At 46.2% G+C, this 63,023-nt stretch overlaps 5 protein-coding genes across 7 annotated transcripts; 3 read left to right on the top strand and 2 right to left on the bottom strand.

Annotated features, from left to right (window-relative positions):
* Positions 1-2,773: 2,773 nt before the first annotated feature.
* LOC149299331 (neuropilin and tolloid-like protein 2) lies at positions 2,774-10,651 on the top strand. Of its 2 annotated transcripts, none has more exons than XM_089486447.1 (9): positions 2,774-2,807; positions 6,465-6,521; positions 7,078-7,218; positions 7,747-7,995; positions 8,342-8,365; positions 8,472-8,599; positions 8,749-8,977; positions 9,237-9,350; positions 10,068-10,651. In XM_089486447.1, the coding sequence occupies exons 1-9, from the start codon at positions 2,774-2,776 to the stop codon at positions 10,649-10,651; spliced, it is 1,560 nt and encodes a 519-aa protein (XP_089342573.1). The 2 variants fall into 2 exon arrangements, with proteins under 2 accessions (XP_089342573.1, XP_089342571.1); XM_089486445.1 differs by having other exon boundaries at positions 8,342-8,386.
* A 12,467-nt stretch (positions 10,652-23,118) lies between these two features.
* On the top strand, positions 23,119-27,838 carry LOC149299330 (dnaJ homolog subfamily A member 2-like). Its single transcript, XM_089486392.1, has 9 exons — positions 23,119-23,196; positions 25,255-25,314; positions 25,581-25,801; positions 26,135-26,215; positions 26,301-26,434; positions 26,605-26,801; positions 26,952-27,096; positions 27,409-27,536; positions 27,650-27,838. Exons 1-9 carry the CDS (start codon positions 23,119-23,121, stop codon positions 27,836-27,838), a joined length of 1,233 nt encoding a protein of 410 aa, XP_089342518.1.
* Positions 27,839-29,120: 1,282 nt separating this feature from the next.
* On the bottom strand, positions 29,121-39,702 carry LOC149299329 (borealin-2-like). Its single transcript, XM_089486347.1, has 10 exons — positions 39,555-39,702; positions 37,775-37,903; positions 35,276-35,322; positions 35,136-35,193; positions 34,978-35,060; positions 34,537-34,604; positions 34,156-34,242; positions 29,560-29,671; positions 29,357-29,443; positions 29,121-29,174 (listed from the first exon to the last, which is right to left on the bottom strand). The coding sequence occupies exons 1-10, from the start codon at positions 39,700-39,702 to the stop codon at positions 29,121-29,123; spliced, it is 873 nt and encodes a 290-aa protein (XP_089342473.1).
* Positions 39,703-45,079: 5,377 nt separating this feature from the next.
* Positions 45,080-49,779, bottom strand: LOC149299328 (alanine aminotransferase 2-like). Its single transcript, XM_089486433.1, has 11 exons — positions 49,663-49,779; positions 48,103-48,192; positions 47,827-47,935; positions 47,067-47,200; positions 46,680-46,923; positions 46,432-46,511; positions 46,220-46,356; positions 45,868-46,042; positions 45,619-45,774; positions 45,372-45,484; positions 45,080-45,170 (listed from the first exon to the last, which is right to left on the bottom strand). The coding sequence occupies exons 1-11, from the start codon at positions 49,747-49,749 to the stop codon at positions 45,080-45,082; spliced, it is 1,416 nt and encodes a 471-aa protein (XP_089342559.1). The 5' UTR covers positions 49,750-49,779.
* Positions 49,780-52,630: 2,851 nt separating this feature from the next.
* On the top strand, positions 52,631-60,284 carry LOC149299327 (UPF0547 protein C16orf87 homolog). 2 transcript variants are annotated; one of them, XM_089486544.1, is made up of 4 exons: positions 52,631-52,696; positions 59,021-59,117; positions 59,578-59,760; positions 60,166-60,284. In XM_089486544.1, exons 1-4 carry the CDS (start codon positions 52,631-52,633, stop codon positions 60,282-60,284), a joined length of 465 nt encoding a protein of 154 aa, XP_089342670.1. The 2 variants fall into 2 exon arrangements, with proteins under 2 accessions (XP_089342670.1, XP_089342671.1); XM_089486545.1 differs by lacking the exon at positions 59,578-59,760.
* The last annotated feature ends 2,739 nt before the right edge of the window (positions 60,285-63,023 follow it).

Here is a 63,023-nt window from a genome sequence, read left to right as displayed (position 1 = left end):
ACGCTGTAATAAACTGAATGTTGGTAAATCCCAATAAATGTCCCTTCCTAGAAGACTGTGTCGGTGTGTAAGTTACCCCCGCTGTCTCCTCAGTGACAGACTGGGACAGTTGGGGAAATTAGATCCTCTGTCGATGGTGGCGATATCTATAGGCCCTCATACAGTAACCAGCAGAAGAAAATGTTCGACGCCGTAAGATGTACTATGTGGCCAGTGTGTCCAATCTATGCGGTTATAAGGAACACAACGGCACACCGCACTTTTTACACACCAAGGCGATGTCCGCAGTGTAATTAAGCAAACACTTTACTGAATGTCAAATGGTCATATCAATAAAACCATTGTGTAAAGAACACGTTAATGCCGTGTTAAGATGCAGTTGACATGAACACACCACACGGCTCATCCTTTCTGCACATGAGAAATGTTCCACTTGATGTCCCAAATCTCTTAAAAATGCTGGAAGAAGACACCACTCGGCTGACAGTGTGCAGTGTCCATAACTGCCGTTTAATGAGACATGGTGCTTTCCTCATGTATTAACAGGTCTAACTCTGCATGTGCGTGTTCACAGGTTACCTTACGAGATAGATCACACAGAAAGCCTTTATCCATACATTGCTGGTGATATTTTTAGAAAAGTGCCAGCTCCTGCTCTCCAGCATTCTTTCAGAATCTCTGTTCCATTTATTCACCGAGCGGAACTGGCTCTCGTTATAATCCCCACTTTAGACATGCCTAGCGGCCGTGTCCAGAGGATCGCATTGTTCTTCTGTCTAACAAGCTGAAATGCTACATGCGACACAGATGGTCTTCGTGCTGAAATATGTATGAACGGACACCGAGGAGCAGAGCCGTGGGCCGCTCGTTGCTTTAATATTGTTATTTAAACATTTTATAAGTCTGACGACGGCAGTAATTCCATTACATTATCCTAATGCAGCTCTGACTATTTACCCAGACGAGTGGAATTTAACACATGGAACGGCAGATCGAGAGAAGCTCAATTTGAATTCTATTGAAACCAGTTTAAATGTCACACATGGGGGTTTATTTGTTTCTCTCGCAGCCCACAGCACCTACTTTCTCTAAAATGTAAGTAGTAAAGCACTTCCCTGGCGCACCGTATTATAGAGGTCCCTTTTTTGCCCCCTAATTCATCATACAATGCACACTTTTTCTCCTTTGGTAGCCAAAATGCACTTGAAGCTACTACGGGAAAAATGTGTATTTGCTGCTGTAGGTCGATGCTGAACGGACGGCGTGAAGAGACCGAGAGAGCCCGGGATAATCTGCGGAGCGGCACGTTATCTGGAAAACACTGCGATATCGGGAAGTGCTGTGCTGGGTGCCGGGAAGGAGCGGCCCGGCCAGCCTCAATGTATGCATGCAGGGTAATAGTTTGCTGCCAGGCTGGCGAGACCCCGCACCGTTCATAAGTGTGCAGCACAGCCCTGTAACAAGGCAATCATATTACCAAAGAGTAAGGCACAACGTGCCAAAAACAGACATCAAAGGTCAATGTTCAAGTACACTTATGGTAATACGGCATTCATCATCCCTCATTAGATCTGTTTTACAGATGGACCCGTGGAATTACAGAGGTAACACACACCACGTAAATGTTCAGATCCAGTCCAGCCTGGTGCAGACCTCGGCACATCGAGTCCGGCCAGGTTTATACGGGTCATATTACAGCGTGCCATAGCCATAAGACTCTCTAAGATAAAGCTGAGTACGGGTCGTGGTCTCCTAGAAGGTAGATGAACTGACAGACGAGGTGGGCTACATCGCTCTTATCTGCTATTCACATTCCCTCGCTCTGCACATACAGGAGTGCTCGCACGTATTCACTAAATTGTCACAACACTTATTTTTACTCATCGGTGGACACACAAATCCAAATCTTTAAAAATCAGAACAGCCCAATCAATATTGCCCCCCTGGCCACTTTGCCCATACTCCTCTCTCGGGGAGATGTCAGGGTGTATTATATCTGAAAACACTGCTTAGTGCAAATGACCATCTTCTTCCCATCGTAAAGAGAAAACTGAGAAAATAAACCTTTGTTATTTCTTAACGCTTTGCAAACGTCCGTGCAGCCTGGCACATCACCGAATACAGCTGCAATGTGTTGTCAGCTCCACCGCCAGTGATGAGAGGACCCAGAGAGCTAGAACCGCTCTGTAGGATGGAGAGAGGGGAGTGGGGAGGTGGGAAGAGTGGGAAGGGTGGGGGGGGACATGCGTACAAGCCTCTCACTCAGTCTCACATCATAAATGAGCCTCATTTGTTTGCAACACTTCACTGGAGCTGTGAGCCCGTCCTGCCGGCTGCTGTATCCTGCTCCAAGCATCTAGTCTCTGGGAGAAATGGACCTCAAATCCACCGCAGAGTCTGAGGACTGAGCTGGGCATTTGTATGAAGAGAAATTCCTAATGGATCATAGTTCTGCAGAGCAGTCTACAAAAGAGTTGCCACTGCTGCAGGTTTGGGGCAGTTATTACCTTCTCCTACTGCCCTGGTATCAGGGAACAAGTTTTCAGATCTAGTGAAGCAGCAGGGAAGCAGGCATGGTGAGACAGGGGTAAATAACTTACATCTAGAGGGAGTGGAATCCTGCGGAGACCCTGAGCTCCCCCAACCAAGAGGGGTAGAAGGGATCATGTCATACACGGGAGGAGCACACCTCTGACTTCACATCTCTGCTGACACACCGAGAGCCAAAAACCCTCCAGGCTGCACAACAACTGGTAGCAGCACAAGAATCACCATGATGTTAGAAAAAGTCTGTTTCATCCTGGAAGGTAAGATCCTATTCCACTGTGACTGCAAATACATCATGCACCCAGTATCCACGGAGACTTTAGAATGTGAACGCAAAATAACACTTAGTAATGGTCAACGATTGACAGGGACAAACCATACATTCACACGGCACCATCTCATTCAAGCTGGTAGTGGTACGTAAAGGAAAAGCCCCTGTGCGGTGCCATCAGGTGGTTGAAAGATCGTTTCAGGTACACCGACAGAGACCTGTTCTTTCTCCTGGCCAGGTCATGGGGTGGTATGTTTAGGGACTTGCACTGTGTGGGAGGTATGAGGTCTTCAGGGCACCCAGGAGGTATAAACCCGGGGGTACCCATCAGATCTCTTCATTTCCTCATAAACACTTCAACACAAGTGATGACAACTCGGTCTTGGAGAGCCCTCTAGTGGACAGCTGGAACATGCCTCTCGAGACTACTCCAGAATGCACACCTTAGACAGTGTCCTATTGAACAAGGTCACTTTTTAGCAGCTGGGTTCACTCTCTCACATGGCCGTCTCGAGCCGTTGGGATTTTTGGGATTCCCTATTCTTTCTTAAACAGCTCTCAGCCCTGGATAAAATAAGCTTGAGGTGCCCTCTCTACGTGGTACAGTCACAAGCTGAGTGTTGGATCCCACACCATCCTGCACCAAGCCAGCAGAAACCTCCTTGTTCAACAAATTGAGTAAGGAACTTCTGCCCCCTATAAGCAGCTCCTGGGGTGGCTCTGTGGCAGCATGCATTTGCCCTACACCCGTACACTCCATGCTAATCGCGAAAAGGTAGGAACTGTCTGATCCAGGAATTTGGAAGCCAAACCCTGCGTTTAGGCTGTATGTTAATAAGGTGTCACGAGGATGTGGTTCAGGGACAATTTCCTCCTCATTCATGCAGATGCTTAAATGAATAGATCTAAGCTTTCCAGATAAACAGCCGCTTTGTGTAATATAAGCAGCTTTTATTTTGCATAAAGTGAGATGTTGGTCACAGATGTACTTGGGAGGTAGTATGAAAAGCTTAAACCTGGGGTCTGGTGGACAGTAACTATATAAAGTTTTTATGGTTTAAATGGTTGGAGCTCTGTAGGGATCGATTATAATGATCTCCCCTGGCACTCATGGTGTTAAAAGATTTTTGTGGAATCCAGCTATTGCGTGTGTGGGGTACAGACCCTGGAGCACAAGGGCTCCCCATTATCCCCACGTTATCAGTTCTACTTCTTAAGATGTTTTATTGTTTTAACATTAATCATTTGGATCAGTGGCCAGAATGTTAGTGTTTATTCTAGGATTGCGAGTAAATGGAAATCTGATTTTATGTTAATCATAGATGCCACTCGTCCAGCCTGTCAATTACCTTTCTGTTTTATAGTTGGGGGAACTACTATAAGAAACAGAGGGGTTAATGGCAGCCATTAACTTCAAGAAGCCATCACTAGTTGGTCATCTTCTTTCCGTTCTGTGTGACAATGTTGGCAGGATGTTCCCAGTTCCAAGGTCTACTCACCCCGAGCTTCAAGCTTTTGCAATATTTCTATCATCAAAGTAATCTACTAAACTTCACCAAAATAGCATGAGGGACCTCACACACCCACCGAAAAAACATGAGGGACCTCACACACCCACCGAAAAAACATGAGGGACCTCACACACCCACCGAAAAAGCATGAGGGACCTCACACACCCACCGAAAAACATGAGGGACCTCACACACCCACCGAAAAAGCATGAGGGACCTCACACACCCACCGAAAAAGCATGAGGGACCTCACACACACCGAAAAAACATGAGGGACCTCACACACCCACCGAAAAAGCATGAGGGACCTCACACACCCACCGAAAAAGCATGAGGGACCTCACACACCCACCGAAAAAGCATGAGGGACCTCACACACCCACCGAAAAAGCATGAGGGACCTCACACACCCACCGAAAAAGCATGAGGGACCTCACACACCCACCGAAAAAACATGAGAGATCTCACACACCATAGAAAAAACATGAGGGGTCTAACACACCACCGAAAAAACATGAGGGGTCTCACACACCACACTCACAATCTGTCATTGTGTTTTGCATCCTAAGCAGACAGGAACAGGAATACCCACCAAACATAGCAAATGCCCCAAACATCAGACATTGCCCCCCTTGTCCTACAGTCTGTGCCCATTACCCTCCTAAAACTGAGAATCTCCATTCAAACGGGCGCTGAGAGCGCTGCTCCAAGGTGAATGGCCCCTTTGTGTCCATTTCCCCGGCTCTGTGTTGGGGGGACTCCGGCTATTCAGAGAATCGGCTTCCTCCCAAACACTCTTTACTGGCTACCGGAACCATCAGGGGCAGGAGGGCTTTACTCGCTTGTCACTTCTATCTACCCACAGTAAGGGCACTAGATTTTTATCAACCCCCTCCCTTTTGTTGGCATTCAGCACATTTAAAAACAAAAGTCATCACCAAATATATCCTACGCATCTTGCCGGTGATCTATGGTTCTCCTCTTCTAACCTGCTGCATTTGAGGCATTTTCCCGCTGCCCTGGTCTACAGCACTACCTGCCTCCCCTCACTAATCTGTCCCCCGCCTGCCAATAGTCAGATGCCCCACACCAGCAGAAGGAGGCTTTTGGGTCACTAGGCAGTAACCTGTAAGACACTTCAAGGTGTGATGTCACCAAAAGCCCTATAGCTCCCTATATGCTTCCATCAGCATGTTTTCTATTTGTTCATGAATCAACTGGGAGCAACTGGAGACATGACATGACTGGAGGGGTGCAGGACTTGCGAGAACATACAGTACACGCGCAGTCATCTTCAGCATCCGGTTACCATGCTGACATGGCGTGGGCACCACCAGATTCATCCAAAACATCACTTATCATATGACCAAATCAGTCATAGGCAGTGGTTTATAAACTGCCAATTTAACGTACCGATTTAAATATTCTCAACTGTAACGGCTTCAATCATTGCCATTCAGTGTGTAGTACCAGAGCAGAAGTCAGTTGTGTTTTTGTCATTTTGGGCATTATAAGCGCTGTTCTAATGTGAATGTGCAGCACATGCCTTGGAGGCAGAGTAATAACGGGACTACCAAAGCTAGAGCCACTAAATATGCTTCTAGACGGAAAAACGGCTTAGTGTGAATATTTCCAATGCGAGAAGAACAGGCTCTGGCATGACGTCTTTGATTAGATCAAGTAATCGGATCTGTTGTGAGCCTAATAATTCAGCCTTCAGGGCCGGACGTGCTTTTTCAGCGACGGCGTTGACTGCATCAGGAACTCAGAGAGTTTTGGAAAGAGGAGCCGGTTCTCAGATCTCTTCAATATATCTGGAAGGTCCGGTGGTTTATGTGAGAAAGCATATCCTAAGGATAATTAGCTGCCAGGAACAGACATTAAACTGAACAGGGCAGCCCTTGTGGACGCACTGCCCTCAATGGCTGGCTACAATTACTGGAGAGACAGATTATTGCTCCACATTTTCTGCTGCAGACCGTCGGCACTAACTGAATCCAGCTGTATGTACATATATAGATTGTATTTACCCCACGGTCACAAACCCCTCTCCTAACTCATACTGTGAATTGCGTCCGATCATTTCCCGTGTCAGACATTGGGAATAGTCACCTGCTCCTCCTTTCTTTTGGCAGTGCTGCTGATCACAATTCTCGTGGTAGAAGGAATTGCTGTGGCCCAGAGAACACAAGGTACGGCTCTAGCCTCGCTATGTCTTAAAACTGATTTACTTGATATACAATACACTATAACAGATCTGGTTCCTAATAGTAGAGATGACCAGAATAAGTACAAATAAAATATTAACGCTGAACAAGCGCAGAAATAGTGCAATAAGATATAAGGGGAAAAACCCATGCATTCTGTCAGATTTCTGCATAACCCTGGACAGCAGCGCCCCTCGTCATATCATACCGCAAGCTGGGTGAACGCTAATCCTTGTATGTCAAAAGATAAAGCTTCTTAATGTCGCCACAGGAAGAAAAAACGTACAGAACTGTCTATTAGGATGTAAGATGGAGAAACGCGGTTTCTTTTGCATGCTGCTCTGGGAAATGCTCCCAAGATACCCCTGACCCACAGACACGTAGTGCACAAGGTTTACATCGTGTGTACATTAGAGAGAGTGAATGGTTATGTTGAATGGGACGGCCATGCTGGAGAATTTGTTTCATAGCGTCCCCTGGGATCCTTTTTAATATGATCGCTGCATCAGACGTTTACACCTCTGGTTTATACGTGTTTCAGACGCACAGAACATTGGAGCTAAACACATCCCGGTCACTCAGTGTGGAACCTGGGTCCGGACCAGTAACGGAGGACATTTTGCATCCCCAAATTTTCCTAACATCTATCCTCCCAACAAGGAATGTGTCTACATTTTGGAAGGTGAGTCTCTGGGACGTGCTAAGGACGCTCTGCTGCGTGCGGCTTTATACAGGGTTACTTGTACCAGAAGCCTTCAACAAGAATGGAGTAAGTAAGACGCAAAGTGTCCCCTCCATTAACAGACCCAAGGCTTCCGCACAACATACTACACAGAACATATTAAACGCAAGGCGCCCGAGATCCATGATATGTTAAATGTGTCCCTCACCAGCCAGAAACCTACGAGGACTGAAACATGCGGTATTTCTATAAATGCCCTCAGCACGTGAAACACCCAGATGTGGAGGTGCCCATGTAGTCACCGGCGCATGCTATTAACACGCATATTTCCGCCACCTGACTAGCCGATAATGTAGTGTTTTACGCGCCATGTTGCTCATACTAAAACTGGTTATCAGAAGGAAATCCTTTCCTATGAGAGCTAGAATAATAATTGCTTTCACTCCAAATAACACGCAGAGTGTGGTCTACTCTCCAGGTGAGTGCTCCTTGGTTCCCGCACTCACACAGGACCTTCATGTGTTTCAGCTGCTCCACGCCAAAGAATAGAACTGACCTTCGACGAGCCATATCACATAGAGCCTTCGTTTGAATGCCGATTTGATAACCTTGAAGTGCGAGATGGCCCGTTTGGCTTTTCTCCTCTGATTGACCGATACTGCGGCCTCAGGAGTCCAGTGGCAATTCGGTCGACAGGAAGATTCATGTGGATTAAGTTCTCCTCAGATGAGGAACTAGAAGGACTTGGCTTCCGGGCAAAATACTCCTTCATACCAGGTAGGAGAATCGCAGAGATCATCGACCCAAAGTCTCCCTCGGCTCACACAGATTCCATGCACCTAACAGCACGCAATTATAAGCATTGTATGCTGATAGCTTCCTTTTCATTTACCCTTTGCCTCCCCCAGTATGGGGTATTTACATAGCTAATGCCTGACCTTTGTTTACAATCATGTAGTCATGTAGTACATCTCAGTGTCACATAACCACATTTACTTGCCCTCATCTGCACTCCGGCACTTGCAGAACCGTTGATGTAGGAAGACACAATTTCACAAATATAAACATGACTGTTTGGACACTTCAACTGTCCAAAATACCACAATATTTGCATTTCTTACAGATCCAGACTTCAGTTACCTTGGAGGCATTCTCAACCCAATCCCAGGTACGCAATCACGCTGCACTCCATTATTTCGCTGCGATATAGCTCGTGCCATTCCAATGACAACAACCTTCTCTTCGTATGACAGACTGCCAATTTGAGCTATCGGGAGCAGATGGAATCATTCGCTCCAGCCAGGTAGAACAAGATGGGAAATTGAAACCCGGCCAAGCAGTTGACTGCATTTGGACAATTAAAGCTACCCCAAAAGCCAAGGTAGGTGACCCGAAGAAAAAAGAGGTTATTGATCTTTGTGATACCTTGCAAAAACAAACTGGATAAGAACCGTGGAACGCTCCAGTGATTTATAAAGGTGTCAGTCATATAGTATACCAATGAACTGAATCTCTGTGTTTCCCACCAAGATTTACCTGCGATTCCTGGACTACCAGATGGAACACTCCAATGAATGTAAGCGGAATTTTGTAGCAGTTTATGACGGCAGCAGCTCTATCGAGAACCTAAAGGCCAAATTCTGCAGCACCGTGGCAAACGACGTTATGCTGCAGACAGGGACAGGCGTTGTGCGGATGTGGGCAGACGAAGGAAGCCGGCTAAGTCGATTCCGCATGCTATTCACATCTTTTGTGGAACGTAAGTAGAGGGTAAACCGCTGGCTTTGACTCCTCACAACATAATATGTGCACGTGGATAACATGCTAGTTGGGTTTAGGGGTAGACAGACATTGTCAAGAGCCATGATGATGATCTGCTGGATCCAGTGAAGCTATCCACCCATTGCCTTGTTTGCAGAATACTTGAGAAATCTAGGTGTCAGTATCCAAAGCTTTTAATAATCACGCTATCACCCGCAGCTCTGCTATTCAGCCATGTCTCTTGTCTGTTCCCGCAGCTCCATGTATGGGTAACACTTTCTTCTGCCACAGCAACATGTGCATCAACAATTCCTTAGTCTGTAACGGGATCCAGAACTGTGCTTATCCCTGGGATGAAAACCACTGTAAAGGTGGGTACGTGACATTGTAACATCAGCGACTCCAGGCCTGGGGCCGGTGTGAGTAATGACAGGGTGCACGCAGATCATGGTTTTGTGACGTGGACAAAGTAAGGCACCTGTCAGGTCCTGACGGCATTCGTGAAGACCAGCTTCACCCCCCGGTGGATGTCAGAGACCAGCAGTTATGATGATTCAGATCAGACATTTTTAATTCTCTGATGTCTGTCTGAAGATGAGGTTTGGAGTTATGAAACTGTGCCCTTTTACCTTCAAAGATAACATTTGCATCAAACTATTAAAAAAAAAATAATACAATCTAATAAAGTCTACATAGAGGTGTGCAGTAGGTCCTCAAAGTTGTCACACGGGGAAAGGTCCCAAGAATCCTTTGACATCACAGGTCTCTGTTTTACATATAATCATCCACAAGAATATATTTTTTCTGTCCAAAATCTGAACGCAATTATTCATTTAAAATGTATCAATATTCTCAGTGACGACTGCCACTGCTCGGGTTCCATTATAGTCTTCTCTTGTTTGCAAGTGAGACATTAAGCTCAGTCTCCCAAATCATTACATGTAAACCGCTGAATGGACAGCTCTGTGTTTACTCTGAGGTCAAAAGACAGCGTTAAGATAAAGCATTAAGTTAATACAAAGTATCTTTTAATTAAAGTGTTTATAAAACTGTCTGCTAACATGGAATTTACCTTCTGACTCTTACAGAAAAAAAAGAAGCCGGACTGTTTGAACAAATCACCAAGACCCACGGGACTATAATTGGAGTGACGTCTGGCATTGTTTTGGTCCTGCTTATAATTTCCATTCTCGTCCAAGTGAAGCAGCCTCGGAAAAAGATCCTGGCTCGAAAAACTACCTTTAACAAGACTGGCTTTCAGGAGGTTTTTGACCCACCCCATTACGAGCTTTTTTCGTTGAGGGACAAAGAAATTTCCGCGGACTTGGCCGATTTGTCAGAAGAACTGGAGAACTACCAAAAAACGAGGCGCTCATCCACATCGTCGCGATGTGTACACGACCACCACTGCGGCTCCCAAACCGCTACTCTGAAACAGAGCAGGACCAACCTGAGCTCCATGGATCTTCCTTTCCGCAACGACTTTGCGCAGCCGCAGCCGATGAAAACCTTCAACAGCACCTTTAAGAAAAGCACTTACACTTTCAAGCAACAAGCCCATGACTGCCCCGAGCAGGGCATAGAAGACCGCGTCATGGAGGAGATTCCCTGCGAAATTTACGTCCGCGGCAGAGAAGACTGCGCTCAGGGTTCGATGTCCATCGACTTCTAGAACGCCTCAGAAATGTCTTGTCTTCTATAAATTTATATACATATATTTTTGAGACTATACCCATCACTGCATTTTCTAAGAGAAAACAGACTGAAAATTAACTCCCAAGAATTGTAAAATAAAGCTCTATTTTTCTGAGCACAAACCCCATTAAAAAGGTTTTGCATGACAGTGCTATTCCATATTTATGAGAAACCACAGATATTAGGGTAAAAATATATCCCACCTGTCCTGTATCCACCGAAACCTTCTACACATTACTTTCTGCCGTCACGAAATAGGAATGCATTCACAATCCAATATCCGCGGCCTACAGTCACAAATAAACGCTCTTCGTATAGTCTGTTACTACAGCATGTTTCAGGTCATTTGGTTCAAAACACGACTACAATTACTTTTTCGTTCAGAAAATAAAGAATCACCTTTATATGAATTGTTTTTAGATATCAAAACTTGTGCCTGATTCTTCCAAATATCAGTTACAAGTACTGAAAAGAAGTAAACGGCAGACAAATTATTTCTTTTCTAACCATATCTTTCAGTTAAGCACTGGAAAGGTTCATAAAGGCCAGAACTCGCCTGGCACTCGTCGGGTTAATTCTGAAATGCAGGCTACCCGTGTACCACTCGCGTGGCGCATGCTCAGAAGCTGCTAACATCGGCCTTAATTACAGCCTTCGTGCGTGTGAGAAAAGCATGAGATTGTGGGCTGCGGTGCGTCGAGCCGTTTGGTTTCTGGCTGCGTGGGATTAGCCAATAAAACCCATCGCAAGTAACCCACAAACCGCACGTCCCACCTACTCCCAGTATCTACGCAGCGTTACCCGGGTAACAACGAACCTGCGCGTTACTCAGCCAGTCGCAGATACTTCTGGGATTTCTGCGATCCAGCAGTTGTTCGTTCTTCAGTGTTTTATCCGAGATTCAGAAATCTGTCCCAAAAGAGCCGTTTCTAAATCATTTCCTCCGATCATCATGTAGGGCCCAGTACTGCATCAAAACGCTCTTCAGAGCCCCGCATCATGCATAGTTACTCCGGGAAGATGTTCTTCAGAGCCCCGCATCATGCATAGTTACTCCGGGAAGATGTTCTTCAGAGCCCCGCATCATGCATAGTTACTCCGGGAAGATGCTCTTCAGAGCCCCGCATCATGCATAGTTACTCCGGGAAGATGTTCTTCAGAGCCCCGCATCATGCATAGTTACTCCAGGAAGATGCTCTTCAGAGCCCCGCATCATGCATAGTTACTCCAGGAAGATGCTCTTCAGAGCCCCGCATCATGCATAGTTACTCCAGGAAGATGCTCTTCAGAGCCCCGCATCATGCATAGTTACTCCAGGAAGATGCTCTTCAAAGCCCCGCATCGTGCATAGTTACTCCGGGAAGATGCTCTTCAGAGCCCCGCATCATGCATAGTTACTCCGGGAAGATGCTCTTCAGAGCCCCGCATCATGCATAGTTACTCCGGGAAGATGCTCTTCAGAGCCCCGCATCATGCATAGTTACTCCGGGAAGATGTTCTTCAGAGCCCCGCACCATGCATAGTTACTCCGGGAAGATACTCTTCAGAGCCCCGCATCGTGCATAGTTACTCCGGGAAGATGCTCTTCAGAGCCCCGCATCGTGCATAGTTACTCCGGGAAGACGCTCTTCAGAGCCCCGCATCGTGCATAGTTACTCCGGGAAGATGCTCTTCAGAGCCCCGCACCATGCATAGTTACTCCAGGAAGATGTTATTCAGAGCCCCGCATCATGCATAGTTACTCCAGGAAGATGTTCTTCAGAGCCCCGCATCATGCATTGTTACTCCAGGAAGATGTTCTTCAGAGCCCCGCATCATGCATAGTTACTCCGGGAAGATGTTCTTGAGAGCGCCGCATCGTGCATAGTTACTCCGGGAAGATGCTCTTCATAGCCCCGCATCGTGCATAGTTACTCCGGGAAGATGCTCTTCAGAGCCCCACATCATGCACAGTTACTCTGGGTAGATGTTCTTCAGAGCCCTGCATCATGCATAGTTACTCCTAGAAGATGCTCTTCATAGCCCCGCATCGTGCATAGTTACTCCGGGAAGATGCTCTTCATAGCCCCGCATCGTGCATAGTTACTCCGGAAGATACTCTTCAGAGCCCTGCATCATGCATAGTTACTCCTAGAAGATGCTGTTCATAGCCCCGCAGCATGCACAGTTACTCCGGGAAGATGCTCTTCATAGCCCCGCATCGTGCATAGTTACTCCGGGAAGATGTTCTTCAGAAGCCTGCATCATGACAACAGCCATACGGAAATATCCACCTTTCAGTCCCAATCCCATGCGTTTTCTTTCCTCTTAATGAAAGATTTATAGGACAGGCAGGATTAAAGTCTTCAGACGGCATGTCTACCTATTCTCTTTTGTGTGACTCGATGCCACCTGAATCGCAGCTTCCATTTCCGTGCCTGACACTCGCACAGCACATGTAAGACCCTGCATCGGAGCTAGAGACGGGAGAAGCAAAATGCCAGAAAAAGGACACTTAGAAAAAATACAAAAACAAACAAGCCCAATTATTGTGCAAATACTGTCTATCCATCCTGCTCGCACACATTAGATCAAGGACACACAGATTGTTGATCGCTAGCTGAAGGGTACTTCACTGTTCTCAATTGCTATTTTAATCATTTGCAAACATAATGGTCATGAAGAGCGTATTAGATTCCTGCGTTGGCTAGAAGAAAATATTTGTGCCGTGTGGTGTCAGAAGTATGTGTAGAGCGGTGTACTGCCGACCGTTTATTCAGGTTTATGGCTCTCACCAATAATCATTCAGACACCGTTCAGATCCCGGAGTCTGTGTTTCACTCCACGCCGCGCCATAAGATGAAAGCGCAGACATCAATTTATAAAATTTCCCACTCAGAAATAAAAAAAAAAACTTCATTCAAACTCCTATCTTCTTCAAGAGTAGCTGGTAACAGTGAGGTCAGAAAAAAAAAGAAAAAACTGACTCTGGGGCAAAGTTTGAATGTAGTCTGGTGAGCATAGCAACCAGACAGAATGTGTGCTCACTGGTTGCTATGGTGATAACACTGCTTTTCAAACTCTGCACACTGTGGTGATGAGGTGACGCCTGTGACAAAGCGAGTCTCAGTAAGTGCCCAGAATACCGCAGGCTGAAAAATGATCATTGGTAGGTAATAATAATAATAAAACTAATAATAATAACCTAAAAACACATCACAGAGAAACAAACAAAGATTTCCAGTTTGGCTGAAGTTTGGACGTTAGGGCGATGTCACCGGTATGATGAGACGCGTGAGGAGACAGGAAAGCACAGGTTTCTGGAAGATTCCGGGTGCTGTATCCACAATCATAGACTTGCTTTCAATGTCTTCACTGGAGAGCTTGCATTAGACTGACATGCAAAATGTAACTTTCACGGTAATGAGACAAGAAGTAGACATCACAATTCAAAACGTCAACGTGTCACAATAATCAGATTTCCATTAACCCTTCCAGTTTTATTACAATTACCGTAACGTATCGATTGTGGTTATTTACGTGGTGCTTGGTCCCGTTAAGGAAGTGATTTAGCTTACTCAGGCACATATTGCCTGGTTTTACTGCACAGACATACTTATTCTGCACCCAGCAGAGGGCTAATCACCAAATGAATCCATCTCCCTGTAACCGAAAATCCAGGAGCAGACATGGGAGCGATCCATCTGCGAGAGGCGCCCCATGCCGAGTTACGAGTGCGACAGACACGGCTATAAGAGAAGCATTGCTAGGAATTGCTGATGATTCTTTTGGTTACGTAGAAGTGTAGGGATAGAAATGGCAGCACCGAGTGAATGTGATCTCGGACAGGAATAGCACACGGGATCTTTTACAACCTGGCAGTTCAAACGCATTATAAACCAAGCGAGGTCTGTGGGGTCTATGAGAGCGGCCAGCTGAGTCAATCACCGTCCACAACTGTAATGAATCACAATCCTCACCATTAGGTACCAGTACAGCTACTATTCAAACCCAAGCCCTGTCCCACAGGGGTGACCCAGCGAGCCCAGCTAGGCATACACATCTACATCTTTTTCATCTAGGAGCCATGATGTCGTCGTTGTATTTACGGAGCTGCTGTTGGACCTGTAACCAATATGTGAACATGATGTCGACTGGGCAGGAGCGGTAAATGTGCCCCTACTCCTGTGACTTTTTGACCCCCCTCTACATATCAAACTCCAGGGAAGTGGGTAATGGCTCGGTCATCCTTACCATAAAACTCCTTCTAGACATTTAAATGCCGAAGACCTAAACTGCGACATGAGTGAAGGAATCGAGTGCAGCCTCAAATACCCCATTGATTTATACAGGGAACCGTGCTGTGTTACTATAACATCCCTCGCAGTCTGTTCCAATACTACCCGACGCTCCTGCCGTCACGGGACTGCAGACAAGTAAGTTTACATATATCTACCTGGCATTGTAGCTGCCTGTCCTAGAAATATATAGCGGAATATAAACAGGGCTTAGTGGCGATGGCGGGACACTCTGCAGACAGGCAGCATATTCCTCCATCGATGTAAAATGCTAACGGGAGAAACAAATGAGAAAACAAGACGATTTTGGTTGCATTTGCATTTTTTTACGGTTTCATTAAATGCCGATACATTACCCAGCAGAGAGACGCGTATTTAAAGCCAGTACAATTTATCAGGCATTAAACGGTGTCCCCTTACGATTCCGCTCAGCTGTTTCAGATCATTCCAGGTTCCTGAACACGAAAGACGGCAATTTAATCTCTAAAATGTATTAATCAAAACCCAAGGGTACAGAGCATTCACAAGCGGCTTTACGCTATGCTAGCTACCTTCCCGATGGCTGGGAGACGATAGGGAAACGCCGCGCTGTCAAGTTTTGTACAGGGGACATAAGGATTTATGATTCAACGTTCGGATTTTTATGGCCGCGTAGGACGTTGCCAATGAAAAGCAGAAAAAAATCAGCGATTCACTATATCAACTCTTATTGCTGTTTTGCAAAATGTCGCATATTGGATCTTTCTCTTGATTAATCTTTCTTTCGCAGGTTGGTACATTTCCCAGCAAAGTTTCATAAAGTGAGTGATTTATGAAGCAGAAAATCACCATTTTTCACAGCCTACATTTAATAAGTTTACTGGCATTAATCTCGCGTATTATGTGAACGTGGCAGCTACAAGGTATACTTGTTTGTTAATCATCACTTGGTGGGCTCCAGGCACAGGGTCCTACACATCACGTACCATAGATCAGTCATGTATATAATTTACCGACATTTCCCTGCATCTGCCAGCTGCATGAGCTCCTGCTGGGTAAGGCAGGGGGCATTTGCACTCTTGTTTGCCCCATATTACAAGCAGACAATCTAGAGCGGAGGCCGGGGGCAAAATTAGTAGCACATGTATAAAAGTAAAACATATAAATCTAACCCATACGCTTTAATATCAGGTGGCAGCCATGTGTTTTTATATTAATCATTGTACTTGGGGACACCCGTACCGCAGTCAGTAAAGGCTTTAATAATTGATAGCTTGTAGACCCATGTAAATTGCCACTTTCCATGGTGGATGCCAATTAGTGGTAAGGTCAGAGGAAATGGCATTTCGCCCGCTGCTAGCCCGAGCTTTGCCTGGCTCTTTATCTCGGAGGGAGGCCGGAAGCAGCTGCGATCCACGTGCTGGATGGCTACGTATGACTGACAGCTCTGCCGTGCACAGACGCAGCTGCATTAGGAACCTTACCGGCACGCGAGGGCACGGGGCAAGGTGTGGGGTAACCTGGGGCTCAAAAATGTACTCAAAGAGAAATAAGAAAACCTTACTATGTACGCCCAGAGATCTCCAGATGCCTGCACACACACACTCTCTCGCAGCATGCCTGCCCTAGCGTCAATCCCAGTACACAGCCTGTAAAATATTTGGGTAACACGGCTCAGGGACTGACGGCATCTGCTGGGAAGATCCAGCTGGGGAGGGTGCTGCATTCTGGGTAAATTCTTTACTCTTCCTGTACATTGTGTGAAGACGACATCTCTCATCATCCTTAAACTATGTTTAGATTGCTGGGAGGTGAAGACCGGGTATCGCGTGCCATGCGCGCCTATGGGCAGGTCCGTGCTGAATGCAGTGGATGCCTCTGGGATGGCAAGTCGGACGAGGTACAAATTTACTTTCAATTATCACCATTGAGGTAACAGGGCCACAGAACACACTTCATTAAACTGTATACTTATGTTAACCCCAAACATTTGTGCAACTCAATTACCTACCTTTGGTAGGCGCGTTGGCATCGGCACGTAGCAATACGTTATCCAGCTGGTGCGTACATTACATTTAAATAAACTGCTGTCATTTGATATGCTAACATATACGCTAACATGCATAAACACTGGTAATAAAAAATACAATCTATTGTGTGGAAAGATAAATGGTAATCGTTCTTCCTTGCATTACATGCAGCACCTCTTATTAGCAGAAGGGGGTCAGAAATGGAAACATCTTTGCATTCAAGCTCTCTGATATCTGTCCAGAACAGACAGAGCCCACATCATTTTAATATCATCTTGTTTGCACTTTGCAATGAATCAGTTCACCCCGGGCAAAACCCACAAATTATAGCAGACGATTGTCCTTACCTGCCTCCGGCTGACAGCCTTTATCTCAGTGACTGTCTAAGCAGCAGCAATTCGTAGCGGGCACTGATATGTCACAATTTGTACGGTATTCAGTCACATTCTAGTTTACAACAACACAAGTACCACTTCAACCTAAAGTTTCAGGTAACCTCCACCTAGCAAACAGCAGAACTAAAGGCAGGAGCGAGTGGAGCACAGCCGATGGGAACAAAAATCTTCACGGACAACGCTCAGTAAAGTTACAGACACCGTCCCTTCTCGTAGAATAATTCTACTTGTCACGGATCTGGCTAGTCCGACCGACTACCTCCGCTGACTTGTGCTCGCTTAGCCTGGGACAACACACTTTTCCCGGTTTCCCAGTCACTAGCCGAGACTCGGTGTAGGGTATATACCAAAAACAAAGACTGATTTATTTTAGACACACAGGGCTATCCAGCAAAACATCCATTTACATAAAACAAGATATTGGAACACAAACCGCCCCCCTTAATCTGCCTCCCAGAGACAACAGGGGCAGTAACGGGATTAACAATACAATAGGGGTCCCAACCTCCACTATCTATTACTGGCCAAAAGCAGTTCCACGGATGGCCGGGGTAAATGTCTGTAGTAGTGGTACTGGGGGGGAGACTGACTTATACAACATTAAACTGAAACAATGGCGGTCACTCCCAGCTTGCAGATCCTGGCTGTCTGCCGGAGATAATCCCCTCAGACAGTGATGAGATGATACTGCTGGGGGTGACACAGAAGTCTTTACAAACCCAGGGCCCATCGTCAATAGGGAGGAGGCTGGCAGTCAGGCCTCTCCAGGGGCCCCAGTGATGGAGGCTTCCGTCACACTACTGATTCCGCGGATAACATGTGTCACTGAAAAGATACACCTGTGCATGTGTGTGTTTACCCATATATAATAATACAAAATGTCATACATTTCAAACCCTATGTACATCCATAAATATTTAGGTGTTAAATGCTCTAGAAAAAGTACACATGTGGATTTTATGAAGCTAACTTGGTGATGTGTGAGGCGGGACGGCTCAGTAAGCAGTTCACAGGCTTCGCTATATACGACCAGAAAATAATTGCATAAATAATGCCATATCCACTTACCTGAAACCCCTGAGGAGATGCTTTCTGAGACAAGGACTTTTGAAGTGGAACACATCTGGGAGGCTAGAAGAGAAAATGACAGCGTTACCACTTTGCACGGTTTAGAAAGCAAGATTGAACACACTGCGCCAAATACAACACGAGCTATAGAACGAGTCTCCATAGAGAAACCCTTGCCACGCAATCTGAAAAGGGAGTTTATTCGTTATTAGTTTAACGGGGCACTGTTCACATTATCACTGAAATCACTCTTTGGTACTTATCGCTAACACGTAACATTTCCGGCGACAATTCCCACGAGTGAGAGCTGCTGTTGGAGTTGCAGAGTTTCTTGGCTGCACTCGGTACTCTTTGGCACATTCTCCGGCCATCTGTCTACGTGCGATTCGTATCAGAGCCGGTGCTGCCGCTTGGCCATCTCTGGGGCTGACTGATACAATCCACACTATAGTTGAATCCATTTCAGATAATGTCAGTTAGCCATTACCAGCCACACAGTCACACACCACCACTCTACGTGCAAAAAAAGTTTTTGGTAGGCTTTAGTTTATTTATTTTTACTATAATGCAGGACACTTGATTGTTCTTTAAACAAGTCTTTCCCGTACACATATGTGAACAGGGAATAATTAGGAGCATCAAGCACTGGAACCCACCGGTAAGTTATGCTTGCGCTTTGACTTCTTAAGGACTCGGAGGATCGGGATGGAATTTGATGCCCACTCCTGTGCTGCTCTGAGATTTATTGGAAAATAAACCCAGCAAAACAGTGTCATTTATCAACGGGAATCACTGAAGCAGGACGACTTGCTGTGAGCATGATGAGGACTAAAAGAGAGGACATTTTGCAGTGCTAATAATTAGCCACATTCTAAGTTTAGTGCCCGCCGTGAAAAAGGTTTCATCTCTCAGCATCAGCCATACTGAATGTTAACTCTGTGGCCAAATCCCTTTCAGCAGAATCCCTGAGGCCCTCGTGCCTCCAAGATGGTAATTAAGCTCACTTGGCTCAGGAATATTTTGGGCACTGAATTCATTTCACGACACATAAAAATAGGAAGCACTTCAGAGCCAAGCACTTTTAACAGGAGAACTGGATGGAGGCGCTGTGCCAGGCATCCTACACAGAGGATGAGATGTGGAGAAAGCCCGCACATGCCATTATGTAGGTCACGCATGAAGGTGGCCTGCTCTGCCCCTCAGGCAATTAAACTAAATGATTTATACACCTCTGGGGTTAGTCTTAAAGGGCCAGTAACGCAAAACAACAATTGAGTTATACTATAGAGCCCAAATGCAAATGTAAGATGAACTGTACAGGTCTAAACTACCATGTATTGTATAAAGAACCCAGCAGAACTGTCTGCTTATTCCATATGTCTTTCTCTCACTCCCTTTATATACAGTAATACTACAGCCAGACTGAAAATGTATTTCATTCAGCATTGACAACTCTACTACAGAACTGGAAATGACTATTCGAAATCCTGATGAATAAATGAAGCATGGTAATTAGATACAGTGATATAACTCGCCACGTTGATGATAGGATTCATGAACCCATGTCCCATAGTAAGGTGGAGGTAGGAAGAATTCTCTGTTGCATTACACCAGAATGTAAATATCTGGAGCAATAGCGCCCTCTGCTGCTCACGAGAAATGCCACAATGTTACACTGTAAACCTTAATGTCACTGTCCCAAAGTTTCTGTCAGGGAGGATAGGCCCACTGTCCATCTGAGAAGATTCTGGGCAAACGTGTGGTTTGTATAACAGAATGTCTGTTAACGTGTAATACCTATATGGAACATGGAATAGAATGTATGTAACAGTGAGCGCAGGTGTACGGGGTGAGTCAGGGTCAGCACAGGTGGATTAATCAGAAGCCTCAAGGCTAAAGAAAAAGCCACCTGTCCTCACATGATGTGAAACTGGTGCAGGAATCATAAGCATAAACCCTATGCAATGAAATGTACACAATACTAAAACTCCCAACAACCAAAGGCTGGGGTGAGAACTTACCACTTACGCATGGATCGCACCCAAATAAGCTCCATGTTACATGTGAAAAATGCGCCCACTTTACTCCAATACTATAGTTACTAATACCCATCAACTACGAGGCATGAAGTGAAGAAAACCTGATCTTTAATATCGCATTGTTAATGTGCTCATACAGATTAATCGGAGGCTCACTGGCCGTCACATTAAATTCATTCCACGGCAGCAGCCAGACCTACTGTGCGGAAGAACCAGGACAGAGCCTGAAACACACCAGTAAGGCACCAGACGGCAGTCCATGAGCCACGGCAGACCTGAGATCCGGAATGTTCTGGGACCTGGTAGCGACGTACGCTGATTCTGACTGCCTGCAGCCGAATCTGCACGCTGCCTGCGTCTTGCAGGAGGTGCTTATCCTTACCTGAATCCCTGACTCTGCAGACAGCGTAGGGTATGTGGCACCCCAATAAGTGTAAAGGTATACTCACACAGCACCCTAATACCCCAATACCAATACACTTCTCATTGGCATAAATATAAAATATATGTAAAGAGCAGTGTTTGTCACAGTAACTGCCCCAGCGCCCAAAGTTACCTCTTTAATCATTAACTCCAAAGGCAGTTTTGCATAAACCGTGATTCTGGTTCAATGTTTTAAAACTGGTCTTATCACCATAGCAAACACTGGAATGGTCCAATCTGCAAAGTCCTTCCATCGGTTGCTATGGTGATTTGACCACTTTTCAAGCACAGTATGTGTTCTTATACACCAAGGGTAAACGCCAATTTTAACCCTTCAGTATAGTGTATATTGTTGTTTTCAGTACTAAGGCAGTTTATTACATTTGCTTGGCATCTGAGTGAATATTACAGCAGTATATGAAAGAAGGAGATCTTACGTTCTATCGGTTCTCCAGTACGCTGATAAGTGCCTCTCCAGTGTGCAGAATCACCCAGCTTCATACCGAGATTGGGTATGAGTCGAAAGCATGCGCACCACGACTGCCATTTCTTCTCTAGTGCGATCAGCTCTGAACTGTAGATATCTGATTATGGCCCCATGTGGACAGCAGCTTCATCCTGAAATAATTGAATACATAGTTTGGATGTTATAATTCTGAATACATATGCCGGTGTATCTATGCTGGATCGCTATATACGTTGCTAGCCAACTGGTGACCCTGCAGGGCTACCCCCTCCCCATTCTAGGCCACTAGCCTGCTTCCCGCCACACGTTACAACAACCTTTACCGCAATCAGTGTCGGGGTTCAGTGTGTGGGGTTATGTGTTACAAGTACTTTAATAAAACAGACGGGGATTTGTGGTGACTTGACCATGAATTGCGTTACTATGGTGATAAAACCATTTTTTTTTTGTAAACTTTGCAGCAGAATCCCTTTGTTTGTATGACGTATACGTGCTTATGGCGGTGGCGCTCCTGTCTCCCCAGCTGCAACCGTATACATATATATTTACTGACATACATTTCACATGACGCCACATAAAGCTCATTCTTACCGGGTTTGGGGGGGGAGGGGGGGAATTTTCACCTCAAAGACACTGGAAGTCAGTAACCAATTTACCTCAACAATAACCCCATGGAGGCATGGGGGGCTCTGGGTATCACAGTATACATATATGTTTACTGACAGACATTTCACGTGATGCCACATAAAGCGCATTCTCACCAGGTTTGGGGGGGGGGGGGTATTTTCACCTCAAAGACACTGGAAGCCAGTAACCAATTTACCTCAACAATAACCCCATGGAGGCATGGGGGGCTCTGGGTATCACGGTATACATATATATTTACTGACAGACATTTCACGTGACGCCACATAAAGCTCATTCTCACCGGGTTGGGGGGGGGGGATTTTCACCTTAAAGACACTGGAAGTCAGTAACCAATTTACCTCAACAATAACCCCATGGAGGCATGGGGGGCTCTGGGTATCACCGTATACATATATATTTTCTGACAGACATTTCACGTGATGCCACATAAAGCTCATTCTCACCGGGTTTGGCGGGGTTCACCTCAAAGACACTGGAAGTCAGTAACCAATTTACCTCAACAATAACCCCATGGAGGCATGGGGGGCTCTGGGTATCACAGTATAAATATATATTTAGTGACAGACATTTTACGTGACGCCACATAAAGCTCATTCTCACAGGGTTTGAGGGGGGGGGGTTTCACCTCAAAGCCACTGGAAATCAGTAACCAATTTACCTCAACAATAACCCCATGGAGGCATGGGGTGTTAACAACTACCAGACCGCCTTCTGCCTCAGGATATGAGTCCTGGTAGGCCCGGCTATAGCCGAGCTGGAAAAGGCACAGAAAGGGGGCAGTTAAAGGACTGTTTACCTCACAGGACATGTTTTATTGTCCCTGTAAGGCGCGCACACACGTTCTGTTATTCTGTACACGGCAAGACACAATACATGCATAATAATAACGCCTCCGCCTCCTGGTAAACATGGCCGCCACCTGCCACTGACACGTTGCCATGGAGATGAGCGAGCTGAGAAGCCGGGGCGCGCGAGGCGGTAGGCGGCGCAGTGACGTCGGTGGGTGGAGTTGCGCGTGAAGTGACGTCGTAGCTCCCGTTTCCGGCCTGTCTTTACGCTTGCTTCCCGGCTCGGTCCCTGTATCACCAGCCACCTAACCGCAGCACAGACCCCCCAGCCATGGCTAACGTTGTGGACTCCAAGCTGTATGACCTGCTCGGCGTGCCGCCCGGCGCCAGCGAAAACGAACTCAAGAAGGTGAGTGGGGAAGAGGCCGCACCGGCTGCCTGAGGCCTACAGACCCAGTTGGGGTCACTGGGGAGGGGGCAGGCCCCGGGCCTATAGCGTCGATCCGTGGGTGGTAATTGTGTAACTCGCCCTCTGTGCTAAAGGCCTGTTTGGGACAAACATAATTGCCAGCCTATGCACCCACTGCTACCGAAAGTACCCCAGGTGGGCGAGACCTTCATCTCATTGGGCCTCCTCTGCCCCTATATCTGTGGGTTAAAGGTGTTAAACCCCAACCACCTTGAATTCAATGGGATCACATAATCAATAGATTTGAACCTGGGGGGGCAGATATGATGTCACATCCAACATGATGAGGCAATATGATGTCATCACTGGCTGCCTGACCACATTTGGCTGCATCTGTCTCAGGTTAATTATATACTTGTGTGTTCAGCGCTGGGGGACGTTATCACAGGCAAAGGGAGCCGAACAAAGGGGATGAACCAGGAAAAGCCTCGATTCTGCCGGGTGACTGAACAGCGACACTGCACATAATTATATATCGAGAGGATGGCGGCATGTGGGGTGCCGCGGCAGGAAACCGGTTTGGCACATTATTTAAACCATAATGCATAGGTTAATAAGGACTGGTGTGTTATTGATATAGCTCGGTACAGGAAACCACATCGTACCTATATATGATGTCACTACATCACTCTCTACACCAATATCTCGCTGTATGCTTACGCTGGCAGATACAGGATATGATGAACAACCGGCAGGACTCGTTACCGTATCCGGTGCCGTGAGATTTTACAGGGCCGTTTCCACATCATGTTCTGAAATTAAGGTCATTGTTGCCGTAACAACCGGCTGGGGATGGGTGCGGGGTTTTTTGAAAATGCACTCTAATGCATACTGGTGGATAGCTGAATCACATCAATGGCGGGATATTCAGATCTCTGGCCAGTCTTCTTCCAGACTAGTGGGTATAGTCCTGGAGACCCCAACTCCAGAAGGATATCGATCAATTGAGAGAATTCAGATGAGGGCGACTAAAACGGGGAATGGTTTACAAGAGACAAATGATCAGAAGAGACGGAGGGGAGAAGAGACTGGGGAGAGAAGAAAGAGGGGATGAGATTTAAATACAGGTTAAAGTAGAAGAGAAGTGTTTGAGGGCAGAACTATTGAGATAAGAGGTTATAGTATAAAATTAGAGGCTCTGAACCTTAGATGGAATGTAAGTAAACTACTTCACTGAAAGAGTGGCAAATACATGGTGCCGCCTTCCAGCCACAGTGATGGAAATTAATATAGCGGGGTAATTAAAACACGCTTGCGTTAGTTATCCTGGATATGGGACGGAATAAGCTTTGACCAAAATGGTTAACAATAAAATGAAATGATTTTTACACGTATTGGACGGCAGGTCATCTGAGTAAGCAGCTGGTATTTCCATCAGTAGACACGTGGCTTGGGGTTTCACTCGCTGTCTGGGAGGGTCCCACGCTAGGTCTTGGCTTTTTTAAGTATTGCAGGCATCCCGAGGGCTCCGTATTTTGACCACAAATCTAAAATGTAAACAGAACGTAACCGAAAATAAGTGATGTGTTCCACTAAGAAGCTCGTTGCAGGTTGTAAGCGGACGTTCTGTCCTGAGATAAGCCCGGGCTGCATGAATAGATACCCGATATGTAACATTGAAACATTCAGCGTAGATGTTATGTGAACGCTTTCCCCGATCAGCCAGGGGGGTGGCAGAAGTGTGAAGCCAGATGACACCACAACTCCTTGCCAGCTCCCTGTTGCTGAATAGTCCAGCGACTTGTTTGAGGACTCGAGAGGCTGCGTAACTTCTCCAGCTCAAAAGAGAAATGAAACTCGAATGCGAAACCTTGGCATTGTAGGGTGCGAGGGGCGGGTGCATCGTCCGCTGCATGGCGTTACCGGCTGCACCCGTGTGTCCGTTCCCGGAAGCCCTTTTCATATTTCGGCGTTCTTACTGTCGTTGCATGTTTTTTCTCCCCTGCCTCCAGGCATCGTTTCGCTTGAGATCACTGATGTCATTTTGTTGTGTTTCAGGCTTACCGCAAATTGGCCAAGGAGTACCATCCAGACAAGAATCCCAACGCTGGCGATAAGGTGAGAGCGCCAGAGTTTAGCGCTTTGTTGTCCCCAATAATGTTGCTGTGGGTTGTAATGAGAGACAGGAGATTATCTGTTTGTTAATCTGCTGTCTATTGTGAGTAGAAAGCCACATCTTTTGGCCTAATTATTAAATTAGAAGGCAGTTGGCTGCTTGAGCATCACATTTCTCCTTCTTTGGAGCTTGACATACAGCGGATCCGAGGGGGTATATATATGTATATCGTATACCATTACATTGCTTGTGTCTGTTCTGCTTACAGTTCAAGGAAATAAGCTTTGCATACGAAGTTCTGTCCAACCCAGAAAAACGTGAATTGTACGATCGATATGGAGAACAGGGTCTGCGGGAAGGCAGTGGAGGGAGTGGAATGGATGACATATTTTCCCATATATTTGGAGGTGGCCTGTTTGGCTTCATGGGTGGCCAGAATCGGAGTCGCAATGGTAGACGAAGGGGTGAGGACATGATGCATCCGCTAAAGTAAGTCCATCCTTTGTTCTAATATCTCTCCGTGACTCTTTGCAGATAGCTCTCTGTAGAATTAATTATGTGGAATTAATGGGATTTCGTTAATACGGTTTCCATGGTAATTTGATACACAGTTTCAGCATGAATGAAAATGGCTGATTATTGTAGCTGAGAAGTATTTCCAAAGCTGCGATTTGCACTCTGAGTGTTTCCTTTGTATTGTTAACTTGTTGCACTTTATATAGTTCTCTGGGTTCTGGTTACATTGTAGTGTTTGTATCTGATGTGTATATTGTAGCAAAGCGCCACGTTCTGTGATAACCAAGACTTTTATCTATTCCTCAGAGTATCTCTAGAAGATCTATACAATGGGAAGACCACAAAACTTCAACTTAGCAAGAATGTTCTGTGTAGCTCCTGTAATGGGTATGTTGGCATTTCCTTGGCATCCCTAACTGCTTACAGCCCTATAGTCTGTTTGTGCTGAGTTTTTTGTTCTTCTTTTCTGCAGACAAGGGGGTAAATCCGGTGCCGTTCAGAAATGTTCTGCATGTAGGGGTCGCGGTGTTCGTATCATGATCAGACAGCTGGGTCCAGGAATGGTCCAGCAAATGCAGTCTGTTTGTTCAGATTGTAACGGAGAAGGTAAGGGAACGCGGGGCTTGGTGTAGATGGAAAGCGTGGTTCAACAAGTGCTAACGGCTGCATTCAGTTTTGACACTGCAGGTATCTGCTTGTAGGTGCCGGTGTCACCGAGCTTGGCTCCATGGATAATTGTGTATTAAAATAACCTGCAACCTTTTGTTTTCTTTCAGGAGAAGTAATTAACGAAAAAGATCGCTGTAAAAAATGTGAGGGCAAAAAAGTTATCAAAGAAGTGAAGATCCTTGAGGTTCATGTAGATAAGGGTATGAAACATGGCCAGAGGATTACATTTGCTGGTGAAGCAGACCAGGCCCCTGGAGTGGAACCTGGAGACATAGTCCTAGTGCTACAAGAAAAAGAACACGAGGTAAGATGTGTGTGCCTTCCGTGGCTGCATCTGTATTCACTGTCCGTGGTATCTCATGGTCCGTCACTAAATTGTTTTCTATGTAGTGGTTACGCGATCCTCTAATTGCCCTGGCATCATCGCAGGACTAATCCCATCTTTCCCTTGCAGACCTTCCAGAGGGATGGGAATGACCTGCACATGACACACAAGATCGGCCTTGTTGAAGCTCTCTGCGGTTTTCAGTTCAATTTTAAGCACCTTGATGCGCGTCAGATTGTCGTCAAATACCCAGCAGGAAAGGTTATTGAACCAGGTACCAATTTAATGCTTACTATTCAGTACTTCTAAATGTTGAATCTTGTAGAAAAGGACATCTTCAACCACAATTCTTGATGTTAACGAATGAGCTTGTGGTGAAGAAGTTGCGCCAATATAGCGCACAGCTGCACATCTTGCATACATAGTCCTGTACCATACAGCAGCTGCATTTATTACTACCTGCCCATTAGAGGGTTAGCAGGATGAGGCGAAGGTTAAATGCAAGTAGCTGTTCCCCTATCTACTCAGTTAGCCTTTACACCCCAGTCCAACAACTCATTTTCGGCTCCGCTTGCTCTTGACACAGGCTCTGTTCGCGTGGTGCGAGGTGAAGGCATGCCGCAGTATCGCAATCCCTTTGAGAAAGGGGATTTATTTATCAAGTTTGAAGTGCAGTTTCCAGAGAATAATTGGATCAACCCAGAGAAGCTCACGGTAAGCTGGTCCTTTGCTTCTGCTAAAAGACGACTTTTATATTTTGGGCTGCAGTTAGTGACCTTCTGATTGTAATTTTCTTGAGTGAACTAAAGTCTCTTATGCCTTGACAGGAACTGGAGGATCTGTTGCCATCCAGGCCAGAGACTTCCATGATCAGCGGTGAAACAGAAGAGGTTGATCTCCAAGAGTTTGACAGCACTCGTGGCTCAGGCGGTGGCCAAAGACGTGAGGCTTACAATGACAGTTCTGACGATGAAAGCAGTCACCATGGGCCAGGCGTGCAGTGCGCGCACCAGTAAGCAAAGCTGAGTTCCAAGGATTTCCTTTCAAATTGTTGCCTGGTTTTTGTTTCTGCGATCCAGCTGTATTGCCCCAACGATCCATATGATCTGACGGACATGTCTCTTCCTGTATGTGTAATTTTTTAATTTGGTTCTATAGTATTTACGGAGTGTATAATTTCAACTAACCACAAAAAGCTTTCATGCAGTTCTATAGTGAAATAAAGAGAGAACACTCAATCCTGAGGAAATGATGAGACTTTGCTTTTCAGTCCTTGTGTCACATGCTTGGTTTTTACCAGCTGGTGTAGATTTGTTCCAGTTTCTACATGGTAAAGACTTGTACCATTTGTCCTGAGCTTTGTATGGGGGCTGCACTTGTGTAAGCTGCTACATATACATTTCTTGTTGTAGCCTATAGTCTCATGGGGTGCACAGAAATATTGTACAGAAGGGAGAATGTATGGGATATTGTCAAGGATTTCATCCATCAATAAAACAAGGATTTAAAAAAAAAAAAGTGTGGCTTTGTTCATGGTTAGTGATTTAGTACATTGCTGGTAGCTATTATAATCTCAGGGTGTAGAGAAGTAGACCCAGAAGCACCTTATCCAAGGGTTCAGATAGGAATGGAGATTAGAGAATGGTCTCAAGCCCCTCATACTCCTTAATACAGTTTATATGTACCTGTCAACCCCCCCCCCTACCCTCATGAGAAATTTTTCCCCATAAGAGCTTATGATGATTTTATTGGCAGACCTTACCTCTACAGCAACATGTGGATATAGGACCAGTCATTAATTTATCAGCACCAATGGAGCTATAAAAAGCGAGTGGTGCATTATAAAAGTGTTAAAGCCACCTTTAGTAACATGGTTGAGTCACACTGTTAATATTCTATGGCTATGAGTGCATTCTGGTGCTCAGAGGGTTGATCACAAAACCTCCTATACATGAATGTTATAATGAAGAGGCATATGTTTATAAGGGAAGCCCCAACTTCACGTTTACCTTGACAGTGTTAATTATACATAGGCTAATGGGACATCTGATGTGACTAGTGTAGACTTTGTACTTACACAACCAGTTTCAAATGCCAACCATGATCTAATAAGTTATTTTATTTCAGTTTTTATTACACACAATTATAAACTAGTTACACAAGCAATAAATAAACGCAAAGACCCATCAGCATATAGCAAGGAGGTGCTTTCATCCAAATAGGTGCTGGTCATGTCTCCAAAGTGGCAGAAAAGAAACAGGACTAATCAAAGGTAATTTAAAGAAATGCCCAGACAGATCAGGTGTTTGAAAGCTGGCTCGAAGCCTTTGCATAAAGGTTTGTAAGTTGTCCCTGGGGAGGAAAGATTTGTCAGCAAGTCCCAACCAGCACAAAAATGTCCAAATGAAGCAGCCATATAAGCCATTAACCATCATATTTTACTCCACACCATACTTTTATGTAAAGATGTTAGCAGGCACACAGGCCTCCACATCTCATAATCTGTTAACACTTGGGTTGCGATTGAGACTCACCACTAAGTTATGGATTTGTTGCACAGTGTCATCTCGCAGGAGTTCCACATCAATGTTATCCAGATCCTCTCCTGATGAGCACACAAACTGATCACAGGGGACAAAATTAGTGTCAGTACCGAGAAGAAACTCTACAAATTGTCAGCTCAATCAATAACCATCTAGAACTTTGCTCTACTATCACAATGCGGCCAGATTCATACCATTCCATCAGCCAGGGGAATGTTTATAAACGGGACGTCGTCAACCACACCATCCCCAAAAGAGAAGACGCTGCCACTCCTGCCAGATTGTAATAAAGGGGTCATTGGTGTCCTGATGAGGAGGACAAGAGTCATGTTACAAGGATACAGAAAAACTTTAGCAGACTCCCGTCTTGTTCTCATGCACACACTTTGGGTACCCAGCCAGTAGTTAGCATTTCACACGTAGATTTGGCTGCGGTAAGTATGTTTATGGAATTGACTAGCCCTATATATTTAATGTAATAACCCAGATAGTTCACTGCAACACTTCAAGGGAAGCAGAGCACCACATGATGGGGAAAGTGAGAATTCTTACCTGGGAATTCCTTTTCCTTGTCCATTTCCAAGGTGGCACAGGAGAAGAAGGCTCCGCCTACCAGGTAGGGCAGGAAATACTATAAAAAAAAAAAAAGGAGACCTCCCCCTTCCTCCCCAGTGTGGTTAAAAAGAAAGACTCAAATAGACAAGCAAAAGTAAATTTAATGGGTGGGAGTAAAAGTGTGCCACCTTGGAAATGGACAAGGAAAAGGAATTCCCAGGTAAGAATTCTCACTTTCCTTGCCATTCCAGGTGGCACAGGAGAAGAATTGGCAAGATAGGGAGGGAAGGATTCCAGTCTGCAGGACGCGACGACCAAATTGAGACTTGTCAGAGATGACGATTCAGCCTGTAGTGCCTTACAAACGTATGAATAGACCTCCAGGTCGCTGCCTTGCAAATGAGACGTATTCACCCCGGAGAGTTCAGCCCAGGAAGTCGAGACGGATCTGGTCGAGTGTGCCTTCAGGCCGGAGGGAGGTACTCTTCCCGCGGAGATGTAACATAAGGTGATTGCGTCCTTAAGCCAGCGGCTTTTGGAAGCCCTGGATACTGCTCTGCCCTTGCGAGTCCCCACAAATGACAGGAAGAGAGCGTTTGATTTCTTCCAGGCAGACATACGCGAGAGATAAGACAGGATACACCTCTGCAGGTCTAGCAAGTGGAGTTCCAGCTCCATGGGATTCTTGGGATCCGGACATAAAGTAAGTAAGACGATCTCCTGATCCGAATGGAAAGGTGAGACTACTTTAGGGAGAAACTCTGGTGGTAAACGGAGGATAATGCAGTCCGGCAGAATCCTGAGAAAAGGCTCCACTCTGGAGAGAGCCTGGAGCTCACTCACCCTCCTAGCGGAAGTGAGGGCTACTAGAAGGACAACCTTGTAGGTGAGCAGCTTTAGAGAGGTATCCTCCAGAGGCTCAAAAGGAGACGTGGTGAGTTGGTGCAACACAAGGTTAAGGTCCCAAGGTGGAACCGACGGACGGAGCCTAAGGCGAAGTCTGCACATCCCCTTAGAAAATCTGGAGATCCAGGGATGGGAAGCCAGATTGGAGTCCAAGAAGTTGCTGAGAGCTGAGATCAGGACCTTGATAGTAGCAGGTTGTAACCCCTTATCAAAGCCGTCTTGTAAAAAGCGCAGCACCTCATGGATGGATGGAGAGGATACTTCGTGCGAAAGCACATCCTGGAGCGATCCCAGTGATCCAGCAGGAACTGTTGAAGAGGTCTTGCGTGAGCAAGTGCCCAGGGAACCGCTGAGATGGAGGTCATTAGACCGAGCAAAGACATGATGGCTCTGATGGACACTGACTTGTTCGTTAGGACCGCATATGCGAATACCCTCAATCTTAGGATCTTGTCCCGAGGGAGAAACGTCTTCTGTAAGTGTGAATCGAGGATCATTCCCAGAAAGGTACGACGTCTGTTTGGAAGCAACTGTGACTTAAGTCTGTTTACTAGCCATCCTAGGTTGTGGAGGGTCCTGAGAGAAAACTCCAGATGGGACTGGAGCAGAGTTGCTGAGGCCACTACGAGGAGCCAATCGTCCAGATATGGGACCACCTTTATGCCTTTTTGCCTCGAAAAGGCCACCACCACCGACATGAGCTTCGTGAAGATCCGAGGTGCTGAAGCAATTCCAAAATGAAGAACCCGAAACTGAAAATGTCGAATACCTTGAGGTAATGAACGGCCAGATGGAGGAATCTTTGGTGGTCTCTTCTGATGGGAACATGTAAATAGGCATCCCGCAGGTCTATGGTGACCATGAAGTCCCCCGAAGAAATTCTCTGTGGCGGACTTCAGGGATTCCATCCGGAACCTGTTGTATTTTATACAGGTGTTCACCACCTGTAGGTTGATTATTTGCCTGAATTTCCTGGATGGCTTTGGCATGACAAAGACGTGGGAGTAGGTTCCTTCTCTTATCTCCTGATGAGGAACCGGGACCAGAACCCTTTCGTGAATTAAGTTGTTGAGCGTGGAGAAGAAACCCAATCTTTTCCAAGGATCTGCAGGGGGCATGGACAGCAGGAATTTCCGGGCAGGTAGGTGAGTAAGCTCCAGGAGCATAGCCTTGTTCGATGATGCAAAGGACCCAGGGGTCTGAGGTGATCTCTTCCCAGGCATGAATGAAGCCGGTCAACCTGCCCCCTACCTGAAGCCTGCTGGCGTCAGAACCTTCCTGCTTTACTGTCCCTGCCTCTTCCTCTCTGGAATCTTCCTCTTGCGTAGGGTTTACCCCAAAAGGACTGGTAGTCTTGGAGGTTGAGGGCCTGTAGGACTGTCTCTTGGAGCTCTGTAATAATTCGACCAGAAACGAGGCGGTCCTTTCCTCTGAGGTAACCGGTGCTTGTCCCTCGTGGTGGATTCTAGGATCGTGTCAAGATCGCTGCCGAAGAGGTGGCTCCCCTGGAACGGAATGCTGCACAGCTTGTGTTTAGAGGCATTATCTGCAGACCACGACAAGCCAGAGAGCTCGCATAAAAACCGCTGAAAGCGCAGTGGCTTTAGCAGACGTACGGACCGATTCAATGGAGGCATCGGAGATGAAATCAACTGCTAAGCAGGTGTCAGACAGGTTTCTTGCGACCTGCTCAGTCCCTGGAATAGCTGCAAGGTCTTCCACCGCCTGTTGGAGCCAGATTTTAATAGCTCTAGAAGTTGACGCCATAGCAATAGCTGGACAAAAATTCGCAGCTGCTGCTTCAAAAGACCTTTTGGCGGCGTTCTCAGCCCTCCGGTCCATGGGGTCTTTGAAATGGGATGCGTCCTCCAACAGAATGGCTGTTTTTTTCGTGGCCTTGGCTACTGCGGTATCGACTTTCGGGACTTCCCAGGCCTCAGAATTCTTATTATCGAAAGGAAAAATCTTCTTGGTTCTGGAGGATGTGAAGAATCTCCCGTCAGGATATTTCCACTGCTCTGTGATAATGGCAGAAAGTGAATCGTGGACTGGAAAGGTCTGCGGTTTCCTAGAGTGACCCTGAAAAGGATCTGGTTTTGCAACTGGTATGTCATCCTGTAGATTCAAAGTAGATCTGACTGCAGAGATGTTTCCCTGTTTCTTCGACTGGAAAGAAAAAGTTGTCTTCTTTAATCTCCCCGTTCTCATCAGAAGACTGTGGGTCATTCGACTGGTAGTCATATTCAGAAAAAGGAGCCGAATAATCTTCCGGGTTATCTGGGAGATAATTTGGTGGACCCTGCTGGTAAGGTTGTTGCTGGGGTTCAGGTGCCTGAGAGGAGCTTGCCATGGCTCGAAAACAGTCAAAGGTAGACTGAAGTTCCCCCTTCAACCAGGAGGTAAATTCCGTTGTGGAAACTTCTTTAGGCCGAGAGCAGGAGTTGCACGTTTTGGCCGAAGTGTCATGCAGGGTCTTTTTGCAGGATGAGCAGGCTTTGTGTTTCATCTTTCCCACAGTCTTTCGTCTTTCCCATGTGGGGAGGCTTCAGGAGGGATATCCTGATTTTTATCTGACATGACTGAGGAGAAAAAACACAAGCTGTAACCGCAGAAAACAATGGCATAGGCAACGTAAAAATTCTTCCAGGAGGGCAACACCTACTTGAAATGGCATTAAACAATCCTGCACAGGCAGGCACAATAGCAGAGAAGTAGATACAATACTACAGCACAGAAATGAAGAGCAAGGAAAGATCTTACCCATTCTGGCGTTTTATACAGAGGCATTTAGGTGCCCAGGACCGGAAACCTCACATCCGGAAATTCCCAGCCAATTGACCTCTCGTGACCCCGGGTCGCTGCACCGGAAGTGAAGCCGATTGGAGATATGAACATGTGCCGAGAAACCGGCACAGCCGGTTAGAGATCTCCTCCTGCCATGCCACACTGAGGATTCCCCGGGACGGAGTGAACCGGAGCCCGAGGATACACATGCCAGTGAGCCCCCTGGGCTGTGGGCAGAGCAGAACGAGGGCTGAGCCTCCTGTGCGTTGCCACGATGAACGCGGAGTTGCAGCCTCCGAGGCTGCCACACGAACCCTGGATCCACACGGGACCTCTGCCAGGTAACAAAGGACGCCCCCCCCAGGGCTCCGAGAAAATAAAAAAAAGGAAGTAGAGGTAAGCTTCAGCCTAACCGCTACCTGAGTAGGGCAGGAAACACTGGGGAGGAAGGGGGAGGTCTTTTTTTTATAGTATTTCCTGCCCTACCTGGTAGGTGGAGCCTTCTTCTCCTGTGCCACCTGGAATGGCAAGGAAATGGTCAGTACCTGGATAAGCGTGTAGCTGTTCTGTTGGAAGAGCCGGTTCCCAAGATCTTTTTGGACGCCTTGTCTATAGGTGTAGCAGAAACCGACCTAAGAACATTAAAAAAAAAAAATTGTTCTTCACGTCCTAAATGTTTCCAGTATTCATTCACCAATTGGTAGTTTGAGCACCTGGAGCGCTGATCCCCACACTCCATAAACTTCTGCCCTGGATTATTATTCAGTAAATTTACCCCACTTTTACCAAATCACCAAAACTTACAAAAGGCCATTTTCATTCACATTTCTAAATGACTGAAGAAATAGGCCAGTCATCGTAAATAAGTTGTTAAAATGTGCTAGAACCAGATATTCAAAAAAGGTATAAACCGCTCAGTATTTTACCTGGTCAAAGTGGGAGTTTTCTTGGTAGTTTTACCCGTTAATGAAACCAAAGATTTGCTTTTCACCACCTTTAAAACAAAAGATAAGCATTTTGTACATTTAAACAGAATATACAGCACTAGATTCACTATTTACATTAACTAGTGATCTGCTGCTTCCCAGTCTATTAGATTTTTCTAGATAATTATCCAGTTCCACTATGAAGCAACAGAACATTTAGTAAACCAACTTGGTCAGACTCCCCATAAGGCATTTTCAGAAATTACTTTACAATGTGGCAGCCTGCGAAGCTGCTTCCTACCATGTATTACCAAGAGATTAACTCATGACCACCGCTATAAACCCCAGGGAAGAGTATCCGTTCCAAAATTCAAATTGTCCAGACTATCCAAACGCCTCTGAAGGCTTCTGGAGCCACTCTTGGGAGCTTTGAGGACTTACTTTCTGTACCGTTCGGTTTTTTGCCGTCGTGGACATCCCCTTGGCTGGCTTGTTCTCTTCGGCAGTCAATGAGATTGTAACCACTGGAGGAAATATATATATTTAACAAAGCCAGATACAATGTTTCCGTTAATTTTCTCTACAATATTGATACATACCCTTTTTACTACTTTTTCTTACTAACTTAGGCTGTGATGATATGTCTGAGCTGTCCAGCTGAGAACAAAATTTGAAAAGAGTTACCAACGCAACACAAAATAAACCTAGTGGGTAAAAAAAATAAATAACTCAACTCTACCTTAACAGCAGCAGCAGCGACGGCAGACTTATCGGCCCCGATTAAACCTAAAATGCAGATTAAGAGGACATGTGAATGGTAATTGAAAATGATTAATCAGCACCAATGCTGAGAAGCAAAGAACAGAAAGCTCAAAGATTAAGCAAGACAAAGGGCTAAGCCTGGGGGCACTTCTCGGCTTAGAGGGCAGATTTAAAAGGCTCTGCTTTTTGCTGTTTTTCATATGTTTGTCTGAGGGGGAGCAACAGGGGCGTAACTAGACGCCTCAGGGCCCGGGTGCGAGAATCTGTTAAGGGCCCCCCCACCCCCCCAAAAAAAACCTGATTTTTACCCAACAATTTTTTTTCAACTAATTCAACAAATTCAATTTACATATTGAATCATATCTGTAAAAAAATCAAAGAAAAAGGGGCGCATGTACAAAGGGCATAATCCAGGGGTGTCCAAGTTTTTTCTGCAGTGGGCCACTTCAGAATTGTATACGTGCGCGGGCCGCACTCATTTTTCACTGACAAAAAATATGGCCTTTAATAAAATATGCAGATTAAAATAAAGTAAAATGACACAAAACCTTTACTCTTCCTCTCACTGATATCTGGGCCTTGAAAGTTTTGCGACTACAAATTCAGGATTCCCTAGATTTATTCTAGGGATGAACTAAAATGAAAATTCTGGACCAAAACATTCAGGGTTCACTTAGCCAAAACCGAAAATGACCCCCACCTTTAAAAATAATAATAAAGACTCACATGTTTAATAAAAGTAGGTAACACACAATTGGACAAAATTAGCAATATGACTTGGCATGATAGGAGTGTGATTGCTAACAGCAATCACACTCAGGCAACCAGTAAATGCTGGTACCTAGGCATGATGGGACTGTGCTCGCTGTGCTTGCTGTTCGCAATCACACTCCTATCATGAAAAGGCAGCCAGTGCATGCTGGTACAGGGTGGCTGTAAGTGATGTGCAGACCCCATACTGCTGGCAGCATCACTACACAAGGGGGGCAGCTAGCTAGGTTTCAGCATGTACTGGCTGACTTGGCATAATAGGAGTGTGATTGCTAACAGTAGTCACAGTCCCATCATGCCTAGGTTCCAGCACTTACACATCCATCCAGTAAATGCTGGAACCTAGGCATGATGGGACTGTGATTGCTGTTAGCAATCACACTCCTATCATGCCAAGTCAGCCAATACACGCTGGTACAAGGTGGCTGTAAGTGATGTGCAGACCCCATACTGCTGGCAGCATCAATACACAAGGGGGGCAGCTAGCCAGGTTTCAGCATGTACTGGCTGACTTAGCAATCACACTCCTATCATGCCAAGTCAGCCAGTACATGCTGAAACCTGGCTAGCTGCCCCCCTTGTGTATTGATGCTGCCAGCAGTATGGGGTCTGCACATCACTTACAGCCACCCTGTACCAGCGTGTATTGGCTGACTTGGCATGATAGGAGTGTGATTGCTAACAGCAATCACAGTCCCATCATGCCTAGGTTCCAGCACTTACACATCCATCCAGTAAATGCTGGAACCTAGGCATTATGGGACTGTGATTGCTGTTAGCAATCACTCCTATCATGCCAAGTCAGCCAGTACATGCTGGTACAGGGTGGCTGTAAGTGCAGACCCCATACTGCTGGCAGCATCCCTACACAAGGGGGGCAGCTGGCCAGGTTTCAGCATGTACTGGCTGACTTGGCATGATAGGAGTGTGATTGCTAACAGCAATCACAGTCCCATCATGCCTAGGTTCCAGCACTTACACATCCATGCTATCACACACACACACACATTTATTCATATAATCATTCATTCACAAATTCATTCCCTCAATCACACACTCATTCAAACACCCTCCCCACCCCCTTACCTGCACTGCAGCTCCTCGATGCCGCTCACAGACGTCAGCAGGGGGCACGGCCTCCCTCTGCCTTCTCTGCTAAAGCACGTGAACTCCGCTTCCTCTGTGCAGTCCAGAAGACCCTCCCACAAGTAAGTAGCAGGGCTTGAGGTGCGGCTCGCGTAAGATCGGTTGCCCTGGCTGCCGATCTTACGCAGGCCGCACCTCGAGGTCTTGCGGGCCGCATTTGGCCCGCGGGCCGCATGTTGGACGCGCCTGCCTTATTTAAAAAAAAAAAAAAACGGAAAAAAGATTTCGGGCGGCCCCTTGGCTTGGGCCCCCCTGCCGCCGGGGCCCGGTTGCAGTCGCGACCCCTGCGACCCCAGTAGTTCCGCCACTGGGGAGCAACACCCGTACTTTCCTCTGGCGTCTTATCTGTTATCTAACACAAGGCAGGGTAAGAGGGGCAGCTTTATACTGAAAGACATTTCTAGATGTCTCACTGTATGCATCTCACATGGATGTTTAAGCACATAGGACAATACCAACAGGAAAAACCACTCTGTCATTGACCTTTTAATAAAAAGAATACGTTTAGAATGTCTTAATTTAACGAACGAGATCACTGGGTGTAACTTTCATGACTTACTTATGAATTCACCAACTTCCATCTGTCGGAGGGCCATCGGCATCTTCAGGAGTTCCACGTCTGAAGACTTATCCGCAGTCAGGCTAAGGGCCTCCAGCTCCTTCCGCAGCTCATCCATCTTGTTCTTTCCTGGAATTTTAAGGGAACACGAGGTTCTAGAATCAGAACGAAGAAGCACACCCTTCCCAAACATACTCATAAGCACCAAGTAATGCATAATACGGATCCCGACTCTTGTGAGATGTGAAGGCTACACTACATGTAAATTTCCAGCCCGACAGACTGATTGCCACAGATTGTCAAACAGGAGAGCAAAAACAGCTTGGGATAAACGTTCTAGGGGCCAACTCCATTTACAAGTGCTAAATGCACAAATATAAGGGGCTTCAGCAATTGTAACACTTATATAGAAATAATATAGAAACAGACTATGTAAGGGCACAGTCTATGAGACAAAATTAAGCGATAAGTCACTCCAGGTGCCAGTTATTCCACCATAAGCGATAAGTCTCCATCAGTCTGTCCACTATGTTTGCCTGAGTTAGACCAATATAAGAAATCAAGCACCCCCAACCCACCAATACACATATGCAAAGCGTTAACCAGGGAATGCTGGGACATAACATGGAGTCTGCTGCTTTATTAGCAAGAGCTGTGCCAAGAATCCCAGTCTAAAAGACTATTACTGGGAGTTAACCCCTCAAACCAGCCAGCCCTGGAGCAGATGCTATAAAAAGCATCCTAATACAGGACACATCAGTACAGGTAACACCACATTTAACCCCCTCCCCAACTCCTGGGGAGGGGGGAGCACCAGGGCAGCTACACACAAAACCCCCCCAACTACCAAGGGCACCAGGCCCCCCCCATACCCAGCTACCAAGGGCACCAGGCCCCCCCATTAGCACCCCAACCACCAAGGGCACCAGGCCCCCCCCATTAGCACCCCAACCACCAAGGGCACCAGGCCCCCCCCATTAGCACCCCAACCACCAAGGGCACCAGGCCCCCCCCATTAGCACCCCAACCACCAAGGGCACCAGGCCCCCCCCATTAGCACCCCAACCACCAAGGGCACCAGGCCCCCCCCATTAGCACCCCAACCACCAAGGGCACCAGCCCCCCCCATTAGCACCCCAACCACCAAGGGCACCAGGCCCCCCCCATTAGCACCCCAACCACCAAGGGCACCAGGCCCCCCCATTAGCACCCCAACCACCAAGGGCACCAGGCCCCCCCATTAGCACCCCAACCACCAAGGGCACCAGGCCCCCCCCATTAGCACCCCAACCACCAAGGGCACCAGCCCCCCCCCATTAGCACCCCAACTAGCAAGGGCACCAGGCCCCCCCCCATTAGCACCCCAACTAGCAAGGGCACCAGGCCCCCCCCATTAGCACCCCAACTAGCAAGGGCACCAGGCCCCCCCCATTAGCACCCCAACTAGCAAGGGCACCAGGCCCCCCCATTAGCACCCCAACTAGCAAGGGCACCAGGCCCCCCCATTAGCACCCCAACTAGCAAGGGCACCAGGCCCCCGCATTAGCACCCCAACTAGCACCCCAACTAGCAAGGGCACCAGGCCCCCCCCATTAGCACCCCAACTAGCAAGGGCACCAGGCCCCCCCCATTAGCACCCCAACTAGCAAGGGCACCAGGCCCCCCCCATTAGCACCCCAACTAGCAAGGGCACCAGGCCCCCCCATTAGCACCCCAACTAGCAAGGGCACCAGGCCCCCCACGCATTAGTCTCCCAACTGCACCAGATAGCCACACTCACTTTGCTGCATAAAGTCCCGCATGAAGAGAAGGAACTTCTCTTTCTTCACCTCCCGCAGAGCCTCAGTCCTCTCCATCATGCCCACGCCGGAGTCTCCGCTCTCCTGGCCTCTGGAGCCAACACGCTTTCTGTTTCTCTTGGACGGCATTCTTCCACACTGAAAGAGCCGCCCTCGCCTGGGCCCATATATATATACAGCAGGGCGGAGCCAGCTGATCATAACCACTGGCACCTGTTCACTAGAGCAAACGGGCGGGGGGGCAGCTGATCACAACCAATGGCACCTGTTCACTAGAGCAAGCGGGGGCGGAGACAGCTGATCACAACCAATGGCACCTGTTCATTAGAGCCAATGGGGGCGGGGCCAGCAGGCCTCGCCCAGTGACTGCTTAGCTATAAAGGATTAACGTCAGCTTGTACTTCTTTTACATGCAGTCGTGAGAGTGCGTGGTGCAGTACTTTTGGCTGGATAACCGGGGCTCTGCGAGGGTTCAGATCAGCGTGTTTGCTTAACACGCAACGGTAGGTGGAGGGCTAGATTGTTTGAAGGAGGGGAAACCGTCAATGCAGGTGAGTGGAGTTGTATATCACAAAGCTGTTATGGTAATGAGACCACTTGCATGCATTGACTTCATAATTACATGTATACTCTGTTGCTGTGCTTTTCATGGCTATGTGGCTTGTGCTTAAGTTCCTTGTGCTGACTTATTATTGGAATTGAGCACACAGCCTGGGATGTTTTATTATTTTGCTTTTGTAGCAATAACTTTTCTTTTATCTTTTCTAGATGCATGTCCCTGGTCCTCCATTTCTGCCTGGCAGTGCAGGGTTGGGTGAGATTTTAGCTGTTCATCCTCGTGGGTTGTGCTGGTCTCCGATATGTTAACCGGCTAGTCTTTGCCTGTGTCTTTCCCTGTCCCATATTCTTCTCTGGTAGACTGTTTGCAGGTTTGACTGTCTTATGCTTGCCTTTCTTTGTTTGTATCTTGCTGTGTGCAGTATTATGGCTATAGCCTCATGTAATGTTTTGGCACTGGACCATTCTTGTTCCATATGTTTTTCTGCATTCTGGACGATTGTACCTTGATGTCATCCACTGGTTCTCAAGATGTTGCCATGCCAGTGGGGCAGATATCTCCCGCATAGGCTGAATACACCAATGCTTGTCTCACAGCCAACAACCTCAAGCTAGTTCTTTGTAATGTCTCCTGTACCGGCAATGAGGATTGCCCTAATTTTCTGCTGTTTACCCCTGTTTTCCACCTGGTATGACTTGCACCTTTCACCTGAAGCCCTCATTTCCACCTGGTATGACTCGCATGTTTCACCTAAACCCCTTATTTCCTGCTGTTACCCCTGTTTTCCACCTGGTATGACGATCACACCTTTCACCTGAGCCCCTCATTTCCTGCTGTTACCCCTGTTTTCCACCCACTATGACTCACATGTTTCACCTGAACTCCTCATTTCCTATTGTCACCCCTCTTTTACACCCGGTATGACTCGCACCTTTCACCTGAGCCCCTCATTTCCTGCTTTTACTCCTGTTTTCCACCCGGTATGACTTGCACCTTTTACCTGAGCCCATCATTTCGGCATTACCCCTGTTTTCCACCTGGTATGACTCACACCTGAGCCCCTCATTTCCTGCTGTTACCCCTGTTTTCCACCCAGTATGACTCGCACCTTTTACCTGAGCCCCTCATTTCCGGCTGTTACCCCTGTTTTCCACCTGGTATGACTCACACCTGAGCCCCTCATTTCCGGCTGTTACCCCTGTTTTCCACCCTGTATGACTCACGCCTTTCACCTGAACCCCTCCTCTCCTGTTACCCCTGGTTTCCACCCAGTATGACTCACACCTTTCACCTGAACCCCTCATTTCTATTGTCACCCCTGTTTTACACCCAGTATGACTCGCACCTGTCACCTGAGCCCCTCACTTCCTGCTGTTACCCATGTTTTCCACCCGGTATCACTCACACCTTTCACCTGAGCCCCTCACTTCCTGCTGTTACCCCTGTTTTCCACCCGGTATGACTCACACCTTTCACCTGAGCCCCTCATTTCCTGCTGTTACCCCTGTTTTCCACCCAGTATGACTCGCACCTTTCACCTGAACCCCTCATTTCCTATTGTCACCCCTGTTTTACACCCGGTATGACTCGCACCTTTCACCTGAGCCCTTCATTTCTTGCTGTTACCCCTGTTTTCCACCCAGTATGACTCACACCTTTCACCTGAACCCCTCATTTCTATTGTCACCCCTGTTTTACACCCAGTATGACTCACACCTTTCACCTGAGCCCCTCATTTCCTGCTGTTAACCCTGTTTTCCACCTGGTATGACTCACACTTGAGCCCCTCATTTCTGGCTGTTACCCCTGTTTTCCACCTGGTATGACTCACACCTAAGCCCTTAATTTCCTGCTGTTACCCCTGTTTTCCACCTGGTATAACTCACACCTTTCACCTGGACCCCTCTTTTCCTGCTGGTTACCCCTGTTTTCCACCTAGTATGACTCATACCTTTCACCTGAACCCCTCACTTCCTGCGGTTACCCCTGTTTTCCACCTGGTATGACTCACACCTGAGCCCCTCATTTCCTGCGGTTACCCCTGTTTTCCATCTGGTACGACTCACGCCTTTCACCTGAACCCCTCCTCTCCTGCTGTTACCCCTGTTTTCCACCCAGTATGACTCACCTTTCACCTGAGCCCCTCACTTCCTGCTGTTACCCCTGTTTTCCACCTGGTATGACTCACACCTGAGCCCCTCATTTCCTGCGGTTACCCCTGTTTTCCATCTGGTATGACTCACGCCTTTCACCTGAACCCCTCCTCTCCTGCTGTTACCCCTGTTTTCCACCCAGTATGACTCGCACCTTTTACCTGAGCCCCTCATTTCCTGCTGTTACCCCTGTTTTCCACCCAGTATGACTCACACCTGAGTCCCTCATTTCCTGTTACCCCTGTTTTCCACTTGGTATGACTCACACCTTTCACCTGAACCCCTTTTCCTGCTGGTTACCCCTGTTTTTCCACCTGTTATGACTATCACACCTTTCACCTGAACCCCTCACTTCCTGCTGTTACCCCTGTTTTTCACCCAGTATGACTATCACGCCTTTCACATGAGCCCCTCACTTCCTGCTGTTACCCCTGTTTTCCACCTGGTATGACTCACACCTGAGCCCCTCATTTCCTGCTGTTACCCCTGTTTTCCACCCAGTATGACTCACACTTTTCACCTGAACCCCTCATTTCCTATTGTCATCCCTGTTTTACACCCAGTATGACTTGTACCTTTCACCTGAGCCCCTCATTTCCTGCTGTTACCCCTGTTTTCCACCCAGTATGACTCACACTTTTCACCTGAACCCCTCATTTCCTATTGTCACCCCTGTTTTACACCCAGTATGACTCGCACCTTTTACCTGAGCCCCTCATTTCCGGCTGTTACCCCTGTTTTCCACCTGGTATGACTATCGCACCTTTCACCTGAGCCCCTCATTTCCTGCTGTTACCCCTGTTTTCCACCTGGTATGACTCACACCTTTCACCTGAGCCCCTCATTTCCTGGTGTTACTGGGTGGAAAACAGGGGTATGACTCACCTTTCACCTGAGCCCCTCATTTCCTGCTGTTACCCCTGTTTTCCACCCAGTATGACTCACACCTTTCACCTGAACCCCTCATTTCCTATTGTCACCCCTGTTTTACACCCAGTATGACTCACCTTTCACCTGAGCCCCTCATTTCCTGCTGTTACCCCTGTTTTCCACCCAGTATGACTCGCACCTTTCACCTGAACCCTTCATTTCCTATTGTCACCCCTGTTTTACACCCGGTATGACTCGCACCTTTCACCTGAGCCCTTCATTTCCTGCTGTTACCCCTGTTTTCCCACCCAGTATGACTCACACCTTTCACCTGAACCCCTCATTTCTATTGTCACCTCTGTTTTACACCCAGTATGACTCACACCTTTCGCCTGAGCCCCTCATTTCCTGCTGTTACCCCTGTTTTCCACCCAGTATGACTCACACTTTCACCTGAACCCCTCATTTCCTATTGTCACCCCTGTTTTACACCCGGTATGACTCACACCTTTCACCTGAGCGCCTCATTTCCTGCTGTTACCCCTGTTTTCCACCCGGTAAGTCTTTATACTGCGTGTCTCCATACCCTGCTCCTCAAATAGTGGTGCCATCCTTTTCAGGGAAGGGTACAACATTCCTTCCCATCACTCCCAACCATCATAATCAAGACATCTGAACAATGAACAGCTTCAACACATCATTGGAACCAGATTGACTCATCCCTATCCAAGCTGTCCTCTCCTATTGTCTCACGTCCCCCTCAACCACTAACTACATTGTAAACACCCAAGAGCAGGGCCCTCTTCTCCTTTGAACTGGTTTATTATTGTATGGGTTTCTATATTGTTATACTGACTGTAACAGTGCTGTATAATCTCCTGGAGCTTTACAAATAAATGTAATGTAATTAACACATTTGACCTACACAGTCACTCACCAGGATCAAGAAAAGACCATTAAGTAAAAAACCTCTACAAAGTTGCTACAGCGACACCACAACTTGCCACCATATACAAATACTTAACTAGAAAATTAAGTATGGATATAAGTCATCTCTTGCAAGCGTGCCACATTGTAAATTGCCAAAGAGTAGGTTTAAACTAATTTCCATGAACAAAGCGCAGAATATTGCCATGGTGGTGTGCGGATCTGTTGTATAATACACTTCTATCAGGTCCTGACATTAAATACATTCTCATCACGTGGCATTAAAGTACTTTAAACTAAGCTTTACACTGGAGACAGTAACTGTGCGGGTCATTCATCAACAGCCAAAGTCCAGCAGAAGATGGGCAGCCGTGGCCTATCGCCTCATTCTGGGGGATTTCATGAGTCTATCTGGAACCCTTGTTAACAGTGAACACATTCATACGTCTCATACAGGTAACGTAGGGGGTTCTGGCAAAGATACCGCTGTTTAATGTACGTTGGTCCCAGCGTGGCACAAAACAGCACAACTTTTACCCTGGCTCTGCACACACTGCCTGCTTTGCAGTTTTGCCAGGTAACAGCAGGTGGCAGCATTGAGCTGCTTAACATATAATGGGTTATAAGGCGGCGCTGGTCACGGATCTCACCTGATTCACGCTTAGTGTGAATTGGTTGACACTAGTGGCTAAACCGCCTGTAATCAGAATTTAGGAGAACATGAAAGAGTTACCTGTGAGGGATTTCTGAGTCTATGCATTGTAATTCACATTCAACATCACCAACCACAGATGCCCCGGTGTGTGGCAGGAGCATCGTGGAATTAAGTTAAAAAATAAAACATATTGGGAAAGACACATAATCTGGAGAGTTTGGGCAAATTTGCCCAGCTATTTGTAACCAAAAAGTCACTGGTCTGGTAAGACTGTATTACCCTGATTAACCCTTTGCGGCTGTGAATGACAGCAGCCCTGAAACTTTCGGTACACCAGCATCATTATGAGTATTCAGCAAGAAATTTGATGTGGAAATCTTTCACTTTCTGTAACAGAGTCTTCAGTTTGTCTTCTGCTGGGAGAATTGTCATTCTGGAAGCAAAAGAAAGAAAAAAAAAACAAAAACCCATTGATGCTGCTTTAAAACGTGTAACTAAATACCGAAAGGCACATGAGCTGAAGGTTTGTACAAGCACAGGCCCCACAGAATAAACAGGACACTTTCACTCATAGGGGGCACATTAAGGAGATTATATAAATATATATATATTTATTTTTTATAGCGTATGGTACCTAAAGTGATAGGTTCCTTCCTTCTGTCCAAATCCACTACCAGGAACAACACAAACACCGGTTTCTTCAAGTAGCTGCATACAGTAAAACATGTCAGGGGCCACATGAAGGTCCTGGTAAGATATGACATCAGTCAATATTAGTACTCCTTACAAGAAGACAGACCTAGAATGTTGGTAAATTTTGAAGCGTAAAAAGAAGTTACTTTACGCATTTTCTGATGACTGGATTATCTGGTTCCACTGACCTTTGCCTGCTGTCTAGCTTTATCTGGGATGAGGATACGGGGGAAAGCATACATGGCGCCCCGCAGTGGGTTACACTGGATGCCTGGCACTTGGTTTAACAGTTCCTCCGTCAGTTTGGCTTTTTGAGCAAGACTGGACAGGACAGCCTCCTTTTCCTGCAGACATGGATTAAAAATAATACCGATGCAATCATTTTGTTACACGAGTCACTTTCCAGGGCTTAGCCTCTCAGTCCATCAGTGCCGTACCCTCATAAACTGCTGATGAGACTCTTCTTCGGGCATTGGTGGGTTCACAACCACATCCATGGCTGCCTGACCTAACAATGGAGGGCACAGCCGGACAGAGAGCATTTTAATGAGCTCTGCTTTAACATCAGCTTGTAGATTCAGCACCTCCATGTACCCCCCTCTATAACCGCATCTGGACAAAAAGAAAGAGCGGGACACATCTGAGCACGTCTGCAAATAACCCCAGGAGTGCTAAAGAACATAGGTATGCAGTGTCAAAGAAGCCACAGAGCACACAAAAAGCTATCTTCTTTCTACTCCTTTGAAAAGCATTGTGGTGTTATCCCTAGGTCTATCCCTAGGAACCTACTCGCTCACAAATCCTTTCGAGGCTGAGTGGAAAGAGGCAAGCTCCACATTGCTTGAGTACTCTGGGCCCATTTCATAGAGAACTTTCTTAAATGAATGAAACTTGCAGTTCTCGGGATATATGTTGTCCTGATAAACCTGCAAAATAAGAAACAAAAAACAGTTTCAAAAGCAGCCATGTTAAAGACCCTCTGAGGAGGCAACTTTCCATACCTCGTCTGCCAGAAGGAAAAGGCCCTCCTCAAACGCAAAGTGGATCACCTCTTCTATGCAGCGTCTGCTGTGTACCTGCCCTAAAAACGGAGGAAAGACTGACTCTGTGAGAATCCACAATAAGTACGGCCCAGTAAGTATCATGAGGTCATGCCGACTTGCTGAACAGCATTAGTTAGTAGGAGGTTGTCGAGAGTTGTTATTGACGATCCCGTGCCAGACACCAGTAGTATGCATGGTGGACAGACCTGTTGGGTTTCCCGGGTTGATGACGCACAGGACCTTGGGGTTACAGTACTCCCTGCCTTTGTACAGCGCTCTTCGCAGCTCTTTGACATCTACTGCCCAGCAGTTCTCCTCATCCAGGTAGTAGTTGACCTGGGTGGCTTCTAGCTCAGAGATGGCTGCTGAATACAGAGGAAACTGAGGGATGGGAATCATGAATCCGGTTCGAGACTGACCTTCTCCAGACACAAGGATCTTCAGGATACTCTGAACAAACAAATGGACCATCAGCCAGGCACCATTGGAGTTACCACACACTTAACTTGAGATGGGCATCATATGATGACAACAACCAATCAATATAAACCAATAAAGTCCATTAGGAACGACTGGGTGGTCCCAAGACTTACTATAATACCATCGCTAGCTCCTGTGGTTAGATAGATATTATCCGGGTCAGCAGGAATGCCTCCGTCTCGCCTTATGATATATTGGGCCACGTCTTCAAGGATACAACTCACTCCTTGGCTGCCGCTGTAGGATCCTACATGACAAGACCATCAGGTATAGTGCTCAGGGATAGGTTTGTATTTTTCACTCAAGCCAATAATAATAGAACTCAGCTATTACTGACAGAGGGATTTGTTATGGTCCAAGAGCAGAACATGGGTTGACCGTTACAAAGTGTAATTATATGTTTTACGAGAAGGTGAAATCACCACCAGGAACAACAAAAGCACCTTCTTCATTCAGACAGGCGCCCATCTGCCAAAACGCTGTTAAGTTAAGAATCAGTTGCACGAAAAACTGGAGGAGGGTCATAAATAAACCCATTCCACATGAGTTAAGGAAATTAAAAAATACCATAAGTAGGAATTCTACTATTCTGGTCAGAAATATGGAAAGTGCTTATTTTTCAGTTTAAACCACTCATAATTGGTGAGGGTCCTTAGTACACATGGGTAACAACCCATAACTCTGCATGGCCCCTTTCCACACATATAAGACAGCTCACATTAAACAGGCTGGAGTGACCCTGAATGCCTGCTTCAATACTCTGTCTCTTACGACTTGGGTGTGATGAGCCAGACATGGTGGGCTCGTTCTTTCACTAACTCAGTCTCGTGATACATAATGTGGCCGTGACCCCACCGGCTTAATGATTCTCACCCAGGCTTTTTCCGCCGCACGACTGCAGGATTCGCATTGCTCTGGACTTTGCATCATTAGGAAAGCTTGGATTATCCAAGAGGTCCGGGTATGTGCAAAGTGCCACCACCTGGGGACACGGATAGAGCAATGAGCTGAAACACGAGCAACGGCAAGGATCCCGCAACACCCAAAACAACCTTAATGACAGTCCTGTACTCACTCCAAATACAAGCATCCATCAGCAAACACACACGCTGTACAGACCCGCCTGAAAAACACTACAACCGTTATTACCTGTCGGAGGAATGTGATTGGTTGCTGTCCCATTGCATGCGCGTCACCAATATTAGCTCTGATCACCTCATCGAACGGCTTTTTGATACCCTACAGCGGACAGAAAGACAGCACCCGTATTTCACAGCAGGTGGTGCTAAGACTATGTGCAATTACCATGGTAGAGAATAAGAAGCACTGCAGGGTTACAGAGTGATAAGGGGCAGTTGCCATAGGAACCATTGTACAAAAAGGGCCATTTATTAGGCTGACTTAGTGGTTACAGCATCAGCATTGTCACTGCTTTTTTCGGGGGCAGAAACCTCATTTAATGCAAAATGCATGGAAAATATTCCAGTCTCTGTAGCATCCTATGAGGTAAATATTAAGTATCTCCTTCTAGCCCTGTCACATTTTACCCTACGTGTTTAAAGTAACATCCTCCAGACAATCCACGGCGCACAGGGGCAAATCCCGCTACATTCTGCTACCTATAAACAGGTCAGGCAGGGAACTTATATCCCCTCTACCTCATCTTCCTCCTACAACGATTATTGTGTTTGCCCCCAGCCATAGGCTAATGGCTCCCGGTTTATTATGGTCAGGCATTTGTAGCCCGACAGGTTAGCCCTGTGATGGATCCACATGGTGGCCAAACAAAAAGCCCTAGGGCAATACTTACTAAATGCATCTCCTCTATTCACTGCGTTTATTTCAGCCGGTATTTAGAGGACATCTATCACAACACGTACACGCCTGTTCCTTAAAATTTGTCATGAGTAACATTCTTATGACGTGCTAGCACTTGTTTCCATGAGCGCTGTATGTTCAGAACCCCTGTGGTTTAGTATCAGCCTTCCCACTAAGTTTTATCAAATAACCTGTGAGTTTTTCTTACCAAAGTTAATTTGGGTTCAGGTCAAAGCCTGTGACCCAACTCTGCATATAGAAAAGTGAGAGCATGTCAAGCGGAGCCGTGGGTTGTAGATCACGAGGGAGCTCCCTGAGTGTAAATCCTTCTCAGACCAGTTTCTTAGTGTCCCCAACAAATGAACACATTAAGAAAGTGTCAACCTGCTCAAAAGCAGAGGGGTTTCCATATGCATGTGTTATACATACAAACGTGGGTGCGGGCGAGTAGGATACAGGTATGGGGCCACGGGAGTGAGATATATACACAGCTTTTAATATGACTGATGGGCTGGGGGTATTTGGGGGCATGCAGAGAGAATGCCTGGTGGGCTGGGGGTATTTGGGGGCATGCAGAGAGGATGCCTGGTGGGCTGGGGGTATTTGGGGGCATGCAGAGAGGATGCCTGGTGGGCTGGGGGTATTTGGGGGCATGCAGAGAGGATGCCTGGTGGGCTGGGGGCATGCAGAGAGAATGCCTGGTGGGCTGGGGGTATGCACAGAGGATGCCTGGTGGGCTGGGGACATGTACAGAGGATGCCTAGTGGGCTGGGGTTATTTGGGGGCATGTAGATATGATGCCTGGTGGTATTTGGAGAAATGCACATGGGATGCCCGGTGGTCTGAGGGTATTTGGGGAAGGAGAATGCCTGGTTTAGGATCCGCACTCACCCTCTGCAGCTCTCTCTCAATCCCCCCAGCTTTCTCCACGGTGGGACCCAGCACCGCGTTCTCTATCGCCCGGACCACCGGGTTCATAGACTGCAAAGTGAGGATCTTGCCCTGGCTCTTCTCATTGCACCGGCGGAACTCAGACACCTCTGCAGCAGTGCTGTATAGAGAGAATCTGCACATCAGTGGCCCCCGGGGCCCCCAAACACTCCGGCCAAGAACTCTCTGCATGATTTAGTGCCCCAACACAGGGAAACACAGTAAGCATCCCTCTCGGCAACTGTCAAAGTGGTACAAAACATCATCCCAGGGCATTCTGGGGCGTGTAGTTCCGTGGTACACGTGTGACAAGCTAAAAGGTCTGGCAACGGAGCCAACGGAACTACAAATCCCGACACCCTCTGCGGCTTCGTGGTTCGGCATGTGCAGTATGTAGAAGAACCGCATTATTTCACAGTTTTACATACTACACCTACATACGACACACACAGGCACACACACATATATATAGTGTGTATATGTGTGTGTGTGTGTAGTGTGCATGTATATATGTGTGTATAGTGAATATATATATGTGTATAGTGTGAATATATATATGTGTATAGTGTTAATTAATATATATATATATAGTATATAGTGTGTTTGTATACACTGTGCATATATATGTGTGTAGTGTGAATATATATATTCACTATACAAATATACATATAAATATTCACACTTTACACGCATATATATATATATTCACACTATGCACACATGTATATATATATATAAATATTTATATACACACTATACACACATATATATATTTATATATATATATTCACACTATACACACACACACATATATATATATTCACACTATACACACATATATTTAATTATTTATATATATTCACACTATACACACACACATACATATATATAAATAATTATATATATTCACACTATACACACACATATATAAATATATATATATTCACACTATACACACACATATATATAAATATTTATATATATATTCACACAATACACACATATATATTTAATTATTTATATATATTCACACTATACACACACACATATATATATAAATATTTATATATATATTCACACTATACACACAAACACATATATATATATTCACACTATACACACATATATTTAATTATTTATATATATTCACACTATACACACACACATATATATATAAATATTTATATATATATTCACACTATACACACAAACACATATATATATATTCACACTATACACACATATATTTAATTATTTATATATATTCACACTATACACACACACATACATATATATAAATAATTATATATATTCACACTATACACACACATATATAAATATATATATATTCACACTATACACACACATATATATAAATATTTATATATATATTCACACAATACACACATATATATTTAATTATTTATATATATTCACACTATACACACACACACACACATATATATATAAATATTTATCAAAAAACAGATGGAATAAGTATCTTGTGATAATACCTTTTTTATTTGGACTAACAGAATTTTGGAATGACAAGCTTTCGGGAGCTCTTCTCCCTTTCTCAAGTCTAAAACATTTCTGAGCAAAACGACACATAGAATTCAATGTTGTGTGGCAGGGGAGGGGGGCTTACTACCCAGATCTGATAAGAGAGGGTGAGATGTTGTAAAAGTATGTGTCCCTCCAGAGGGTCATAAATGTTCTGAGTGGGGAATTTTGAAGGGGGGGTTAAGCACTGCTGAAGATAAATTGACAAAAAAAAAATAAAAAAATACCATAAGATGCTAGTGCTCACATACAGGGAATAGGAGTGCAGTGATGAATATAGGGATGGGAATGTATATGTCTACACATGTTGTCTCCTATCCCACTACACAGGTTTTACATAACCCCCCACCTGCTATATGTACTGTACTTTTAGTGCACCATGTTCATCTATATGTACCTGTATATATGACAACATGTGTAGACATATACATTCCCATCCCTATATTCATCACTGCACTCCTATTCCCTGTATGTGAGCACTAGCATCTTATGGTATTTTTTTATTTTTTTTTTGTCAATTTATCTTCAGCAGTGCTTAACCCCCCCTTCAAAATTCCCCACTCAGAACATTTATGACCCTCTGGAGGGACACATACTTTTACAACATCTCACCCTCTCTTATCAGATCTGGGTAGTAAGCCCCCCTCCCCTGCCACACAACATTGAATTCTATGTGTCGTTTTGCTCAGAAATGTTTTAGACTTGAGAAAGGGAGAAGAGCTCCTGAAAGCTTGTCATTCCAAAATTCTGTTAGTCCAAATAAAAAAGGTATTATCACAAGATACTTATTCCATCTGTTTTTTGATATTGACACTACTGGACTAATACGGCTACAACCTCTACTCTATAAATAATTATATATATATATTCACACTATACACACACACATATATATTTATATATATTTCTATATATATTCACACTATACACACATACATATATATACATATTTATATATATTAACACTATACATATATATATATATATATATATATATATATATATATATATATTTATATATATTAACACTATACATACATATGTATGGCCGGCTGTGTTCAATATCACATTATCACACTCGATACAGAAATATTTCCTAGAACTTGGCCCTGACCTGGCCAGACCCCGCCCACCGAAGCTGTCCTCATTGGTTAGCGGGATGCTCTGCCCGTCCCCACTTTCTTAGTGACGCGCTGCACAGGCATTGGTATACGTGTAGGGGTAGGAGTGGCAGGGTGGTGCGCGTTCGCGGCTGCAGGGGCGCGGGGCCGCGGAGCTGGGCAGTGCTTTCTCCGTGCACGGTGCATTAGGCGGCGAGGGGGAAGGCGGGGGCGAGCCCTGGGGGTCGCGCCTTACGGGAGCGAGTATGGCAACTGCCAGAGCTAAGAAAGTGAAGATGGCTACCAAGTCCTGCCCGCAGTGCGACCAACAGGTGAGGATTGGCCCCTCGGGGCCCCGAGCTCTCATCCCTTTCTGGGAGGGACTGGGTTGGCACCTCAATGCAGAGCAATATCCATGTGTGTCACAAGGGGTTCTGCATTCAGCCTGCGTCTTTGGTGCCAACCTGGGAGACAGAGCATAGCAAAGAGCTGGTGACAACTCCAGCATTGGAAGAGTTAAACTGCAGCTTATTTCTTGTGATGGGTGACACTGCTAAGTGCCCCATGGGGGGTGAATTATGCCACCCTGAATGTGTCCTCTTAGCACAAAAGGGGTTAATATTCTGCACTGGGTCTGGCATCTGCTTCTTAGGGGTCAGTGGGTTAAAGGGCTTTTCTTCTTCAGCACCCCTGACACGATGGTGTTAATATCTCCTTGCAGTGCCCTTTTACACCCAGAAGGGTTAACCCTTTACAGTGAGGCAATCGGGTGATCTGTAACAGTAATGCCCGCTCACATTCTTGCCATTTCCACCCACTTTTCACACTTGGCGTGGTCAGTAGTGAAAAAAAACCCAGCAGAAGGGGTTAGTGGATCCCATGTGTGATTTAACCCTTTCCATGTGTCTGTCGTGCCCTGTCCTCACCCCAGCCATGTTGTCCAGTGCTGTCTGGCGCATGTGTTGGGGTTATTGGGTATCAGTCCTGCCAGTGGTATTGGGTGGTATAGTTTTTTACTGGGGTCTCTGCGAAGGTTGGGCGGGGGGTTGTAAATTTACTTTTATTCCAGGATTATTGGATGAGGGGCTGTTTGCATTTTTATTTAATGTGACCAATCCGGTGGAATCATGGCTGGCGGTTTAAATGGCTTATTGTTTTGTCGGCACCGTACCCGGCACGCTGGACAGAAAGGAGCTACGACCTTAGGAGGGGGAGACCATGGGGCAAGGACTGCCTAACAGACCTAACATAGTGGGACGCTACCAGACAGAGAGACAACGTTTTGCTACTTTCAGTATTTGTTGCGAATCAAATACAAAAACAAATAACAAATTCCGGCCAAAATAAGAGAAAAGGGACTCGCGTTGGATGTTGAGCCGACGTTTGGGTGCATTCTGCCCTTCATGGCTTATTTTGTGCTGTTCCTGCTTCAGGTTACCCCGGGGTGTCTGGAGGCACCTTTGATGCCGGCACGCAGGTTATTTTTGTATGCTTTGCCTATTTTTGGTGTGTTATGTTTTGCCCCCTGCCGCTCTCTCTATACTGGGACTTCTGTGGGCCGGGGACCCGGGCGCACCCGCCGCAGCTACTCTACTCTCTGAAATATTGCGCTGATCTGGGCTCGTTAAGGGTTAAATCCGAAACAGGATATTGCACGGCCGGCTGTTACTGGAACGGAATGACGATTATAGGTTTTTATTGCCACCCTTTGCCAAGTCAGCATCGGCTTAGGGCTCCCCTGACTTATGAAATGTTTTAGGGGAGAGTCCCGTAAAAAAGCCTCTAATAACTGTAAATCGTGATCTTTTCATTAGCGAGTGTATTTCTTGTGCATGTTTAATTCAGTCCCCGGAGCTCCCCTTCCCACCACTGTATAAATAAGTCACAATGGAGGCCTTGTGGAAGCTAATAAGGAGTATATTTTGGCTTCTGCTAATTACATAGAGGCAAAAGTCATGGCAATCGATTTGGTGACAGGGTCCCCCCACTGTGACCACGTGGAACCGGCCCCTCTGATCAGTCACTTCTAATGGTGGGCAGCGAGATGCGCCAATACGGCGGGTTAAAGGGCTTCCCCTTCCAAAACTTCCGCTATTTACTTCATCCTATCCCAGGTGATTGTTTGTAAATATATTTATTTGTTGGTTTTAATTGTTTGCACATAAAGATAATGTAATTGGCGGACACACTATTCAGGCAGACCTGGATAGGGTGCCACTAGGTTTCAGCGCTGAAGCCGGTCTGTTTGGGGTAAGGCAGTGCGGTGTGCATGCGCGCCACGACCAGGCAGGACCTCACATTGTTTGCCCACCATGCGAGGGCAGATGTTTAACTACAGGCTGTGTGGGTACAGGTCCTGTATGGTTCATCAAAGCGTAGCCCGTATGTAGAACGTTGTAGAGCAGTAAATACTGAAGCAGAAAAACATGTTTTCCGCCCCAAGAATCTAATGTGTTGTGAACGGCGACCGGCTGCGTAGGGTTTGGATCTGCCTCTTCTTTCTGACGTTCTAGACGGTCTGGTGCCGTGCGTGTTCACGCCGTTTCTTCCTCTGCTCAGACAGACTGGCCGTTGTTCCCGCGTGAGAGATCGCTACAGGCCTAGAAGGGCTGGGAAGAGGCCCGGCTGCTGCCGATATCTCCCCGAGAACAGCAACAAACGGCGATTTCATGTGAAAACCGGAGAAAAGGGACGCGGCTCTGCAGTATCGCAAAAGGGACGGCGAGAACAAAGCCTAAAGTTCTGTGTAAATAATATATATAGCCTGTCGCTGTAACCTTCTCGCCGCCGTCATTCACCATTAGTGGATCGTGCTGGTTTCTGCTCCGCGTTCTTTCTTCCTCTTTCAGTTTCGAGTCGTTTCATTTTGCGGTTTGCTGCAGCGAGTCGTGTCCCACGTAGCACTGAACGGGTTAATTCCCCCCATGAATATATTGTGCATGGAACACCCTTTTCCGCATACGTATATTATAACCTATTCACGTATAATTCACATAGGACCTACACCGGCGACGAAATCCGCTGTGAAGTGGGCTCCGGTGACTCTATCACTATGTCCCTGTGCTCGTTGTGATGGAGCCTCCTGTGACCTGCTCCTGTATGGAAAGCATGTTGCAACATTCACAACTATTTTTTGGAGATATTATGTCTCGAACGTTAATGATTGCCGTAGCCAGTATTTCAAGTCCAGGCGTTTTTTGTGCTGCGTGATATTTAAAAGTTTAATTAGTGCCACGTTCATTTTAGAGCCCTGTTACGGTAATGGATATGGGATGTTTCTTCCTGCCCATAGGCATCGCACAAAGAGCATTCTGAGCCCGTATGATAATGATTCATCCACGCGGCCCCCCTCAGGACAGACAAAAGGGCATTTTCGCACCTTGTTTTCCTTCACCCCGGTGGATATTTGCACTGTAAGCTCTGTATTTGATATCTGAATGCAGTAAGACCAGCAGGGTCCTTGTTTGCAGAAGGGTTTGTTTACTTTCCATGTGTTTTCCGAGGAAACGAATCCGCGTGTCACCCGGGAACCTTGTGCAAAGGGCTTGGGACGTGTATGACGGAGGCCTGTAGACTGTTATGCGTATCGGGCTTGGGACGTGTATGACGGAGGCCTGTAGACTGTTATGCGTATCGGGCTTGGGACGTGTATGACGGAGGCCTGTAGACTGTTATGCGTATCGGGCTTGGGACGTGTATGACGGAGGCCTGTAGACTGTTATGCGTATCGGGCTTGGGACGTGTATGACGGAGGCCTGTAGACTGTTATGCGTATCGGGCTTGGGACGTGTATGACGGAGGCCTGTAGACTGTTATGCGTATCGGGCTTGGGACGTGTATGACGGAGGCCTGTAGACTGTTATGCGTATCGGGCTTGGGACGTGTATGACGGAGGCCTGTAGACTGTTATGCGTATCGGGCTTGGGACGTGTATGACGGAGGCCTGTAGACTGTTATGCGTATCGGGCTTGGGACGTGTATGACGGAGGCCCGTAGAGTATTTGGTTTTGACTGCCGTGTTCTTAAAATGAATAAATCGTATGGTGGCCGTTCCGCACCTGTCTCCTGCGCTCTTCTCGCTTTCAGCCTCACGCAGTATTTACACCTCCTAACAGTCGTTCATGTTGACGTTGTCGTTCTGCCTGTGTGTGCCACAGACTGACCTCTAGCCTCCTCGGTGCTGTGAAATCTTTAAGCACGTTAAGTCTGCTAAACCCCTTTGAGCTGCACCCTCCACCATAAGCCTTCAAAGCCCACCCTTATCCTGTCTTGTAAGTGGCTACCCACCATTCCCGGCTTTAATAGTCATCATTCTCCAGCCTTGATGCCAGCCAGTACCACCTGCCCATTTCTACTGCCTAGTGGCCAGAGGCCTGACTCATTACACGGAGAAAATACCCACATCTTCCTAGAATGACGTGCAAAGACAAGTTTCTGTCTGTCTGTGTGTTTGAAATGTGATTCACAGATCCTGCGAGGCCCCTGCTGGCGGCTGGTCATTCTGGAGTGGACATTCATCTCTTAGGGGACAGACGTGAGTGGAGGTTGTGGTGTGTGTTCTTCCAAGGCTGAGAGGAGTGTTCCACCAGAGGCAGCTGCCATGGTTCAGCGCTCGTTGGCTTCAGTAGTGGGTCAGTTTGCCATAAGCCTGAGTTGGCAGTGAGTTTCTCTTAAATTACCATCCAGGGGACATTGTACGGAATGGACCCCCCAGTGGTGAGCCAATAGATCTCATGTATCAGCCCAGACGTGCGTAAATCCCGGGGTTATTGTGGCTGAGCGCAGTTAGCCCATAGTCTCCTTGCCGAGACGTCTGGAGCCGGCAGACTCTCCCCGCATTCCTTGCGTCTTCCCAGCAAAAGATGACTGTTTACATTAACAAAGCCCAGCTTCCTACTGGCGAGTTATAGAGCCCATGGCTTTCATACTGGAGGATGAATAATCCCTTTCAGAGAAATGACATTTCCTTTAGCGCTTCACATTGGGAAGCATTTGGCAGCTGAGCGCTGAATAATACCAGAGGGGTATTTATTTCACTCTTTCTGCCAGCGTTTGCGGCAGCGCAGCTTTATCTGCTATACTGCAGCTCACGGTGGGTTAATAAGCCAGCGTTATAAAAAATAATCATTTATTTTTTTTACACATCTGCTGGACCTTTTTTTTTTTTTTTTTTTTTAAAGAAAATTCCAGTCTGCTGGTTTAGTCTGCAGAGAAGTTTATTTGAAAGAGTAGGTGGAGATTTTTAAATGTGTGATCTGGAACTGGCACAATCCTGATCTGTTAGCCCCGGGATTGATGTACGTATATTTCGGACAGAAACGTAGGACTGGAAGCTGCTTTCGTTACACAGGTGTGAGAATTCCGTGTAAAATGCAGAGTTGGTCCAATCAGTACAGGTTAGTTGGATAATGAGCGCGTGACTCCAGTGACACAGGTGGAGGGTTCTCGCTAGAAGCTGGGGGTAAAGCCTTGTGAACGAGGAATCGGCTGCACACGTAACCCTCGTGGGGGAGGCTGAGAACACAAAATGCAAGAGATTGCAGCACATTCCTCCAGGGTATAAACAGACCAAAAGGGAGCGGGGATTGCCAGTTCCTCTGGGTTTAATCATGCCTTCCCTTAGCTGGATCTGTACCCTGCTTGCTACCATCCAGGCCGGAGACGTTTAAGGTCAATTGCAATTCCACTGTACTATTTGCCGCCTTAAATTTTTCATAATGTTTCACATATCCAGCTAGGTTTTACCAAAATATTCAATCCATAATTACTGATATCTGTTAGGTGATGAAGCTTGTGGGATCATTCTTGTAATCCTCGGCATATTATGGGAGTGAGAGAAGCTGTTACACAGCGCTGGTAGGAGCCTGGATGCCTCGGGCACTGAACTCCCAGGGCATGTAGAGGTGAAAGAACGGTTGGCGCGTTATACTCCCCGGCTACGGGAATCTAGTGTTGGGTTACCGCCAGTATTAAGGGATACCTTGGTGGGTGATTGAGTGCGTTGCTGAGCATGCCTGCAGCCCATTAGGAAGGGAAGAGGAATTTGAAATGCTCTGCGGCCTTCGTTCTGCTCTGCTTACCTTCCTTATTTAAGCTCGTTTGTTATGCTAAAAAGTACTAAAATCTGCTTTACTCAACAAGGCTGCGGGGTATCAGGGGAAGGTATACAGACCATAAATGTTTCAGCTGCTGATAAAGGGACATGAGCGCCGCCTAGTGGCTATTGGGTTAAACAATGCATACGTTTATACATTGTTATTATGCCAAACAGTGTTGCGGGGCAGAAGGGTGTAGTCGCATTGGGTAATAAATGAGAGTGGTGGCACAAATCAGGTGCAGGGCCTTTTAATTGAGCAATGGGTGTGTGCGTGTGCGTGTTCACAGGTCTCCCACTGTATGAGACTTTAATAAGAAGTTGAGCGTGGCGTGATGCATGAGGTTTCCACACGCCAACACGCCTGATATTTGTTAACTGATCTGGTACTGTATACTTACTGGGCTAAGCGTTGAGAGGCCGAGGCTTGTGTATTGCTCAGCCTTTGGTGGTGAAACCATCCCCGTTGGGTTCATGTTATGGAGACTGTAAGCCGTGATGTCATCACCGTAGCGCGTAGGTAAATTCCTTTCTATTAAGTGCGTTTGACTTCTGCTTCCAGGTTCCTGTGGCCTGTAAATCCTGCCCCTGTGGATATATATTTATTAGCCGAAAATTACTACACGCAAAGCAGTCAGAAAGATTGCCTGCGACCTCCGGTAAGTGCTCTGCAGTCTGTATATCGGCTCCAATCCAGCGCCTGTTAAAAGAGAAGGTACGATTCCATTTGAGGTGATCCTTAAAGAATTCTCCTATCCCTGTTTCAGTTACAGTCCAGCAGGTCCAGCTTCCCGCTCCTATAAAATAGCAACTAACTGAGCACAGTCCTTAAACAGTTAAGGTCCTTTGTAGGGCACTTAGCCTCCTATGCCTGGGTGGAATGATGAGCTTAGAAATAGTTAAAAGTCACAAATTGAATGGTTCATTTGGAAGGCGAGTCCAGCCATGAGTGGGGTTCCTTCCTCTGGCAGGTGAGGTTAAAGTACATTAAAGGGTTATTTCCTAACAAAGAGGCTTTTTAACGTAGACCGAGAGACAGGCCCGTTGGGATCAGGTATGATATTTATATCGAGGGCTGCCGCAGAATACGTGTAACCGAAACATAATCTGTGTACACAGAAAACAGATCCGACCCCAAAAGGCGAAGAACGGAGAGAATCAAAAGGGAAAGGATAAATGCAACTGTGAATAAAGACCTAGAGAACAGGAAGCGATCGAGATCCAACAGCCAGTCCGAGGCAGCGCGGAGAGGACGCGGCCGCCCGAAAGCGGCTTCCACCAAAAAGGTCGAGGAGGAAAAAGGTAAAGACTTAAATCTTTACATGCCTGGCAAATGTGTGGCTCTTTCAAATAACCGGAGCTAGCATTAGAGTTAAAAGGTGATGCCTTTTTGTCAGATGTATAAGGGATATTATGGCAGAGCAGGAACGTGGTGTATTAATGTGGACCGGAGACCATGAAACCTCGTTAGGTTCTCACTATAAAGACTTGAAGTAACTTCTTGGTGGTTAAATGCTAGACCCTCTAAATCTGGTGTCACAAAAGGCAAATGAGACTGTGGCACTCAAAGGCAAATCAAAAACCTTGTGTATGTCCGTGTGTGTAAAGCGTCTAATAAAAATCACTGGTAGATTCAAGGTTATCTTTCCGAGCACAGAAACCGATCTTTATTATTTAATCCCAAAACACGTCTTTCTTTTCAAACAGAAAAACAAGAGAAGGAAATCGATATGTATGCCAATCTCTCGGATGAAAAGGCGTTTGTGTTTTCAGTCGCCCTCGCGGAAATCAACAGAAAAATAATCAATCAAAGGCTTATCCTTTGACTGCCGTCTCTGTCGGCCGATACCGGGGTGGGTATTGCGCGCCAAGCCGGGCCTGGCAGGCTGGTACCAGCACGGAGCCGTGGAAGGACTTCTCCGACAGACCCCACACACTCCGACCTGCACTAAAGACTGTTTTTTACTGTAATCTTTTAGACGAATGGAAGCTTTTAATCCTTTTTAGAAGAGGAACTCATTCTGGCGGCCTGTCAGTGTATATGTATTTAAATGCTTGGTAAAGTAAATATAAAATATATTGCATTTTTTTTTTTTAAATTAAAGTCAATGATTCACGTCTGACATGTACAGTTTATATAATCTTTATATATTAAACAGGTGCTACAATTGGAGGATTGCAGTCAATTATTTACCGGCTAATGTTGTCAAAAATGCTTCCAATCTGTTATTTATGTTTTAAAGCGTAAGCTTTTGAGAGTAGTGGGAATAATTTTAACTGCAGCAGACGATGTATCGACTCTCTGAAAACTATTTTATGGGGAAATTGCTAGTCATTATGAGACGTGGCCAAGTGGAACCTGCCATCACTCCTTCGAAGAGTATACATTCTCATAGAAGCAGATACAGATGGTAATGTCACTCTTTGCTGTATCGGAGACAATGAAATGTTTATTTAGAAGGCCTTTTCTCAAACAAATAAAACCGCGTCCTAGTCTTGGCTTCCACTGTTACTAAAACAGGAAATAAAATTAAATAAATCAGTGTTGGGTAAAAAAAATCTTTTAAAAAAATACACTGTGGCCAGAATCAATCGCATTTAAAAGGTGAGAATTTCGTAGGATGAGATCTGCTGTGAGCGAGTCCTCTCGTTCACTGGGCAGTGTACCAAAAACATTTTGTCGTTTTGCCTGTAGGTGGCAGCGCAGAGCCAGCAGTGACTGGTCCCCTCATTGCAAAATATTTAACCGTGAATGGATAATCACCAGCGAATAAAAGGGTTCACCAGAACCTTAAAGTTCTCGGATCGGTCTGTGTCGGTGCTGATTGAAAGCTTTTATTTGAACGCATTACGTTGACAATTCTCTGGCACAGAGCTGAACGATCTGAATATTATCAACGAGGTCAGACTTTACCGGGTGCTCTATGTATTGATCTAATTCCCGGCGTATTCACCTTGTCCACAGATACTGGACGGCTGCGTCCAGGGGACGGCTGCTCTATCCCAGCCTGGGTTACAGGAGGCCGGGGATGACCGGGTATTGCAGTGTCCCGTTAGCGCAGGGTGTGCTGGTTATAGTTAAATACCCTATATACAGATTCTGAGTTTATGTAAGGCTATTTTGGCTCCTGCGAGTTCTCTTCTAGTGCGAATGACCTTTAACTATAATCTGGGGCTGGAGCGGCCAACTGTCCCAATGGGAGGGCTCACAGAGTCGGTTCGGGATGCTTATAAAGAGATGGCCAGCGTAGACTCAAGATACATCACCTGGCTGTTTGTCCCAGGGCAGTCCTTGGATTTGTCCAAAACATAGCACACTGGGGAGCTCTGGGCTGGTGATTTATGCTGGTGTATAGTTCCAGGAACGTGCATGGATGGCACCCTGGGGAGCATGTAAGTACACACAAAGGTACAGAACATACCGGAAAAGTACTTGTCCATTCCACTAAAAGTCTGCAGGTTACACCGTCGGCTGGGCAGCAATGGGATGCTTAGAGGGTTAATGTTATTGAATAATTCCTGAAAAGGGCATTTATAAAAGGGGGTGAAGCACTCGTGTTATCTAATGTAAAGCTTTCCAGACACGTTGCCTGGTACGGTATGGCAGGTGGCTGGTATTCCACGTTGCATCAACAATCACTGAGATTTCCGGAACGAGTATGTGGTTTCACCACGGTTTGAAACATACGAGTGTATAATTTCATGATTCGGTATATGGTATTATATGCAAAGAAGCTCCCTCGGTGCTGTGAGCGATTTCCACCGAAGGCCTTGCGGGTTTGGTAAATGTGCCTCCTATGATGTGTCGGGAGCTTGGGACCAGCTGAGCTCCGTGTTCATTCTCCTGGTCCCTTCTTACCGAGTTCAGCAGAGCTCCCACTGTCGCTGATTCTTAATTAAAATGAATTGGCCTCAATATATCACGTTTTTTGGCTTTTGAGTGTATTACCAGGCATTTACACTTCTTTATTTTCATGGAACCTGGATGTGAAGAGACCAGGCTTTACATAACATTACATCATGCATGTACTATTTGCACCAGTAGTAACCAGCGCCGTCCCAGCAGCATTTCTTCCAAATTCCACCATTCTTATGATCAAGATCAGGAAATAAATGCACTATGGCATCCGGGCAGGTGATTTACGAATAAGTATGTTTATTTTTTATAAAAGGTAGATATTTAAAGAAAATATTTTTTTGTCTCTGACGGGCGTGGAGCCCTCGTCTCCGCAGCAGGAAGCTGTATTCCGCTTTGCAGCAGATAAGGCAGTGACATGTCTGGGATGCTTGGTGGAAAGTCTGATAAAGACATTCCTGGGTTATCTCCCGAATAGAGTCCTTACCAGATCCACAGAGACTGGGGGTCTTCGTTTAGCGGTGGATTTTTTGGCTAGCCCAGTGTATTTCACGCACAGAAAATGGGGACTTTGTACCAAGATTCGACACTTCATCGCTCCATCCGGCTGGCGACAGGAGGATTCAGCGTCTCGGAGTACATCAAGAGATTTGCGGTAACGTTTGTTTTTAATCATTCTTATGTCACACTTTGTCATGTGATTATCCAC

The sequence above is a fragment of the Sceloporus occidentalis genome, unplaced genomic scaffold (genome assembly GCF_023333645.1).
Source record: "Sceloporus occidentalis isolate IW3139 unplaced genomic scaffold, rSceOcc1.0.p SCAF_29, whole genome shotgun sequence".
Classification (NCBI taxonomy): Eukaryota; Metazoa; Chordata; class Lepidosauria; order Squamata; family Phrynosomatidae; genus Sceloporus; species Sceloporus occidentalis.
The sequence above is the reverse complement of the archived record's forward strand: the minus strand, read 5'-3'. Positions and strand labels throughout refer to the sequence as shown.

Bases quoted from the DNA above. Each gene is read 5' to 3' on its own strand.
- LOC149299331 (XM_089486445.1), top strand. From the start codon at position 2,774: ATGATGTTAGAAAAAGTCTGTTTCATCCTGGAAG. The intron at 8,387-8,471 runs GTACGCAATCAC...TTCGTATGACAG, and splicing joins CATTCTCAACCCAATCCCAG to ACTGCCAATTTGAGCTATCG. The intron at 8,600-8,748 runs GTAGGTGACCCG...TTTCCCACCAAG, and splicing joins AAGCTACCCCAAAAGCCAAG to ATTTACCTGCGATTCCTGGA.
- LOC149299330 (XM_089486392.1), top strand. From the start codon at position 23,119: ATGGCTAACGTTGTGGACTCCAAGCTGTATGACCTGCTCGGCGTGCCG. The intron at 25,802-26,134 runs GTAAGTCCATCC...TCTATTCCTCAG, and splicing joins GACATGATGCATCCGCTAAA to AGTATCTCTAGAAGATCTAT. The intron at 26,802-26,951 runs GTAAGATGTGTG...TTTCCCTTGCAG, and splicing joins TACAAGAAAAAGAACACGAG to ACCTTCCAGAGGGATGGGAA.
- LOC149299329 (XM_089486347.1), bottom strand. From the start codon at position 39,702: ATGCCGTCCAAGAGAAACAGAAAGCGTGTTGGCTCCAGAGGCCAGGAG. The intron at 35,061-35,135 runs GTATGTATCAAT...TATTTCCTCCAG, and splicing joins AAGAAAAAGTAGTAAAAAGG to TGGTTACAATCTCATTGACT. The intron at 29,672-34,155 runs GTACTGACCATT...CCTCCTCATCAG, and splicing joins ACAGCTACACGCTTATCCAG to GACACCAATGACCCCTTTAT.
- LOC149299328 (XM_089486433.1), bottom strand. From the start codon at position 49,749: ATGAACCCGGTGGTCCGGGCGATAGAGAACGCGGTGCTGGGTCCCACC. The intron at 48,193-49,662 runs GTGAGTGCGGAT...TGTCCGCTGTAG, and splicing joins TTGAGAGAGAGCTGCAGAGG to GGTATCAAAAAGCCGTTCGA. The intron at 46,357-46,431 runs GTATGGAAAGTT...CTTATTTTGCAG, and splicing joins TTTTCCTTCTGGCAGACGAG to GTTTATCAGGACAACATATA.
- LOC149299327 (XM_089486544.1), top strand. From the start codon at position 52,631: ATGGCAACTGCCAGAGCTAAGAAAGTGAAGATGGCTACCAAGTCCTGC. The intron at 59,118-59,577 runs GTAAGTGCTCTG...CTGTGTACACAG, and splicing joins AAGATTGCCTGCGACCTCCG to AAAACAGATCCGACCCCAAA. The intron at 59,761-60,165 runs GTAAAGACTTAA...CTTTTCAAACAG, and splicing joins AAAGGTCGAGGAGGAAAAAG to AAAAACAAGAGAAGGAAATC.